This window comes from Pinus tabuliformis, chromosome 4_1, assembly GCF_031772625.1.
Source record: "Pinus tabuliformis cultivar Carrire ecotype Pingquan chromosome 4_1, CPIR1, whole genome shotgun sequence".
NCBI classification, from domain to species: Eukaryota; Viridiplantae; Streptophyta; class Pinopsida; order Pinales; family Pinaceae; genus Pinus; species Pinus tabuliformis.
This window is the reverse complement of record NC_142303.1, coordinates 434,779,503-434,851,591: the sequence shown is the minus strand read 5'-3', so window position 1 is coordinate 434,851,591 and position 72,089 is coordinate 434,779,503.

The following is a 72,089-nucleotide window of genomic DNA, read 5'->3' as shown; positions in this document are numbered from 1 at the left end:
TCTTAATTACAATAATCATCAAGATCCAAAAGAAATGGATCTAAAAACCTCTTCACCAATATTTAGTTTCCTCTTTGAAATAATCAAGGAGGAGATAATATTTTATCCTCAAGTCAAATTGATGAGGTGACCTTCAACTGTTGAGTTGGCATTTTTATAGGAAATAGAATTTTCAAAAATATGGAAACATGGGCCTCAAAGATACATTTGAATATATCAAAAAATGATATATGTTATAAAAATGAGAGAGTTTTTTGTAAATGAGTATGTTACCAACACAAAACTCTTTTTGTTTTTAAAAAATCATCTCCATATGTTTGGAATATGTGTTTGAAATCAATGACTAAAATAGGAAAAAATAAAATTACAAAATCTGGAAAAATAGGCCTCACATATTCCTCTGTATTTTCCAAACCATGATGGATAGGTAAAATATGAAAGAGGTTTTTTTTCAATCAGCCTATTCCTAAAAAAAACCTCTTTTTCTGTTTTAAAATTAATGAGCACCTTCTTGCAATATCGGTTTGAACACATTGGCTAAAACAAGAAAAAACAAAGTGTTGCCGCATTTCTTCTTAAACCACTTCTCTCCTTTAGTTGGTAAACCTGTTACCTCTGCAACTTTTTTCACTTGAAATTGCATGTCCCTTACCCTATATGTGTTTCCATCAAAGGATTTGATGAAATCATGGCACCAACTTAGATTATAACCATTGAAACAGTGAAAAATAGGTTCCCAGCATGCATTTGTGAAAACAAGGATTAACTCCTCATATGCTTGAAACCATTCAATGCCATCAAGTTCATATCGTTTAATGAGCCCAAAATTTTCCATTCCTCAACTGAAAATAATCTTAACACCTTTCCAACACACTGTGAAAACTATTAAAATCTCCTCTGTCTAACGCAAACTAGTTTCCTGGGTATGTTGGATATGGCTCTTTTATGCACAGTTTCGATTTTTAGATTTTACCTCTAAAACCCTCTTTTAACGCTTGGAAACCCCTCCATATGTCACATCAACTTGTAACATGAGTTAAACTGCTTCAAAAATTGTTTAAGTGTTTGAAATCACCCAAGTGGCGGTTAGAAAAACTTGTAGGCGCTATGAAAACATTTCATAGCATGACTTGTAGGCGCTAGAAAATATTTTCTTAGTGACACCTGTCTTCAATAAACTTGATCTAATTAGCTGCAAAACTTAGTTAGGAGCTTAGTGGTGGTTTAATAAGCCGTTTGATAAATCCAAAATCCTATGGTTGTTTTTTCATAAAAAAAAATTAAGTATGCTTCATGACCCATAGTTCTCAATTAACACTTAACTTTAGTATTTTTTCCAGCATTCAAAAACAGTTTATTGAAAATAAGATAGACAAGTCTTTTTTAAACTATTATAACCTTTCATAGGTATAAATAAAGTGCTAACAGAACAAATGTGGAATGCATGCACGAATAATTCCACATCTCATAAGTAAATAACAAGAAGGAGGATGAAGAAGACAACACCTCAAATGCCTACTCTGCTCACCACAAGAAGTTCAAAGGACCAAAGAAGAAGGTTTATCTATCAAATATTGAGTGCTATAATTGCCACAAAAAGGGACATTAGAAAAGTTAATGCCGTGATAATCCAAGGAATAAGAAGAGAGAAAGAGAACGTAATAATCCTGGGTTAAAAGTTCATGTAATAAAGTTAATAAAGGAAAAATAAGATCAAGGTCATGGGACATGTATTCCAAGCTGAATGTTGGGAAAAACATCCTAGTGGGTGTTCATTTGGTTTATTATGGCTAAGGGAAATTGGCAAAGGCATTGAAAAAGGATTTGAAAAGGCAAAAAGTCATTATTTATTTTATGAAAATAAAGGAAATTGGGAGAAAAGGGAGATGAAAGGTCATAGGTTGCATTTGAGGAGGAAATTGAAGGAAAATTGAGGAAAATTGAAGAAATTAGAGGCATCAATAATAAAATGATGTCAAAGCATCAGTTTGGGGCCTTTTCTCAGTTTAGTTTTGGAATTGGTTTCAGAGAGGAGAAAAGCACCAAGAGGATAATACAAGAAAGCAAGCAAAGGAAGGACAAGGAAGGAAAGGACAAAACAAGGAAGAGTTGTATGAAGCAGCTTCAATGCGAATACTTGCAGGTAATAGGTTGCATGTATGATTTCCTAGCTAGTTTTGGCATCCATGGTATATGCATGTGTGTATTTAGTTTATTTGTTGTCATTGACATGGGTTTTTCCAAGTTTGAAATTGGTTTTAGCCTTGCCTTTCCATTTCGAGATAGCCATGCTGTGATGAGATTCATTCTTGGTTGATATTTAGATTGCTGCAAGGTTTTGGATCTGGGTGAGTAGGTCTCAGGAAAATCCCAAGGGTTGGGGGTGGAGACGGTTTTCTCCGAGAAGCCCTTGACATGTGGGTGGAGATAGGAAACTTTCATAAGGGACGGTGAAGGAATACCAAGGCATCCAAGCTCGTTTTGGTTTTCTGATCTCGAGGTTGATTTAGGTGAGATCAAGCTAGGGTGAGGGTGGAGGTGGTTTAACCTATGGATTTCCTTGATTGTATATGGATTGGTCTGTCCCATGAGATCCCACATTCATGCTTGGAATATGGCGCAAGGGTGATTGGCTGAAATAAAGATTTGGTTCAGCCCAATCTATCGTCCAGTGGTACGTGGAAATCCCTAACTTGGTTGTCTTTTTCATATGTTAATAAGAGCTAAGTTCCTCTTTTATTTTATGAGTAAATGTACTTGTTAAGATGTGGCTTTAATGGTTTTTCTATCGTTGTTATTATTCTGGTTATATGTTGGTTATAAGCATGGTTTTATGATAGATTCAAGTCGTGGCTCTTATCAAGTTTTGGTTGGTAAGTGAATGGTTAATGAATGTATGACCTAATAGATGTTATTGCAACCATTGTGAGAGGGCATTAGACTTTCTTTATGATTCTCATATAAGTTTCATATCTCTGTATTCTGATATGCATTCATGACCTATAGATTCCATGTTCACTATGTATTTGATGGAATGGCTTTCATGGTTATACCCGGTTAGGTCAAGTCATTGTCTTAGTTTTGTGTTAAAGATTTTGCCCTTGTGTCATTTGTTATTATAGAAAGTTTCATTAAGTTCTGGGTAGAGGTCTGGATCCTAGCCATGAAAAAGGGGCTCAGATCTCAGGGTCACATGCACAAAACTGAGTAAATTAGTCTACAATCACTAGGAAGTAGGATCATCCATGTTACTAGAGGGTTAGTGTCACTGGCTTGCCTTGTTATGCAAGTGACTAAGGCTCCATATCATTGAAAAAGAAAGTTATCTTAGGGTCTGGGCACCTGGAGTGGTTGTTTAGCTCCTGGGGGTCTTGTAGCACCTGAGGGAAGTCAATGAAGTTTCAGTTTGTCGATTCCACTTACTTAACTGTACTTAGGAGGTTGAGTCATGTTATAGTATCCCCCCACTCATGTTTACCTGATAGGCTGGTGAAAGTGGGTAAATTTTGGAGGTGGCGTTACAAAGTGGTATCAGAGCAGGTTGCACTCTCTTTGGGATAATATATGATACCACAGAGTGGTATCAGAGCATGGTTCAAACACTTGGACTTGATGGGATATATGCATGTGGTTATGCATGCATTTCCATGGTTATCGTGGTCATGCATGAGGTCATGGTATGTAGCTGGTATTTTCATGCATGATGTTGGCATATTGATGTGATTATTATTATACATGTATCATGCTAATGTGGAATGATTTTGCAAATGAGATAATCCTCCCCTAAATGTCATTGAGGTATGATTTTGGTTTTGGTATCTATTTGATTTATCTGGCATGGTATACTTGCAGGAGAAAGAGAATCAAAGATGATGAGCAAAATGGTGGACTACAGTTCACGTGACTCTACCTACAGATTGGTTGGGCAACAAGGAGATGTGTATTCTCCTAATATAACATATACATTGAGGATTTTGAGGGCAGAGATCAGAAATTGTAAGTCAGAAAATGACAGGTTGGTTGAGGCTCAGTAAAGGCTTGCAAGGGCTTAGGAAAAGTAGGCAGAGGTTAATGCAGACATCCTTTAGAGTTTGTCAAACTTGCAGAAACAAGGACAATTGAGGATTAGTCAAGAATAGGAAGAGAAGACTAATGGGGCATATGGTAGCAGGTCTCGGTCATAATACATGTTGGACAGAGTGGACACATTTGGAGGTGGACTAGTATGTATGGATTCCACTATAGTTCTTCCTCCAGGAGACATCATAGTCATCACCATCCTCATCCTTATAGGAGGAATGAGTACTGGCTAAAGGATTTCAATAAAGTCAAGCCTCCTACATTTGATGGAGAGATGAAGAAGTCAAAAGATATAGAGGCATGGTTGCTTGGGATGAAGAAATTCTTTAGATTACATAACTATTCAGAGAACATGAAAGCTAAAATATCCACCTTCAGTATTAAAGGGAAAACATATATCTGGTGGGAATATGTGAATGATTTCAGAGGCATTCTAGAAGAAGAGTTGATTTGGGATGAGTTCGAGAGACTCTTCAAGAAGAAGTACCTATCAGAAACGTATTATGATGACAGAGCTAAGGTTTTTTATGAGTTTCAAATGGGTTCCATGACAGATGATGAGTATACTAGCACGTTTCTGGAGTTGTTGAGGTATGTGCCTTACCTCAAGGATGGTAAAGTGAATATTCAAAGGTTCATTAGTGGGTGTCTAGTAGCATATAGAGACCAGGTTGAGTTTGATGAGCCATGGTCATTGGAGAATCCATCAGGAAACTAAAGCATTATTGTGAGAAATCATAGCATAAAGCTAAGCCTAACCATGATATGAAGGGGAATGAGAAAGTTAAAGGGAAGTGGCCATCGAAACGGGGAATACCTCAAGATTCAAGTGAGAGATAGAATGTGGTTCCTTACAAGAATTTTAATGCAATTGAGAAGGGACATGGGTCATAGCCTGGAGAGCAGCAAAATAGAGCTGATGGTAGAGGACTGCTGCAATGATGGATTTGTGGCAAAGATCATCACAAGAAGAATTTTCCATTGTACCAGGGTGGAAGGCCTAAGATCTATAGTGCTAAGGAGGTGCAAACAATTGGGGATGTTGGTCATAGAATTCCTCAGATTTATGCAATTGTGGACAACAAGCATGCCAATCACCAGGAATCCATTATTGAGATGGAAGGTAAGCTCTGTGAATGAGTTGTTTCTATTTTGATTGACCCTAGTTCGAATTATAGTTATGATAATACTAACCTGGCGGATAAGTGTGGTTTGAGAAAATAAGTGCATGCAGAGTCTTGGTTGGTGCAATTGACTATAGGTGCTAAAAAGAGAGTTCATCATTGGGTAAGAGCTTATGAATTTGAGCTAAATAGTATGCCTACATTAGCACATCTAAATGTGCTTCCATTAGGATCATATAGTATGATTTTGGGTGGAATTAGTTGTACCTCCACAAGACCAAAGTAGATTGTTATGACAAGGCTATTGAGTGTCTGGATGATAATGGGGATACGATAATTTTGCAGGGAAAGATGAATCCTACATCAATTAGGATGGTTACAGCTATGCAGGCTAAGCACATTCGCCAGAAGGTGTGTGTACTATTTGCAGTTCATATTTCTAATGACAAGGGTAAGGATTTTGAGGATGTGGAAGTCCTTAAGAAGTATCATGTCTTGCAGCAGTTTCAAGATGTGTTTCCAACAAAGATTTCAGAGTTCCTTCCCACAGGGAAGTGGAATTTTCTATTGAGTTGGTACTAGGAGCAATGCTAGAATCAAAAGCAACATATAGGATGAGCACTCCATAGCTAGTTGAATTGAAGTTGTAGTTGACGGAAATGCTTGACAAGGGATACATTAGGCCAAGTGTGTCATCTTGGGGTGCATCGATATTGTTTGTGAAGAATAAGGATGGTATTCTCAGGTTGTGCATTGATTAAAGGTAGCTAAACAAGGTGATGATCAAGAATACATATCCATTTCCAAGGATCGATGACTTGTTTGACTAGTTGAAGGGAGAAACATTGTTCTCAAAGATTCATTTGAGATTAGGATATCATCAGGTACACATCAAAGAAGATGACATCTACAAGACTTGTTTTCGGACTAGGTATGGGAATTATGAGTTTTTTTTGGTTCCTTTCAGTTTCACTAATGCTGCAACGACTTTCATGTACTTGATGAATAGTGTGTTGCATCCTTGTTTGGACAAGTTTGTGATTGTATTAATTGATGACATATTGATATATTATAAGAATGAGGAAGAACATGCAGAACACTTAGCAACAATATTGAGATTGCTAAGAGAGCGATAGTTGTATGCCAAGCTTAGTAAGTGTAGCTTCTTTTAGATAGAGGTACATTACTTGGGACATGTTATCTCCAAGGAAGGCATAGTAGTGGACCTGGAAAAGATAAGAGTCATCATGGAGTGAGTAGCTCCTAAGAATGTGGATGAGGTCATATCGTTCATGGGGTTAGCATGTTACTACATGAGGTTCATCAAGAACTTATCATGGATTTCATATCCTATTACATCGTTGTAGAGGAAAGGAAATAAATTTTAATGGATAGAGGAATGTGCAACAAGTTTTGAGCAATTGAAGTAGTTGCTTACAAATTCTCTGGTGTTAAAGATTGCAGATCCAGATAAAGAGTTTATGGTGTGCACATATGCTTGCAAGAAAGGACCTGGTGGAGTTCTGATGTAGGAGGGATAGGTGGTGTGTCGTGAATCAAGGAAACTGAATGAGCATGACCAAAATTATGTGACTCATGATCTTGAGTTGGCAACAAGCATTCATTCCTTGAAGATGTGGAGACACTGTCTTCTTGGCAGGAGCTTTGTATTGATGAGTGACCATAGTGGACTGAGATATCTATTTGACCAACTTAATCTGAATGTCAGGCAAGCTAGATGGTTAGCTACCCTTAGTGAGTTTGACTTTGAGATCAGATACATTAAAGGAAAGGAGAACATGGTTGCAGATTCCTTAAGTAGGAGAGTACAGGTAAACCATGTTGCAGTTGTGAGTTCTTATGTGATGGATTTATAGGATCAGATCTTACAGGCAGGACGACAAGATGACAGGTACCAACAACTTAAGCACAAGTTACAATAGGGTACTAGATGAGCAGGATGTGGATTATCATCTCACGACATGTGGCTTGGGGTGATTTAGGGACAAGATCTATGTTCCAGATGATAGTCATCTCAAGAAGCTTATCTTGAGGGTATTTCATTTCAAGCCATATTTAGGTCACCTGGGATATCAAAAGACTTTGACAGTTGTGAAGAAGTTCTACTATTAGCCAAATTCGAACAAGGAAGTGACAGAGTTTGTTACTAGATGTCTAGACTATGAGTAGGTGAAATATGAGTGTAATCACCTAGCGGGTTTATTACAACTGATTCATATTCCAGAGTGGATATGGGAGGTCATTTCCATGGATTTCATTACAAGTTCGTTGAGGAAATCGAAGCAGCATGATTCCATCATGGTTTTGATCGACAGGTTGAGCAAGGTAGTTCACTTCATTCCAGTGAAGACTACTTATTCAACTAATGACGTGGCACATGTCTTCATCAGGGAGGCAATGAGGTTGCACGGTGTTCCAAAGAAGATCGTGTTGGAAAGAGATGCAAATTTCACTTCTAGGTTTTGGAAGGAGTTATTTGTAGGTTTGGGCACAGAGTTGGCCTTTAGTACAACTTATCATCTGCAAACACGTGGACATACATAGAGGATGAACAAGATACTAGAGAATATGTTGAGGATGTATGTCATGCAACAACAAAGGACGTGGGACGAGTATCTTCCACTGGTTGAGTTTGCTTAGAACAATGGTTATGAGGTTTCACTGAGGATGATTTCATTTGAGGAACTCTATGGGTGGGATTTTAATACACCCATTGGTTGGAGTGATTCATTGAACATGGTACTTATAGGGCCATTATTGGTGGAGATGGAACAGGAAATGCAGGTTATAAAGAAGAATCGAAAGGCAACACATGATAGATGAGTTATGTAGACAAGACAGGTCATTTAAGGAGTTTCGGGCTGGGGAACATGTGTACTTGAGCATCAAGCCCAAGAAGAGCTCCTTGAGGATTGAATCATGTGCCAAGTTGACACCTCGTTATTGCGGGCCGTTTGAGATCCTTGAGAGGATTGGACCAGTGGCTTACATACTTGCACTACCTCCAACTGTGAAATTCCATGATGTTTTCCATGTTTCATTGCTTAAAATATATGTGAAAGTTGTTGATCATTTTATTTATTGTTCTGTATTGCAGGTGGATCCAAAAGGAGAATTCCAACTGGAACCTCAATGCATATTGCAGTGGAAAAAAATCATGCTCCAAAACAGAGCAATGGAAGCACTTTGGGCTCGAAGAAACTACATGGGAGATGGATAATAAGATGTCAACCATGTATCCTTCATTATTTGTTGGTGGAGGCAAATGATTTGTTGGTATATGTACATATTTATGTATGGTTGATATTGTGAATACTGCAATGAGTTGTGTTATAAATCTCCAATAAACAGTATGGTTGTCATGTTGTCATGTTTGTCATGATGGTTTTGTTTTTGGGCATGTTTTCCATTGTAATTATTGCAATGAGATGGGTTATAGAGCTCCATGCATAGTATGTTTTTCTTTTCAGTGGTCTTGTTGGTCATAGGTGTCATAGAACACCGAGAACAGTGTTCCCCTAAGGGGGAGGGGTCTATAACAACCCCATGTTAAAAGTTCATGCAATAAAGTTAATAAAGGAAAAATAAGACCAAGGTGAGGAGACATGTATTTCAATCTGAATGTTGGGAAAAACATCCTAGTGGGTGTTAATTTGGTTTATTATGGCTAAGGGGAAATTGGCAAAGGCATTGGAAAAGGATTTGAAAAAGGAAAAAGGAATTATTGGCATTTATTTTATGAAAATAAAGGAAATTAGGAGAAAAGGAAGATGAAATGTCACAGGTTGCATGTGAGGAGTAAATTGAAGGAAAATAGTGGAAAAATGAAGAAATTAGAGGCATCAATAATAAGAATACATCAGAGCATCAGTTTGGGGCCTTTTCTCAGTTCAGTTTTGGAATTGTTTTCAGAGAGGAGAAGAGCACCAAGAGGAGAAGGAGAGAAAGGAAGGACAAGGAAAGAAAATGAAGGACAATGAAAGAAAAGGAAAGTAAGGATCAAGAAAGGAAGAGTTCGATCAAGCAGTTTCAGCGGGAATACTTGCAGGTAACATGTTGCATGTATGATTTCCTAGCTGGTTTTGACATTCATGGTATATGCATGTGTGTATTTGTTGTCATTGGCATTGGTTTTATCGGGTTTGATAGTGGTTTCAACCTTGTCTTACCATTTCTAGATAACCACGGTGTGATGGGATTCATTCTTGGTTGAGCTTTGGATTTTCGGAAGGTTTTGGATCCGGGTGAGGTGGTATGAGGAAAAACCCAAGGTTGGCAGTGGAGATGGTTTTCTCCGGGTAGCCCTTTGATAGGTGGGTGGAGACAAGAAAATTCCTGAAGGGATGGTGAAGGAAGAGGCATCCAATCTTGGTTTTCTTTTGTTATCTTGGGATCAGTTTAGGTGAGATCACAGTAGGGTGAGGGTGGAGGTGGTTTAGCCTATGGATTCCCTTGATTTTTTATGGATTGGTTTGTCCCATGAGATCCTGCATTTATGATTGGAATATGGCAAGGGGGTGATTGGCTGAAGGAAAGATTTGGTTCAGCCCAATCTATGGTTGGGTGGTATGTGGAAGTCCCTGACTTGGTTGGATTTTTCATATGTTAATAAGAGCTAAGTTCTTTTTGTATTTTATGAGTAAATGTACTTTTTAATATGTGGCTTTAACAGTTTTTCTATCATTATTATTATGTTGGTTATATGCTGGTTATAAGAATGTTTTTATGACAAATTCAGGTTATGGCTCTTATCATGTTTTGGTTTGTAAGTGAATGGTTAATTAATGCATGAATTAATAGATGTTATTGCAACCATTGTGAGAGGGAAATAAACCTTTTTGATGATTCTTAGATAATTTTTAGATCTCTTTATTCAAATATGCATTCATGACCTGTAGATTTCATGTTCACTATGTGTTTGACAGAATGATTGTCATGGTTAGACCTAGTTAGGTCGATTTCTTATCTAAGTTTTGTGTTAAAGGCTTTTTCCTTGTGTCATTTGTTGTTCTAGAAAGTTTCATTAAGTTCTGTGCAGAGGTCTAGATCCTATCCCTGAAAAAGTGGATCATATCACGAGGTCACATGCATAGAACTGAGTAAATTAGTCTACAGTGGTTGGGAGGCAAGGTCATCCATGCGACTGGAAGGTTACAGTTGCTGACTTGCCTTATTATGTAAGCGACTGAGGATCCATATCACTGAAAAATAAATTTATCTCAGGGTTTGGGCACATGGAGTGGTTGATTAGCTCTTGGGGTTCCTATAGCACCTGAGGGAAGTCAATAAAGTTTCAAGTTGTTGATTCCACTTCTTAATTATACTTTGGAGATTAAGTCATGTTATAGTAGCCCTCCACTCATGTTTACCAGGTAGGCCGGTGAAAGTGGGTAAATGTGGGAGGTGGCATTACAAAGAACATGAAAATTTTGCTGATGAATCTCCATTTAAGAAGAACAAGACTAAAGAATCTAAATTCAAAGACATACTGATAAATATTCTCTTACATATCCTTCTTAGTCTACTATTTTAAGTTTTGAAATATGTTTTGATTTCTTGAGTTTGTAGATCTAATATATCTTGTTAGAACATTTTTGGATTGTCTAAGTTGTAGGTATCCCTAAGAAAGATTGGTTTAAGAGGGAGCCTTCACCATTTTACCAAAAGATAAGTATCTTGTTCCTTGTTTCCTCTTTTATGTTTGGTTTCCTCCTCACATCAAAATTTGTTTATATTATATACTAATAACCTTTCCCTTGTATCTTCCTTGGTTAGGAAATCTTGCAGAATGCACAAAGGTTATGGAGGAGACTTCAAACAAAAGACTTGAATCATGCCAAAGAAGTAATGTTGCAAAGGAAATACTTCAAGAACTAAAGTCCTACAAGATTTGTTAAAGAAAAACTTAGGGTATGTCTCAAATTACAAGTTTTGTTACAAGGTTCGTTCCATACAAAAGGTATGATCATTCTTATTTTTAAGTTCTCTTTACATTACTAACATCATTTTGTGTAGGATTTTTAATCTTAAAGATCCTTGTTACGGTGATTAATCATTAGATTGAATCAACCCTCATTATACATCATTTGATTATTCTTGAGAAACCCTAACTCTTAGGGTTCACTGTAAAACCCCAACCTCTTGTTGCTAAGGGTATGTCAATGTTAATAATGAAATCCTAGTCAACTTAGGGACTTTTTATGAAGTCTAGAAATCCTATTCTTTTGAAGTTTAGGGTTTTGATAATGTTATGATAAAACCCCTAGTCCTTTAGGGTTTATTGTTAATGTCTAAATGAAACCCTAGATCTTTAGGGATTGGTAAATTACGGTTTATAAGAAAAACCCTTGTAATAGTTATAGTAAGATCCTAGGATTGAAACCCTAGGTATATATTCATCTGTTTGATCGAAACCCTAGCATGAATTATTCGATGTATTGATATTACCTAGTAGATATTGTTGTGAAATGCTAGTGCATGATTATGAAATCATAAATATCTATTGGGGAAATTATATGTATTATAATTCCAACATTAAATTATCAATCTGGGACTTGTAAGCTTCAGGGCACAAGCGCAGGTAATGCAGGATCAGAGCATCTAATCTAAACTAGAAATGAAATCAATTTACTATTTAAGTACATAATTTCTATATCTAATTGAAACTAATCAATTAAGGAAAACACGCTCAAACAATACGAATAAGACATTCTAGTTAATGTGCAAACGAAACTAACTCTAATTAATCATAAACCAAGAAATACAAACTATCATTCTAAAGATTTCAATCTTAATCTAAATAATAGAAATCGTAAATAAAACACTAAGATCTATTTAATCTAAATTCAAGAAAGTAATCTTAATCTAATGCGGGAAAGTAATCACACTTGCAGTTGAAATAAACCCTATTCTAATGCAGAAAAATAAACCCTATTATAATATAGAAAATAACCACAATTCAAACAAAGTTGTAACTAATCTAATTCCCGGGACATGAAAGCACTCAAGCTAATATCTTCATTCAACTCTAATGCATCTCAAAACTAAGCTACAAACTCAGTCAACAATTGTTATCTTGTCACGTTAGTTATGAGAATTCCGATATCGAAACATGATGTTGTAGGATACTATGTCGAATGGGAAATATATAGGATACATGATTATAAATCAATTCCAATTCAGGCTGATGACAAAGTTATCAACCTTTATATTCAAAACATCTTTTAAATATTCTTAACTATACGAATGTAATGGAGAATTCATTCATGCATTGAAATCATTAATCTACACAGTCCTTTCTAGTTTGCAAAAGATCTAAAGACAAGATATTCATTTGTTTCAAGGAAAATAAATTGAAATTTTAAGTATAGAACAAAAAATGGTAATTCTAAAATCTAGCTACCAAACATCTTCAATACAAAATCTGAACTTCTGAATCTAAATCAAACACAATTCCTATAATCTATATCAATTGCAGGACTTGCTTCCAGGTGGTGGTGGGCCCTTGCCACTCCCACATCAAGCCTAAACTAACTCAATAAAAATGAAATTCAAAACACAGTCATAATACTTACAGAGAATTTAGAGATGAAACAAAATTCAATTAAGATGCAATAATTATTACAACAGAGCTTCAATCCATCCTTTATTCCTTCCCTGCTTCTCTTCCTTTTAAAAAATTCCAAAATATTACAATACAAACTATGGTTGAGCTATTTATAAGATTTACAAGGCAAATTAGTCATTTTCCACAATTCTGGAAAATTGAACAATTTTAACAAACTGACCTCAAAGATATTGGCATATCTTCCTAACCATGCAGAATTTGGGAAACCTGTTTGGAGGGAGCCTAATTTGTTATATTTGAAACACAAAACTTCTCTTGGATTTGTCTCATTAAAATCCATATCCTTTGAAAGCGTGCCCAAAGTTGGATGTTTGGCTCTTTTTGCAAGATTCTAGAACTCTGGAAAAGAAATCATTTTTTACAAAAATGCCTCCAAGACTCACTTATAACTTTTACAAAATTCGAATCTGGAGAATTTTTTTGGATATAGATAATTGGTTATATTTTTAACAAACCCATTTTCTCAGATGTTCCAGATTCACCTCTAGATGCACGAAACTCGATGTCAAACTTAGAAGTTTGGAAACCGTCCAAATTTTGAACAAATTTGTTAATTAGCTCCTAGGGACCCACATGTGCGACCCGGGTGCAATAAAATACATGGGAAAGTATTAAAACATTATTTTGGACAATAACCTCCCTCGGTTTTCCCCAAAAGCATGCCGAAATGTCGAAACCCCAAATTGGATATTCCCATACTCTACTTGCACCAACTAGTTTAATCGACTTGTGAGGAATTTTGGCAATGGAACCCTACGACAAATGAACTTAGCAAAAAACGGTCATTAGTAAATCATGGAAAAATCATCTCTGACCATCGAAAAGCTAAGCAAACTAATGATAATCAACTACATGATGCAAAATGTAATTTGGCGGCAAGTTGAGGAATTATGGTATGGAATGAGTTTAAAACATAGGGATTTAGGGTATGAATGGTGATATTGTATGATAGAAAAATGGGCATATTCGAGGCCCAACATCTCCCCCCATTCCTGAGGGTTTTCAAGTCCTCATGAAAACAAAGCTCTTGCTCATTGAATTTTTGTCATTGCTTTGCAAATGTTGGCTCTTGTGGGACAATATTGCTTGAATATTTGGAGGTGTTGGTTCTTGTGGAGTAGGACTACTTGAATACTTGGAGGTGCCGATTCTTGTGGAGCAGTACTTTTCACATTTTAATATATCATGCTTATTTACTGAGCAATACAAATTTAGGAAAAGTAATGAATGGATGAGGAAAAGACGATGAATGAAATGAGGTGGTAATGGAGATGGTGAATGGGTGCTTGCATACTCTGTCTTTGTGAGGCAAATGTTTATAGGTGGTTTCCTTAATCATTTCATGGCAGTAATGACTTCATATTGTGAATAGAATGCATGGAGAACACACTATAGAGACTGCCTTTATTAATGCACCATAAGGCTTTTTCTTTTAACATGGTCTTGTAATCAGAGTATAAGTCATTTTATTATGAGTGGCGAATGGAAGGAAAATAGAAGGATACTGATTTATGAAAGATGAAATGCATGGAATGAGAAGTGGTGAATCATTAAGCTTCCTAAACCTTTTAATGAATTAGAGAATCTTAAGCCAAATTTACCTCAAGTTTTACCTTTTTCGTTGATGTGTTTGGTGCTGCAAGATGAAGTGGATGATGGAAAGGCTCGAGCTGATGTGACTGTTGATCTGACCTGTGAAGAAGGCTGAAGGATGAGCTGAAGAGTTGAAGGATGAATTGAAGAGCTTAAGGATGAACTGAAGGTCCCCTTCTCCCCCATGCCTAAGGAGTTGTATGTCCCCAAACAACAGAGGAAAGGTGACTACTACTGTAAATGACAATGGAGATGCTGATACAAAAATCCAAACTGCTGCAAATTTGTGTTGAGATCTCAAAACCATATAGTCTTCAACCGCTACACACCCGTGTGCAATCTTGCATATGTGAATAAATGGTGTCGATGTCGAACATAAGCAAGAATCATTGGATTACCAACCATTGAGGAAGTCGTTAACCAATGTGAGATATCCCACCTTTGATGTCAATGGGAATCAAGGCACTAGGTACATTCTACTAGCCATGAATAGATTTGTCGAAGTCGAATGGATTGCAGAATTCATCCACTAAGAAACATTGATGTATTTCCTTAGTAGATGACAAGGATACCTTCCATTAAGGCATGCAGGCTCCCAGGTACCTTATCTAACCCTAACCCTAATCCCAGATAATGTGTTGATGTCGATGGGATAAGGCTTGTCGGCAGGTGGGCCTTAAGGAATCCCACATCAACCAACTTGAGTACAAACATAATGACTTGAAAGATACATGATTTGAAGAACTCATACAAATTTACAAACTTTATTGGGAACTTTTCCCGCCAGTTACCTGGTTTTCAAGCAAAGTCCCTGTCCAGTTGCACCAGACAAATTGGTTTTCACAAAAGGACTTATTTTTCTCTTTACTATTTTTATTTATTTATTTACAATACTAACTTTCCTAATATACTGGAGAAACAATGCCCTCCTTCAAGTGAAATATAAATTCCAATGAATCCATGTGCGGATTAGGTACAAAGATATATTCATGCTGAGATTTAACATATAAAGTTTAGAATGTACATAAGCATGAAATATCAACAACTTTGAAAGATGTGATAAAAAGAGTATTTGAAGATGAGAATGGTACTTTGATTGGATTGTGATCTGGAACCAATGCTCGATGTAATCCTGGTGGTATTGACCCATTTCTTCATTTGGACCACTCTGAAAGTCCTCCTCGGTCATGCTAGGCAAACTTGGATAATTGGTCTCCGGAATGCATACAAGGCTTGCTGATGGGCATGGTGAAATTTCTTCGATCTCAAGTTCAGTTGGATGCTCCCCATCATATTTGGTACATGATTACACGATCTCCTTAGTTTATAGGCAAGAGGAATCAAGGTAGATTTCGAAATCCTTTTCTGGTTATGGAAAGATAGATAATTTCCTGAATGTGGTCAGGATGAACTCTTCCTGAGAGGCAGATATCCCAGCTACTGCTAGGATTTGAGAAAGTGCTTCGAGGGACATTCTTCAAGCTCTTAATCATTCTTTGAATTTCTCCTACTAGTTGATGATCCCTGTCACGTAACATGGATTAGTACTTGGGGGTTCTTACAACACCCCATAAATGTTTTGTCATTTTAAGAGCTTGAAATTTTTAGTCTAAATGAAAAAGAATTGATTGCAATAAAAGTCACCAAACATTCTTACTTGGACAACCAAACTTTGGAGCAACCCCACTATAGTGGATTTGTGGCTCTTCACTCACGTCTTAGTGTACTCTCTCTGCCATTTGATTGTCCTAAAAAACCTTCACCACACAGAAAACTTGTGAAAGAAACTATGCTCTAATCCCTTTAGCACCTCCCCGGCAACAACGCCAAAAATGTTGGGGAAATTATATGTGTTATAATTCCAACATTAAATTATCAATCTGGGACTCGTAAGTTTGAAGCACAAGCGTAGGCAATGCAGGATCAAAGTGTCTAATCTAAACTAGAAATGAAATCAATTTTCTGCTTAAGTACATAATTGCTATTTCTAATTGAAACTAATCAATTAAAGAAAACACGCTCAAACAATACGAATAAGAAATTCTAATTAATGTGCAAATGAAACTAACTCTAATTAATCATAAACCAAGCAATACAAACTATCATTTGAACGATTTCAATCTTAATCTAAATAATGGAAATCTTAAATCAAACACTAAGATCTATTTAATATAAATGCAAGAAATTAATCTTAATATAATGCAGGAAAGCAATCTTAATCTAATGCAGGAAAGTAATCACACTTGCAGTTGAAATAAACCCTATTCTAATGCAGAAAATAATCACAATTCAAACAAAATTGTAACTAATCTAATTCCCGGGACATGAAAGCACTCAAGCTAATTCCTTCATAAACCTTTAATGCATCTCAAAACTAAGCTACAAACTCAATCAAAAATTATTATCTTGTCACATTACTTCTGAGCATTCCGATATCGAAACATGATGTTGTAGGATACTATGTCGAATGGGAAATATACAGGATGCATGATTATAAATCAATTCCAATTCATGCTTATGAAAAAGTTATCAACCTTTATATTAAAAACATACTCAAGGGTGGTGGTGGACCCTTGCCACTCCCAGCGCAAGCCTAAACTAACTCAATAAAATGAAATTCAAAACATAGTCATAATACTTACAGAGAATTTAGAGATGAAACAAAATTCAATTAAGATGCAATTATTATTACAACAGAGCTTCAATATCCATCCTTTATTCCTTCCCTGCTTCTCTTCCTTTTACAAACTTCCAAAATATTATAATACAAACTATGGTTGAGCCATTTATAATATTTACAGGGCGAATTAGTCATTTTCCTCAATTCTGGAAAATTGAACAATTTTAACAAACTCACCTCAAAGATATTGGCATATCTTCCTAACCATGCAGAATTTGGGCAAATTGTTTGGAGGGAAACTAATTTGTTATATTTAAAACAAAAACCTCTCTTGTATTTGTCTCATTAAAATACATATCCTCGGAAATCGTGCCCAAAGTTGGTTGTCTGGCTCTTTTTGCAAGATTTTAGAACTCTGGAAAAACAATCATTTTTTACAAAACTGCCTCCAAGACCTGCTTATAACTTTTACAAAAATTTGAATATGGAGATTTTTTTTTGGATATAGATAACTGGTTATATTGTTAACAAACCCATTTTCTCAGATGTTCCAGATTCGCATCCATCTGCACGAAAATTAAGGTCAAACTTGGTAGTTTGGAAACTATGCACATTTTGAGCAGATTTGTTAATTAGCTCCTAGGGACCCACATGTGCGACCTGGGTGAAATCCAATACATGGAAATGTATTAAAACATTATTTTGGACAGTAACCTCCCTTGGTTTTCCCCAGAAGCATGTCAAAATGTCGAAACCCCAAATTGGATATTCCCGTACTCTACTTGCACCAACTAGTTTAATTGACTTGTGAGGAATTTTGGCAATGGAACCCTGCGGCAAATGAACTTAGAAAAAAAACATCATTAGTAAATCATAGCAAAATCATCTCTAACCATTGAAAATATAAGAAAACTAATGATAATCAACCACAGGATGCAAAATGTGATTTGGCGGCAAGTTGAGGAATTATGGTACGAAATGAGTTAAAAACATAGGGATTTAGGGTATGAATGGTGATATTGTATGATGGGAAAATGGGCATATTCGAGGCCCAACAATATGTATATGCGAGTATGCTAACTTAATTGTTAATACTCATTTTTCATTTTGTGAAATATAGGATTTGTAACAAAACCCTAGTAGAGATTGATATTCTAGGACATGGTGATATTGTTTTCGATTATTGATATGATTTAGCTTTGATGATAAAATCTAGGGTTTGCTACAGACCTTAGTAGATTTTGACATGTAACTGTAAAAAGCATATTTTTAAAACCTTAGATGTATAATACAATGATTGGATTGTTATATGATTGAATTGTTGATATCTAAGGCTTTGTGTAATGAAGATGGAGTCTTGGGTTTATAACAAAACCCTAGCAAGAAGTAGAAAGATGTGACCCTTGCTAATTATGAACCTATCTAGGTTTAGGTATTTGACGTCTAAAGTTTAAATTCTTTGATGCTTCCATTGTAATGATATGATTTTAATATAGTAAACTTCATGCCTCTATATTTGTATTTGGTTGTACTTTCTATTAAAGTTTTGTAGGTACATTACCTTCAAGATGTTGAATATTTTCGTATTTGAAGATGACAATAATGATGAGTATGATGAAGGAAGCTATAACAATGATGATGATCAAGATGACCTTGATGCCATGAGAAAGAATGAAACCTTGAAAGGTTAAAGTTTCTTCGATGTTATAAAAGAAGAAAGTTGTTGATCTCCCTAAGTTGAGAGGGAGATTGGATGAAAGAAAATATATATATCCTCATTTAAGAGGGAGAGCACATTATGACAATCATAATGAATACCTTAAAGAAAGAATGAAACCGAAAAATGAATGAAAGAACTATAGATGGATTTGCAATATTTGAGAAGGATTGAGGCTATATTTAGTGCTACTGAAGAAGAAATCTTCCGACAAGTTGTATATGGATAACTTGATGATGATATAAGTAGCATTAGGATGATTGAGGACCTTGAAATTTCGTATTACTTGTATATATACTTGAAAGTTTATAACTGATTGGGGTTGTGATTATGAAAGATCTCTCCGTTAAAACATTGAATGTTTGAAGCATGCTTGGAGTGGTGGATATATATATCTAATTTAGTTGATAAGGAGAGATGAAGCATCTTGTGGAAATAAGATGCTTAGGAATACATCTGGATGGCCTATGCATTGATGTCTTGATCTCGAAGTAGGGAGGGTGGTGTTGGTCATTGAGCTCCGACCTTGGATGCACACCTAGATCCCTAGGTTGGTGTTAGAGCTTAAAAGCTTGATGGTTCCTAAAGTGGCTAACCTGGTCCCTTAGTGGCTAAGCTTGATACACCTTAGTCCCACCTGATTAGAGTAACCTGGTCAGGTATCTAATCTGTAGCACTACGTGTGTTGTGAACTCTTCATAGGGTATGTCACTTTGAAATCTTCCATGTACCTATGTATATATGTAATTATGAATACCTCCCTAGTTAAGAGGGCGTGTTGAAAAATGTAACTAGTGTTGGTCTCCATAATTGTATTTGAGTCATGATGTAATGTATTTGTCAAAAGAAGGAAAAACCAATTTTATTATAAAAGAAATTGACTTATTAAAGTATGGGTTTCATCCTTGGGTCATGGTTTTTAGGTCAAAGCCTTCATTGTAGGCTTCTATGGTTTATATCAAGTGTCCTTGTCCATGTCATAATGTAATAGAGCCTTCTTGGGCATTATCAATCAATCAAGAAATAAATTTATTTTTATGTAAAATAGGTCATTTAGGCCTCCTCCACCAAGTCGGCCTCAAGAAGGACGAGTCATCCTCATTAAGGGAATTCAACCTTGCAGATTCACTATATAAAGGAAACAACTCGACCTCATTTGGAGCACATAAACAACAAGTTCAATTTGGAGTTGCTGGAGGCAAAAAAGGGTGCTAAATTCAAGGAAGAGACAGGAAACCCTAGCGAAGGAGAAGGAAGCTTTGTCAACCATAAGAAGTCAAATTTTTTCTCTCTTTGTCTCATACATGCGAAGTTGCTAGAAGGGTCGAAATTGCAATACTATAGTTGGGCCAAAATTTTGGAGTTGCTGGGGGCAGAAATTATGGGTTGTTGCTGGGATGTAGTTGTTGGACAAGAAAAGACTATTGAAGGTTGTTAAATCATCTCGAAAGGCTGACTTGGTGGAGGAGGAAGGTCTTTTGGTCAGGTCTAAGGTCTTGCTATATCTTAATTCTTATTAGTGGAAGAGTTTGACTCGGTTTTTCCCTAGAGAGGGGTTTTAGCCTTGGTTAAGTGCCTACATCTAGTGTCGTTGATATTCATGTTTTGATTTGATGATTATTTGATGAAAAAAAGATAAAAGAAGAACACAAAGAAGATAATAAGAATACAAGGATAACACAAGTAATTGCCAACATAAGGAAATCTTTTTTCCTTTCTGATTTTGTAACATCCTCTACCCTCCAGATCATTTGTGATGTGAATCACACTTCATTGTTTGCTTGCCTCAGGAGTTGGGCTTCTTGTCATGCATATTTCAGGGCTATTCCACTTTACATCATGTGGGGGTTATGACACTGCTCGAATGCCTGCATTTTTTATAATGCAACCCCTGATCTGACAGCCACCACTCTCAAAATCGTTGCATACATTGGCCCTATAAAACCAAAGAATCATATGCATTGTTGGTCCTACAAACCCTTTGAGCAGATCTTTGCTATTGGCTCCTTCGACGGTGCTTCGGTGGATGGGATTGTGTGGCTGTGGTGCAATTATCTCCATCTCCCCCTCCCGCCATTACATCTTTTTCTGGTCTGGTGGTTTGGTTACCAATACGAGGGCTAAAGTGTTGGCCTTATGGGGTACCCTCAAATGTGCTTTGTGGCTCGCGGTGGAGGAGATCATGGTCACTAGAGATTTGAAGGTGACTATAGACTAGGCCTTGGAGAAGTCCTCTCTAGTTGTGTCATCTCTATGCCACTCGTTGGACCAGATCACCACTATGAAGACATGTTTCCACTCTGTCTCCTTTTGTCATATATTCAAGGCGCAGAATTCCCAGGATGACTCGCTCTCGAATCGTGCAATTTCTGCAGTGTGTGGGCAGATTCATTTTGAGTGCTTGGAGTAGGGTGTCATTATTAGCCCAGGGGCCTTCCCTTTGCATGAGGTCCCCTTGTTCTTTTTTATGGGAGACATTGTTGATCATTGTTTTTAGACCTTTGTGATCAAATAGCTCGATTAATGTTTCATGCTGTAAGGGTTGCTGCCTTGTTTTTGCAGAGGAGTGTTCTCATCCTTTTACTTAGATATCTATTTTACCTATTTTGATGCTGCCTTGTTTTTGCGAGTGCTCTCATCCTTTTACTTAGATGTCTATTTTACCTATTTTGATGTTTCCTTGTTTCACAAACATTGTGGTAAGATATTTTCCGAAAATGTAACCGGTTATTTAATATAAGAACGGTTGTTTTTTCCTCTTCAAAAAAAATGTAGGTGTAAGGAAGACAATATAGTATTTTATTAATATGTGTATAATTATACAGATATTTTATTAATATATATGAAAATTTAATATTAATAAAATAAGAATGTGTTATTTTATTAATATTTTTTATACATGTTCTTACATTTTCTTAAGCAAATATTCAAAAGTTCCACAAATCAGTGGTGTCGATGATGTTGTCCATCTGCTCCTGTTTCTAAAGCCCATGCATCGTCAATTGATGGCATTCTCTCCAAATTCAGGCCGACGCCGCCATCGATGGCATCAGATTCCTCGAACAGACGTTCCCAGAAATCCAACTTATGTTCCTCCAATACTTGATGACTGTCACTCGACACCTCCGTTTCTGAAGCTGCAGCCGATATTGATGTTGATGCAGTCTCCTCCATCGCCGTATTATTGATATTATTCGGACAGGGGGAACTCGAAGGGAGTTGATGCATTGCATATTTGGCGGCGGCAGCCTGAACCTGCCGCCGGGAAAGAGAAGCCGCAGAGGGAATGTCGGGCACAGAATTGGGGAAATTGAATTTGGCGTTGGGCACGGGCGGCCTGCTCGGCAGTGGGGTATGAGCCCAGCCACAACTTCTGTCGAGATTTGGGAACTCGAATTTCTGATACCCAGCTCCCCCATTTTCGCAATCGGACTCCCTTAAATTGCTGCAAATTTTGCTCGTGATCTTTTTCTTCTATAACGTGGGCCTCCTCATGCTCCTGCGGGGAGTGTTTTTCCATATTTCGCGAACCAGAAGAAGCTCTGTGGTAGCTGGAGACGGGCTGGAGCTCCCTGGGAGTTAGTGAGTTCAAATACAAATAAATGGAATTGAGATATGGAAGTGACTATATATATAGCAGCGAAGGCCAGCAAGTGAAATGCAGTAACCGCGTGTATCTCTCTACTCAACGGAAGATTTGACGTGACACAGGATTCAATTCGATATTCAAGGAAGACCATCGATTTCTCTTTTGGAAATGTGAACATAATTCGTGGTTCAGGGGAGTTTATCAGCCGACAGCAACCGTCAGCTTTGGGCAATGGATGATGTAATATATTGATCATGCGGGTAGTCTAACAAGGTGGAGGAGTTTTCGGGAAAATTATGGAAATTTTCGTTATATTTAGAGAAAAATTGGTAAGGAATTTTGTAAATCCAAGTTATAGTTGTTAAACTTCAAAATTTTAGGTGTCTTAGATGTTTTTGATGGCGCTGAATCCATTTCCACCATCAAAAACACTATTCAAACAGCTTTTACAAGATTTTTTGAAATTTTTTACTCGAATTCCCATCACTTATCATATCGTTATCACGTGTTTTGAAAAGAGTGACACACTGACAACGATCGTTACTGTGCATTCTTATTGGTAGCCGCCTGCACGCGGCAAGGAAGATTGTTCAGACTTGCCTAATCGTTTATCACAAAAATATTTGTTTATCACAAGTTTTTAATGTCAAATTCCGTACCGGAGGATTCAAAGCCTAAATCATTGTCTCGATTCTCAAAGCTCCTGCGTTTTCGCGAACGGTTCTGATGGGATTTATCTATCTTCGACCCGTCGACGCAATTTTTTTACCAAAGATAAAATTAGGTTTATCAATTAAACGTAGTGTGTTACAATTCCATTTATGTTATGTTATTTCATTTATGTTCATTGAAAAAAACATCAAAGTTGAAAAAAGCAACGAAGAATGGGTCGATATTAAGAGTTCTAAAAGCATTTCTCACCTGCCATAACAGAACACACCATTAAATTTCAATACAATAATCACACGAGACCTTGTGCTCCTCCATCAAATTGGATTCTAGCCAAGGTTATGATGACAAGTATGTATTAATTGGTTTTCAAATATTAACTAAAAGATAGTGATACGATAGATATATGTCATTGATTTCTAACATATATTTTATATTTATTTTGTATATTAAATATATATTTAATGTATATATTTTAATTATTAAATAAGATTTATATTTGAGATGTTTAAATGGTGAGATGGTAAATATGTAAAATTTAAAATTTAGTGATAAAGAGTATTTAAACAATTTGAATAACTTAAATGACTCATGCTAATTTGTTATGTTATACCATAAATGGTATTAAATAGTAGATTGAATTTACCTTTTCTTTTACATTTATGAACTTGGTACCATCTCAAACGTATTTGGATTAGTTGTGGATATTCAATGATATTAAAAAGATTTAGATAACTTGGATTAGACCGCATTACTTAAAAAGCAAAAGTTTTATGATAGAGAGAATTTGACAATCACTTATTTAGGTAAATCATTATCTTTTTTTAGATGGAAATCTATTTTAAAAGTATAGAAACATGTGGAATGTAATTAGTCCCTAATATGCAAACCATAAGACAATTGGCCATATTTTAGTAAAAATACTCAACTTACTAATGATTTTATATAGTTTCTATAAATTTTAAATTTTAGTGATTTGTAAAATAATTACCTCATATAAAATTTGGGATAATAATAATAATAATAAAGGAAATTATCAAATCTCTTTTCTTTTTAAAAAAAAATATAGAAAATCAACTAAATTTATCTCTTAAATTTTTTCCATACATAGTGAAGTCAACATTTTTTCTAATTTATTTGGGAAAACTAAGTTAGTGCATCTCCTCCTCCTCAAATGGTTATCCGTGTTTAAAATATAAAGTATATCATGACATAAGCAATATATATTAACTCAAAAAATTAACATATCAAAATAGATGCTTATCCTTATTCAAAATATAAAGTATTTGATGATATAAGGTAGATATTTTAAGAAAAAGGCTTAGTATATGCAAATTGATAATTAGGACGTGATTATTTACATAGTTAAAAATCTCAAGTATAGAAATAGTGAAAGTAATATCTCAAGTATAGAAATAGTGAAAGACATTTAAGTAATTGATTAATGTGTAAAATGAGGGATTTTTTTTTTATTAATGTGTAAAAGTAATTTAAAATAACATCTTTCAATTAATCAAGCTCATTAAATACATATTATGGAACAATCAATTACTAAGCCATATATCAAGTGTCATTAATTATAAGAGATGTTCAAATTGTAGCATCACTCATTGGACATGATTATGACCATTGGATTAATGAAATACAAAACCTTATTAAAACCAGACTTTACCGTAGAGACAAATTAGACCAAGTTCAACCTAAACAAACTCCTCATGTCCAAATATATTAACATCATCTCATATGAACAACTTGGGATTTAAGACAAGGATTTACAATGTAACAAAAGAATAAGGAAGAAGACATTAGACCATACTAAACCTTAATTAAAATTTCCTCAATTCCTAACACAGTATTATTCTTTAAGAACTTGGCCTCTATGGGGGCATCATGAAAATGTCAGTAAGTAATTAATAATTTGTATGACAATAAAGTACTTCAAGGGTGCATTTATGAAGGAGCCTTTGAATGAAGTTGCATGTCTAATTTAATGTGTTAATGTTGAACTAGCACATTGTTCTACTAAATAACTCTCTAACTCTCACACTAGAGAGTGGGTGGATGTTGCTTCCATAATTCAAACTCTAAAAGGATTTGTCTAAGTGAAAGAACAATTGTAATTTCACAAATCGTTTCTTTATATTATGCTTTCAATAAGGAAAGAGAGGGAATTTTATGTATTGTAAACCTAAGTGATAACTTTAGAATCCAAGGTTTAAAATATATCCTAAAGTAGACTTTTTATCATGATGGTCATTATCCCAATCAAAATCTATATAACAACCCAACATATGAGATCTTCATACACTATACTATATACCTGTTTGAACTATAACCTAGATATAGGAAAGTATCTTTCCAATATTTTTTGAGGGGATCTTACATGTACTAAGAAATGAGACCAACAACAATGAAGATGTCAAGGAATGTGAGAGCTAGACACAAAAGAATACCAACAAATTATAGTTGTAAATTGACATCCATTAGGTGAGGATCAAGTGGATTTTTTTTAAAATCCACACTTGAAGTAAGATGGAGTTCATTTACAATCATCCATGTGATATAAATAATTAAAGTCACATGCATACCTAGGTTGGGAAAGAGAATTGGATGAGGTGTAGGTGGTAAAAGGTGTAGATCCATACTAGAAGGGAGGTGAGGAAAAATTGTAATTTTCCATGTGAAAGAGATGACTAATGAATAATGCGCATAGTCAGGTTGGGAAAGAGAAATACCTTTGTGAGTTTTCAAAAGTTGGAGGCTAAGAAATAATGCAAGCGACCTAATTCTATAATGCCAAAATTCTTCTAATTTTGGATTTCACATGGTTTAGAAGTTTGGTGTCACTACTAGAATATGAGTATAAGATCATTAAAAAAATGTGCATATATAAGAGATGGTCAACTATTTGCTTAGTATAAATTTTAGGTTCAAAATGGCATCTAGGAAAGCTAGAGATAAGAAGGAAATAATCTACTTTTGTATACAAAGCTTGAGGACCTTGCTTGAGGCCATAGAGAGATATCACTCTAAAAAAATCCCATGTTTATTCCATATATTTTCTTCTCGAAAATCCCCATGCAAGAAGGCATATCTGACATCTGTTTTATCGACTTCTTATATAGATAAGGAAACAAGGGCAAGGACAAGGTGGATGGGATTTATTTTGGTAACCGAAGGTACATATTTTGTTGTATTAAATGTGTTCTACTTGTGAAAAAAAATTGAAAATAATCGAGATTATATCTATCAATAATACCGTTTTCAACATATTTAGTCTTGTAAACCCATATGCATTTGACAAGTTCTTCATTTTCAATAAGGTAATAGATCTCAAAAATCATTCATTACTAAGGAAAGTAATTCTGATTTATTATAGCATCCCTTTCTTGAATGGATAGAAGCTTCTTTAAATGTTTATATATTTGGAGTCTCTAGAACTTGTAGTAAAAGAGGAGATTTGGTGGAACTCATAATGTGTTTAGCGTTGATCAAAAGGATCATTAATTAGAAAGATGGTTGCTTCCCTAGTTGTATAGTCATTGTGGAATTTGATGAGCATTTGTAGAGCCAATGTAGGTTCAAGGTTAGTGGACTCATTTGGAGAACATGATTGAGTAGGAAAATCAATGATTTCATCCTCATGATTATAGGAGGACTAAAAGGAGATCAAACTTATGTCAAAGATGGATTACAAGCCAAGTATGACATGGACATCGAATCAAGAACACAAGTTGAGAGACCTTCATCATACATAAAATATCCTCTAACAATGAGTTTTGTTGCTACATTAGGTACAATAAGTCAATAATATTTTACATCCTCTAAATAACCAATAAAAATGCAATTCTAACCTTTAGGTCGTAATAATTTTCTTTTCTCATCATGAATGTGACACTGTACTCCTTTTTGAAACATGAAAAAGTGGATTACATGCAATTTTATGTTGTTATAATATTCTTGGAGTGTTACACTTTTTAAAGTCTTAGTGTGAGTGTACTTATCTACCTAATTTTTGTAATCACTACCAAATACTTTTGTTGGGTTTGTGTTATATTATTTACATGATTAACCCTATGTACTATATCTTACATATGGATTATGGTTGGGTCATAGGGGAGACATGTCCACCCCCGTGCCTTACATGGGGGTTTAAGGGCATATCCCTTGACAATTTTTTTTGGGGTTTCCTTTAGTTCATTTTTGGCTTGTTTTTTGGTGTTTTTTGACCAATAGTTTTATGGCCCATTGTAATGTAATTTTATCAAGAAATCTAATCCACATTAATAGGTTTGGGTTTTAGATGTTGCTAATTCTTATATATTGTATTTTAAATGGTGAAGAAAATACATTGAGATTTAGAGATGAAACTCAAAACATTTCTTCGTTTTTTCTAATGAAGGGTTTCTAGGGTAAATAATTCTGAGTATTGTGTGAGACTACTATTGTTTAATTTTTGGTTTATAAAGAATGTTCATATGCATTGCTTTATTGTAAAGGTTTAAACATATATCTTTGCCTACTACAAATATTGCATGTTACTAATATTTAAAGGTATTCCAAAATGGAAATAAAATTTGAAGAGATATCAAAAAGATTTGTATTTATGTTACATGAAAACAAGAGAGTTTCCATTTTGACAACCCTTTCCAAGATTCCTCAACATATGAATGAAGGGATACATATGCATGACTTCAATATGTTTATCCATGCATGTATCATGGGTGCTTCTAATATTATTATTATTATCCATGAGAATAACTACAACTTTAATATTGGCCCCATATTTCTAGGAAATATAAATTGGTTCATAACTTGATAAGTATGACTATTATGCCCCAAACTTCATGGGTTACATTGGTGATGTCTACCATTGAAATTGTGAAAGCTCAAGGTTATAGAGAAAAAATTGTATACACATGTATTGTTCGAGATATTGGTCACAAATAAGAAAACATTGCCAATAAATAGAGTTAGGTTAGACCACTTAAACAATCACATAATTAGAGTCTAATGTCACTCCATGACAATGGTATCTTTCATAATAAATACACTATTGGACTTTGGTGTCAACACTATATTGTTTTGTACTCCTTTTCAACTTCTCATACACATCCATCCATATTTACTTTAGCATTATTAAGGTTTGATAGTTGTTACATTTTAAAAATGCATTAGGTCTCCACTTAATGAAACTTTTGACATATAATATGTTTTCCTGGGATATTAAAAAATAATTTCAATTTCACTTTGTATTGATAAATATATCCCCCATTATTTTTGTTTAACCCCTCTCCCAATACATCTTTCTCATTAAAAAAAGTAGAAGCCGTTTTTACTAGATATTAAAAAAACCCCATTTTTATACCCTGTAATACATATAAACCTCCTCATAACCTATGTTTCTTCCTGTACCCCATATTCTCCCAATACATACAATATATTGACTCTATTTTTCACAAATTTAAATCCATCCTTTATGAGTGAATGTGATAAGATATTACTAAACAAGATGAATCCTCTATCGAAAAATGATAAGGGAACTCAAAAGGTTTCAAAGGGATGGCTTCTCTCCATCACACTCCAATTTGTTTAATTTAATGGAGGGGGATGCTATAACTTTTCATTTTCCAACCAACTTTGTTTATCATTTTCCCTACATTTTATTAAAGGGGAGGTTGGAAATGCATCCCTTCAATTATGAGGGTATGTAGCCTTTCTTCCAAACCCCTAGTTCATTCGCTTTTTGACTCTCCCAACTTTTTTTTAGTAGTTGGTTGCCTTTAAATTCTACCATGGCCTAGACTCACTCATATTGTCTCCACTCATTAGTTGAATAAATATTATCTTTCCATAAGAGAGTGAAGAAATGCAAGGGTAAATTTGAATAAGCTCAGTAGCCTACCCCCCATGCTAGTTTAATTATCATCTGTTGTAAAGAAAGGATATGCACATTGGAATTTTAGGGTGGAGAATCGAATATTGGCATTGTGACATGCATCACCAAGCTTGAGAGACTAGCACTTGAATCTTTCACACTTTTAGTCATTGGTAACAAGGAACATCTTGGTGTTCAAGGTGGTTATTTGAGATAATGAATTCGTTGAAGTTTTGATGATGTTCTCTTCCACTAGTGCCCAACCACAAATAGACCCCTTACATTGGCAAAAGATACAAATCAACCACTCTAACTACACTAGAATTAGTAGTTAGAACTTACTTAGAACTTTAATTCTCTATGTTTTACAATGCTTATATATTTTTCATTATTATTCATATTTAAATTAATGTTATAGGCAACATGCCTATGGAATTTTAATTAAAAACCCTTATCAAAAGTAATATGAAATATCCTAAAGTTTAGTTTTTGGAAGCACTACATCATAACAAAGTATAGATTGTTGCATAACTCTAATCATGTTCTATTAATTATAATATATGGGAGAGAAAGCACAAGTTGAGTGAAGTTCAATAACTATTCATGAATAAGTAATTATGATATATTGTTCATAAAAATATCTATATATATGTCAATATGTCAATGGTGTTGCATTGTCAAAAAAAGAATATTAATTATATACATATAAATCAATATAGATATACATACAAATTTACATAAAAAGCCATATACATAGATACAAATTTATTGCATAATTTGTTCATTTCAATTTTGTTTTGGAATTTTATTGCATAGTAAAATTTTCAAAATAGAAAATGTAAAATTGATTAACACTCACTCAAGTTAATGCTCTACACAATTTTAACAGAATCAATATAGATATACATACAAATCTACATAAAAAAATCATATACATATATACAAATTTATTGCATAGTTTGTTCATTTAAATTTTGTTTTGGAATTTTATTGCATAGTAAAATTTTCAAAATAAAAAATGTAAAATTGATTAAAACCCATTGGCGTTAATGCTCTACATAATGTATACATAATTTTAACAGAAAGATAAGCACATTTTTGAATGGTTTAATGGCCTCCATCTAACCAGGAAGGTATTGAGGCCATGTTGAGATGAAGGAGAATGCCTCCAAGGTTGAGTAACCAAACAAGTAAGCCCACATGGAGTGCAATGATTTTAGTTGCACGAAAAGTTTGGTATACACGTGATTCTTCAATTTGCACATCCAATCCATGATCCGATGCTCTTCAATTGCACGTCCCATCCATGATCCGATGCTCTTCATTTGCAGTCACTGTAACTTGTCCCCTAATTTTTTTTTTAAATAATATTACAGAGTTGGGCACATTCAAACATGATTTGGAAATAAATCAGTCAATTTCACTGACATATTCTATTGATACATTAGTTGAAGATCACAAATTCTCCAATGTAATGTGTCAAATCAATTGCCATCATACATTTTAGTAGACGAGAGAGGCGCAAGGACAGGAAACATTGGTGTCTGCCTACTCGCAATCTTACTCCATACTCGGTGAATAAATGGGTGGATGTGACACCATGACAACATTGATGTCCGCCTACTCTCAATCTTACTCCATACTTAGTGAATAAATGGATGGATGTGACACCACGACAGGCCCAATCCAAATGAAACACAGCTTGATATAATGTTTCCAAATGAACACGGCTTCATATACAATATTAAGAACGTTTTCTAAATTCCAACCTTGATTACCAGTTTTGGTGTATTTAGATTTTTTTCCAACAGTAAAAATATTACTATTTTATATTTTTAATTGATTTATTTTAATTTTATACATTATTTATTTATTTTAAATAAAATAAATTATTTTTAAATATAATTATTAAATTATATATATATATATATATATATATATATATATATATTTGTTAGTAAGAACTTTACATATCACAATTTTTCATTTTCTTAAAATCATTAAACCCATTCAAATCCAAACATTATAATGTATATATTTATTTTATTTATTTATTTTCATTTTCATTTTTTTATAAAATTTGTATAGTTTAATTTTTTCTATTTTTTATTTTCTTAAAACCCATTCAAACTCAACACCTTGAACTTTTCCATTTTCTTAAAATTATTAAACCCATTCAAACTTTTTTTTTTATCAAACAGAAAAACATTTCTATGTAAAGGAAATACATTGACGTTGGATTATTGTCATTTCATCAGGAGGATCCAAAAATAATCCTTTGTGGCATACAATTTTTTTAAAAACTCTTCACATGAATCAATAAAATTGGAGTAAAACAGAGTAATAACTGCCTTCCTCTTGAAAGGAGATTCAAAATAAAGATTGTGCCCATGAACTGAAGATTTATGTATCAACTTGTACAAAACCGGGTATCTTTGTGCCCATGAACTGAAGGTTTCTGTATCTTCTTGTAACAAACATGGTATTTATGTTTGTCATTTGTTGTCCCTTGGTGTTCCACACTGTGGGGTATTTGTTTGTGTAATCCGGTGAGTCAAACAACGACCCTCCTCTTGTAGGTAGATTCAGATTAAGATTGAGTCCATGTCTTGGTAAAATATGCATCCTCTTGTGCAAAACAAAGTATCTTTGTTTTAGTGAAGCTGAGAGTCTACAAAAACATCTGACGACCAGATTAGATGATGATATGTCCTGACTATTGCAGACAGTTATTTAGGAAAGATTGGTAGAATATTTTAGTAGGATCGAATGAAAAAACGGTCTTAGATAGTCTATCAACAACCCCATTTTGTCGTCGGTAGATGTGGGGAATGGAAATGAATTGAAAATCTGGTATCAATGATTTAATGTTGGCTTTCTAGTTATCCAAGGACAAAGAGTGCAGTGAGCCAAGTCCATTAACCCAATTAGTGACAGCTTTGGAGTCTCCAAAGATGGTGATTTCCCAAAGTCTGAGCCAGTTTTCACAGTGTAGAACGCCCCATAGAGCAAAGAGCTTAGCTCGTGTGTTGGTACCAGACCCGCCATGCCAATGAAAAAGGTATGTGTGTGCAACATTGATTTAAATAGCGATTCTAAATTCACACAGGTTGAAAGAAGAGGCCCCATCAAAGAAGCTAACCGAGAATGACTCAAGGTGGAGGAATAAGCGGGATGTTGCAAGATAAGGGTGCACAAAACTCATGGTGGTAGTTAATAATCTTGTAGGATATTACGCTGTTCATTCTCGAATATAAGAGCGTTCCCAGACCGCCAAATGCCCCAGATGATGAAGAAGACAGGAGTGGTCCCCACTGTCTAGCTGTGGAGGAGGGATCCCAAGGAGGTGGATCTTCTAACGTGTGTAAAATCTCGATCCAAACTGAAAAGGAGAAAGGGCACTGGATGAAAAAGTGGTTAATGTCCTCTCCATGTGAGTTAAGGAAGTTCTCCTAAACGAAGATACTTGTGAACTACCAACCAAGAAAAACATTTCAGCTTAAGGGGGGAATTCTATTTAGAGCCTAGCTAACCAAAGTCAAAGTAATGAGGTTGTAAGCTTCTTTTACAATGACCTTGCCCAAACAAAACCTTCTTCAACATTAGAAAGAATAATCCCCAAAAATTTCAAATTAGTAATGTAATTTGTCCATTTAAACAAAGGTGGACAGACATAGAGATCTCTACAACACCTTTCCAATTTGAAAACCCATTCAAACTTTATACATTTTTTTTTTCCATTTTCTTAAACCCATTAAACTCATTCAAACTTTATGTATACAAAAATAAAATTTACTAAAAGTTCCGCTACAGCACTGAGTGTGCTAATTTCTGCATGCATGGGGATTGAGAAGCACAACACAAACCGATGACAACGATGACAACGGGTATCTGGGAAATTTGATATTGAAGATGAAAACAAAATATCAGTATAAATTCATTCACGCAAGATTCCCCTCGTTATTCAGTGGTCATCCAACCCTAGCGGAATCCGGCAAAACTTTTGGAGATGGCCCTCGAAACTCGCTAGATCCAGTCGTTGGGATAATCCTCCGCATGCTGCTCCTGCCAAGTACTGGAACGAGTTACAGGTAAACGCAGTAACCGCGTGAGAGATGTCCGATAGTAGTGAATTCGACATTCAAAGGGAGACCATTGTTAGCTGTTGAAAACGCGAATTGAATGAGGGGACCCAGGAGGGTTTTGTTGCGAATTCGAGAACGGAATTTCGCTGCTGCGTAACATATGATGACGTTGATAGATTAGGCGGTGTGAATATTGATACTCGCACATAAAATGGACGTGGCTGCGCATGTTAGGGTCATTATTTCCTTATCAATAAGGATTCCACGGTTTTGAATGTTATTTTAGTTTATTTATAAATTTTGTACAAAATAATTTAAATAAACATGAGTTTGAAACAAAAATCGTTTACTTTGGTATAAATTAATCTAATTTAAACATGTTTTTAATGACATACTTAAACTAGTAATATATCAATTTGTTCCTAGCCAGTGTTAATTTTACAATTTCATATAAAAATATTCTAAATAATGAGTTCGGTCTATACAAAAATAAAATGTTTTATTAATGTGTATAATTTTTTTTTTAAATTTTTCCATTTTTTTTAAGCAAAACACATTAATCTAAATTATATTATATTTTTGGAGATTTGAAACATGTACCACACTCCTTGAGCTATTTTCATTGGACATGTGCATGAAATATTTTATATATATTTATGTGGTCAAAATTTTATTAATTTTTTTTATTAATGAAAAAAATTATTTACGTTATCTATTCTCACAAGTACACATAAAATAATTTCTCACAAGTACACATAAAATAATCCAAATAATGAGTACAATCTACGTGGCACTTTCTTAATCACCTTACTTTTCTCGATAAACTTTGAGCTATCCGTTTTGAATGTAGCTATTCCATAAGTTAGACATTCACTATTGCATCTTTTGGTTTACGCTGATATATTTTATTCGAAGGAAATGGACCCAAAAAAAGAGAGAAAGATATTCATGATTATTAGTATTTGTATCGCAAGGGATTATAAGAGAGAAAGATATTCATGATTATTAGTATTTGTCGCAAGGGATTATAACATTAGTTTTTAGAGTGAAAGTCTATTGAATTTTGATTAATTTCTTGAGTGTTTATAATTTTATTTAAAATTTTAGGAAAATGTTAAATATTTTTATTTTTTTATAAGTTTAAATTTTTTTTTTTTAATTTCTGGAAATTTTATTTCTAATTTTCTATTGGTTAAACAAGTGTTGATACAACATAATTCTTTTAATGGAGGGTGATTTATTTTTGGTATTTGTCAGTGCTTCACAAATCATTTAAAAAAAACTTAATTTTGTGAGTGACGATTCTGTGAGTGAGTGCTTTGACATTGTTTTGTCACACTACTACTGGTTTGCCCAATCATGCCAAAACTGACAGGGTTGCAGGTCCCTTAACTGAGCAGGGGAGGTGTCGAAAAGATATGCAGAGGAAGGAGAAAGGGTGTGCAAGAAATGCCGGAGAAAAGGTGCGCAAAGAAATTGTGTGGGGGGAGTTTGTTAGAGCGAAAAGACTATATTGAATGAAGCTTTCTTCCTTCACACTCCGGACAAGGCTAGTTTAATATGTGGAGTTGAGGCATGGTTTAAAAAGATCGATTTTGTGAGTGGCCATTCCATTGGTGACTCCTCTAACACTGCCATTGCTCTTCCCAATGATGTCAAAACTAATGGGGTTCCAAATCCTTTATACAAGTGGGGGCGTAGGGTGGGGAGCATGAGTGGGGGCGAGGCTGAAAAAATATGCGGAGGAATATTTTATATATTAATTTAATATGAAAATGCTACTATTTTGTTGTGCAGAGGAAGGGTGTCTGTGAATTAGAAGAGAAATTGTGTGCGGGGAGTTTGTTAAAAAGTAGGTATTATATCGAGTCAACATTTTTCCTCTGCACAATGTATATTTTAAAATTTTAATAAATTACTCCTCACACAAGTCTTTAATAAGCTTTTTTCAGAAAGACTAATAGTTAGTTTCATTTACAAATGCATCCAACATTGTCAAGTGTTTGAGATTTTTGTTTTCCTACTATGGTATCCATATATTCTTTTTTGATTGTTTGATTTGTCTTTGTAATGCTTATGATAAATAAGTGTTGTGTGGAGAACGGGTGTGTGAAACAAGCAACATGAACTTTTCCCCTCTCACACACTTCTATTGTACACCTCTCTCTTTGATTTTTCAAAGTGCGGAAGTGAAAGTGATGGTAAAGTTCAAAATTAATTAAAAAATAGCAATATAAGGCAATATAGGTTCAAGTGATTATCAAATTCAGCTAAAGAACATTGTTTTTTTAAATAATTAATGCAAAGGGGTAGAAGAAGCTTTCATTGCCACAATCTAAACCATGAACATAGTTTTGAGAGTCGGAGATCAGATCACTTGCAAATCAATTTCGTCACAACTCTTTTGCATCTTGATATCAAATAAAATGTGCCCATAACCACCACACCATATGCCTCAAGCATGTGGAGGGTGGTGGGATTTTACCTCGAGGATACCCCCATTAATTCACCATGATGGTGGCATTTCCCTCCAACTCACACCCCGAATGGAGGAGAGAGAGAGAGATTTGATTTCAAGTTGCTAAGTCTCAATTTTATATATCAATTTTGCAATACTTGCAAGGACTACTAACAACAACTAGTGCATATGTGAATCCCTTTGAGATTGTATGTGTGAAATGAAGTAGTCCAGTTACAACTGCTAGAACTATGGATGAAATTGTGGTTTATTGTATCATTTGCAAGGAAAACTATCACTTTGTTTATTTCCATTGATTAACTCGTATCATACATGTAAACAATGAAACTACAACATATTATGTATAAGAGGCATTGAACTAGAGAAAATATTTCATGATCAAAGAAAATTATCAACAATATTGTGTGAACAAATCAATTGTTATTGATTTGTTGTCTAGTTTGGAGATCCATAACACATTTAGAATAAACCATCAAAACATGAATTTGTGCATATAATGAGATGGTATTATTGTCGAGTTATTAGAATGAAGAAGTGTTCAATGGAAAGTGTGGATATCCATGTTACTAATAATTAGTAAGATCGAATTACCATTGACTAGTCATGAGGGATGAGGGGGCGTTCAAACATCCACATCAATGCATCTTCATAGTTCCAATATTAACACTAATTTCTAATTTCTACTTGAAGAATTTGACCATTTCTAGAGAGGTTTTTCGATTTGTTGGATGGTTGGGATCTAATTTCAACTTATGATTACCTTTTATAAAGTTATTAACATTATATAAATATGTACTTCAGTGAATTTATTTGTTTAAGTTCCATGTTTTGTATTATTCTATTTAGTAACATCATATATACTCTAACAATCACAACATATAATGTGTAGCTAGCTCATTGTCTTATGTCATATTTTCTCTTTTGCAATATGATTTCTTACATTTTTTATTGATTTATTAAATTTGCAAATCCTATGATTAGTAAAAGAACATTAGAAAATATTTTTCCTTGAGACATAGTTTATGTTTGCATAGAGTTTTGGCAGCTAACATGAATTCTTAAACAAAGAAATAAGACAAGATGATGTTAGCATGTAACTTTTCCTAAAGGAAGTAATGATATGTGTATGTTTGTAATTGCTAGCATGTAACTTTACCTAAAGAGGAGAACAAGATATATCTACTTGCAATTGCACAATTTGATTAGATTAAAAAATGAAATAAAATACTTTCACACATAACATTTACAATAAACCATCAAAACGTGATTTTGTGTATACAATGAAAATTCTCTTTGTTTACATTGTTGAGAAATCTAATGATTGTATGGTTCTCTTTAGTTGCATTGTAAAATACTCTACTAATAGTATTCTAGAGATATTAGTATTATCAAGTTGTCAAAATCAAGAAGTGTTCTACAAAAAATATAGATATCCTTGTAACTGATAACAAGTAATACTGAATTCTCATTGGCTATTGGCGAGGGGTGGTGGGGGTGTCCACACTTTTGCTCATCCACATGTCCACCGTTCCAATCTTAACACCAGCTTCTAATTTTTGCTTGGAGAATTTGACCATTGCTAGAGAGTTATTTTGGTTTGTTAAGACATATAAAACCTTATCTATAGCTATTAACATTGTATAAAGACACATTTCAATGAATTTGTTCGTTTGAGTTCTATGATGTCTACTACGCTATTTACTAACATAATATATACTCTAACATTGGCAACAATGTGTAGCTATTTCATTATGTTATGTCCTGTCTACTTTTTTGCAATGTGATTCCTACATTGTTTTATTGATCTATCAAATTTGAAAATCCTATGATTAGTAAAATAATATTAGAAAACATATATCCTTCACACAAATGTTATGTTTACATACACTTTTCCATCACAAATGCCTTTTTAAACAAAGAAACAAGACAAGTTAATGCCAGCTTGTAACTTTCCTAAAGGAAGGAATGATTGCCTATTTGTAATTGTTATCATGTAACATTTTTCTAGAGAAGAGAACAAGATCCATTTGTTTGCAATTGTACAACTTGATTACATTAGAAGAAAAATCAAATACTTTCACATATAACATATACATTGGTTTGATGATCCATTTTGGCATAATTTACAAAATTTGTATTCCATGAACATGAACATGAACAAAGTATGAGTGATGCAAGGTTATTGAAATCTTCTACTATATGTTTTGATAAAGTATTTGTTTTACTGTGTCAAGAAAAATTTATTAAATATCCTTTAACGTATGTTGAATTTAAAAATTGGTTGACCAAGTAACAAAATTTGGTAATAATTTATTTATAAATCACCATTAGTTCCTGGAGGTTGGTGCTTTTACTGATTTTGTTGCAAGAATGGAGGTCTGATTGCTCCATTCGTGTTTTGCAAGAGCTCTTCTTAGTGTGTTCTTATGGTATCCTACTCAACTTCTAGCCACCCAATCATTTGCTAAATTTCCAATATGCTATTCATTAGCATTAAGATATCTTGGCTAAGCATTAAGATATATTGGCTAAGCATTAAGATATCTTGGTTGAGCATTAAGATATCTTGACAGACTACATATAAATATTCCTATATGCTTTTTCAATTGCTTCCGTTAGCCATTTGTGTTGTTGTTAGTAACGAAATAGCAACAATTAAGTCATGCTATTTTGAGTGACAGAAAATTCTTCCACTCCCTGCCCTCCTCCTCCTCCTCCTTTGTTGGGATTATTAGTTCTATGGAAATGCAACGATAGTGTCTAGTGAAACATAAAATTAATAATTCCACGAATATTGAAATCATCTTTCAAATTCATGGTCAAGTTCCCATTTAAAATAAGAATTTTGGCTTAAAAAAAATACTTCACTATAAAAAGATTTTTGATAATGATAATACCAAAAAACTTAGAAACTTAAAAAAAATCATATGAATGATAAATCAAATCCTTATAACACTTGTTAGTTTCACAAAAAGTGAAACAAATTGCTTTCCTAGAGATTTTAGAAACAAGTTTAGTGCTAACAGGCCTACAATAAGACTCAAAAAATTCATGAAACAATAGACATATGATAAATCAAAACTAGATAATGCTCATCAGTTTTGGAACAATTAAAGAAAATCGGTTTCTTAGAGCTTTTAGAATCCATTACAAAGCCAATAGGGCCACATATAATGCGTTGGGAGCCATAAGTCATCTAAATCATGAATTGACATCAAAGTTCTTAAAGGACATTTAACTGTTATCGATTTGAATGGTATTTGTTGTTCTCTGTCATAGCTTTTTATTTTTGTGGTGAATGGCCCTATGTTTCACCCTGATGCAAAGAAGGACAGATGCAATCTAGGTTAGTGGAAAGGATAGAATTTGGTTCTAGCAACGCACTAAATGCCCTCAGGCAAGAGAGGATATCAAAAAATGTTTCCCCAGCGGGCACAACAAATCAAAATGGCAAACATAAGTGAAAGGTGGGGCCTATGTTTAAAGGTCGGGCAAGTGTCAGGTGGATCAACGTTTATCACAGCCTAACCAACCCTCTGAGGCATTGCGGGGGGGGAATTGGCACGACCAATACGTCAGCGCCACCCCTTGGAGTTGAAAGGTCAATAAGTAGATCGATGACTTGGACTAACTTTGGAGGGTCTCAGTTGGATTTTGCCTCCCACTCATCCACCCGCTGGAGAAGAGGTGGGGACCATACCCGCCATGCATTATGACGAGGTGCAAACAAAACCAACAAGCGAGCTCGTTGGTAAAACTGTAAAGTAACCCCTCCATGTGTCAACCTATCACACTCCCAATCAACTTTTGCCACGTGTCACTCCCCTATGACCATACTTGACATTAAGTTACTATTTCCTTTTTCCTATAAAGTTTCGACCCGTTAGCCATTTGAATTCAAAATCATGTTTCCTGCAATCGAATCCTCCCGCCGTTCCACTAGTCTACAACGTCGTTCACCTGTCGGGCAACTCCAGATGTCTACCAATGTCGTTCATCCATATTTCACCTAGTCAACCAGGTAATTTGCAAGCCTTCTACCTAGAATTTTATTCTCATGCTCAAAATGAAGAAATCAACCCCTAAAACTCCTAAAGTGCGGGAAGTAAAACCCTCATCCAACATTGAGTTTCTCATGGACAGAGAGACAAATATTCAACCCATTATGTCTCTACCACTTGTCGGACCTCGAGTTCAACATGTATGACCGCTTTATGACTGGAGTTCATTTCTAAATCTATATTGGTCTCATCATTTTCAATGATTTAGTATTTTGGTAACAATGTGTATTTTGGTAACAATGTGGGTTATAAGTTTTGGTGTATTTTTCTTTTTTTCAACTATAAAAATATTACTATTTTATATTTTTAATTGATTTATTTTAATTTTATATATCATTTATTTATTTTAAATAAAATAAATTATTTTTTAAATATAATTATTAAATTTTATTTTTTATTTTCTTAAAACCCATTCAAACTCTACCTACTGAACTTTTTCATTTTTTAAAAATTATTAAATCCATCAAAATTCAAACTTTATATTTAACGTCTAAATTTATTTATTTTAAATAAAATAAGATAATTTTTTATTTTATTTTATAAAATTAACTTTCTTTATTTTTTCCCTATATTCTTATTTTCCTTAAACCCATTCAAACTCTACTACCTGAACTTTTCCATTTAATTAAAATCATTAAACCCATTCAAACTCTACTACATAGACTTTTCCATTTTATTAAAATCATTAGGCGGTGTGAATATTGATACTCGCACATAAAATGTCCCGCGTCTCACAATAGAAATGGACGTGGCTGCGCATGTTAGGGTCATTATTTCCTTATCAATAAGGATTCCACGGTTTTGAATGTTATTTTATAAAATTAGCTTACTTTATTTTTTTCCTATATTTTTATTTTCCTTAAACCCATTCAAACTCTACTACCTGGACTTTTCTATTTAATTAAAATCATTATATCCATTCAAATTCTATTACTCTATTCATCTTTTAAATTCATGTGATTTACGCCGAAACTCTACTTAATAAATATTATTTTATAATTAGTATTTTAGTTTATTTATTTATTTATAAATTTTGTACAAAATAATTTTAATAAACATGAGTTTGAAGAAACAAAATTCGTTTACTTTGGTTTAAATTAATTTAATTTAAACATGTTTTTATTGACATACGTAAACTCATGATTATTATTGACATACGTAAAGTTTATTGACTCATGATTAATTTATTAAAGTTTATTCACTCAGGGTTAATTTATAGAGTTTTTGTAATTTTAGAATTATAACATTAGTTTTATAGTTAAAGTTTATTGACTCAGGGTTAATTTATTAAAGTTTATTCACTCAGGTTTAATTTATTGAGTTTTTGTAATTTTAACTAAAATTTTAAGAAAATGTTAAATATTTTTATTTTTTTATAAATTTAAAAATAATTTTCTAATTTATGGAAATTTTATTTCTAATTTTTACTGGCTAAGTGAGTTTTGATGCAACATAATTCTTTTAGTGGAGGGTGAATTTTTTCGTATTTGTTAATGCTTGACAAATCATTTTAAAATATTAAAAAAAACTTAATTTTGTGAAGAGCCATTCCATCATGGAGTGCTTTGACATAGTTTTCTCTGACACTACTACTACTCTACCCAATAATGCTAGAACTGACAGGGTTCCAGGTCGCTTAACTAAGCGAGGGAGGTGTTGAACAAATAGGCAAAGGAAGGAGGAAGTCCGTGCAAGAAGTGCAAGAGAAAGGGTGTGCAGAGAAATTGTGTGCAGGGGAGTTTGTTGGAGAGAAAGGACTATATTGAGTCAAGATTTCTTCCTTCGCACTCCACACAAGGCTAGTTTAATATGTGGAGCCGAGGCATGGACAAAAAAGGTTGATTTTGTGGGTGGTCATTTTGTTGGTGATTGCTCTAACATTGCTATTGCTCTGCCTAATAATGTCAAAACTAATGGGGTTCTAGGTCCTTTACGCAAGGGCGAGAGAAGGAGGGGTTGAACAAATACGTGGAGGAAGCTTTTATATATTAATTTAATATGAAAATTCTACTATTTTGTTGTGCGGAGAAAGGGTGTTAGTGAATTGGAGGAGAAATTGTGTGTGGGGGAGTTCGTTAAAGAGTAGGGATTATATCAAGTCAACCTTTTTACCTCTGCACAGTGTATATTTTAGTATTTTAATAAATTATTCCTCACATTAGTCTTTAATAAGATTTTTCAAAACAACTAATAGTTAGTTTTATTTGCAAATGCTTCCAACATTGTTGAATGTTTGACATTTCCCTTTTCCTGCTATGGTATCCAAATATTATTTTTTTAATGTTTTATTTGTCTTTGTAAAGCATATTTGAAAGAAGTGTTGTGTTGGAGAATGGGTGTGTGGAACAAGAAACATTAACTTTTGCGCTCCCACACAATTCTATTGTACACATACCTCTTTGATTGTGTGGAGTGCAAAATTGAAAACGATGGTAAAGTTAAAAATTAATTAAAAAATAACAATATAAGGCAATATAGGTTCAATTAGCTATCAAATTTAGCTGAAGAGCATTTTTTTTAAAATAATTATTGCAGAGGTGCAGAAAAAGCTTTCATTGCCACAATTTGAACCATGAACATAGTTTTGAGAGTTGGCGATCATATCACCTACAAAGCAATTTCGTCAAATCTCTTTTGCATCCAAATATCAAATAAAACTTGCCCACATCAAGAGAGTAGTGTGCATAATTGATTTCCCTATGCAAAGTGTGGAGGAAGAAATATTGACTCAATATGGTCTCTTCTCTTTAACAAACTCCCTTGCATACAAATTTTCGTATACCCCTTCTCTCGCACTTCCCACACACCCTTTCGCCTTCCTCCACATATCTATTCAACACCATCTCCTCTCCCCCCCCTCGTCCCCCGCCGCTTATGTAAGCGACCTGGAAGCCCATAATTTTTGGCATCATTAGGCAAATCAATAGTAGTGTTAGGGTTAAAAGTTTCAGATCACTCACCGACGGAATGGCCACTCACAAAATTATGCTTCTTTTTATATTAAAATCCCAATATACATGTTACCGAAAATATTCGTGCCTCAAACTTTTGTAGTTCTTTTTACTATAATGTTTGAAAGATGTTGTATGTTTTAATAGTATAAATTTATGTGAAGTGTGGAGGTGAAGAAGAAGCTTTCATTCTGATCCTTCCAAACCTACGCATAACCACACCTCTGCACTCAAAGCCATCAAACATGGTTTTGAGAACTAGACATCAGACTACCCTCAAAGAAATTTCACCAGAACTCTTTTGCATCTTGATATCAAATCAAAAATGCCCGTGACGACATAGTAGTTCCCACAGTTGATCACCCATGCTTAGTCAAAGGTGCAAACATTATGGATGAAGGTTCTTCGCACACATTAAAAATACACTTCATTTAATATTGCATGATAAGCCAAAAGCGCTAATTATTAATTGAACATATTAATCAATTAATTAGTGATTTTAGATTATTAATGCATGTGAGGAAGAAGCTGCGTTGTGTGGGAAAACGAGTGTGTGGGGAAAGGAACATAAACTTTCTTTTGAAATGTTCTGTATCTCTGCATACATTTTCATATATTACATATTAATCACTTAATTAATGGTTTTGGCTTACTAAAGTTTTAGACATGAAATGTTTGGGTTACATGTATATCTGGTTTGAAATAAGTGTCGACGATTAGTTGTCCCATCACTATGTTGACATGGGCTCATTTTATTTGAGCTCCTCGAATACTAAGTGCATTTGTGACTTCACATCTATTAATTAAATGGATATATTAAATCTAGTTTTTTTTTAATGCATACAAGGAAGTGATGAGGAAGTATTGTTGTGTGGGAAAGTGGGTGTGTGGAACAAGGAACATAAACTTTGGTTTGTAATGTTTGTGCTTCCAGATACATTTCTCGTCGGCACACTTCTATCGTAGATATCCATTCTGTATAACACTACATATAAATCATTATTTAGTGGCTTTTGATTATTAATGCATGTGAGGAAGAAGTGTTGTGCAGCAAAATAGGTGTGCCAAGCAAGGAACAAAAACATACTTTGGCAATGTTTTGTACCTCTGTATACATTCCACAAACTACATATTAGTTAATTAATTGGTGCTTTTGGATTATTAAATTTGGGGCATGAAAATTTTGGATTGCATGTATATCGACTGTGAAATAAGGGTTTTAACATATTATTATTATTATTATGAAATTTTGAAAGGTAATGTGACAATTCAAACTATTAATTCTATTTGTTCTCTTTACAAGTGCATTGGTAACAAGTTCAAAATAAGATAACATGAATGAATAACATATCATCTTTAGTTATTATCTAATACGTATGTTGAAAATTTAAAAGGTAATGTGACAATTATAACCACTAGTTCTAGTTATGTTGTGCATAGGAGCATTGGCCAAGTGTTTATGATGTAGTTTTTAGCATACACATTTCCAACGCATGTTTGATTAATTTTCAAGGGATATTCTTACAAAAATATTTGTTCTTCGGACTATACAATGGTCGTTCTAGTAGCTGCATGACGTGAGGGATTTTCTTTGCAATATCATTTCGAACACAAGTGAAAAACATGTAGCATTTTTGTCATGTAAGTGATGCATTCTTCCTTATGTATGTGATTACTTAGAGCGTTTCTAAAATATGCATTACAACCCTATAGGAATGATGTGCACGGTTCAAAAAGTTGGTAATATAAGAGTACTAAAAATGTTTATACAATATGTGATGTAGTCATGTAACTGTTAGGTATGAATTGTTTTCATGCAATGAAATTAGAACCTCTATTTTTTCTTATTTCTATATATTTAATCTAATTCGTATCTTTGGAGTAGGGAAGATGAACACAAGTAGAGCATATATAGTTAAAGATAGTGATAACTTCGATAAAATGTGTGTTTATATTCTATTCATTGTCATGTGATTATTACATTATACAAATCTTTGTCTTTTTGCTATATTTTTTATATGTTCTAACTAAAAATGATGTTTTTTCAATTTTCAGGAGGCATGTAACACTTAGAGATTCGAATCCACGACAACAAATACAGGGAAAACAATAGTTTGAATATTTCTATAAAACATTTGTGCGTTTGTACATTTGTTAATTCTCCAGTTTAATATATGTAACAAGGAACTATAAATTAGAATTTGTCCAAACTATAATCTATTTGGTATTTTACCTATACGCATATAAATTATATTTTATCTGTTAACTATGAACATGATATTAGAATATACATTAGAAATGACTTTGTGATATCTAGTTTTGTCTTCATAACCCAATTCTTACTTAATATCAATTATAATGTCCTTTTAAGTAGTGATTTGAGTGTGATATTTGTGAACAGGAAAACAATATCATATTCTAAACCAATCTCAAATAAAGATATTGTCAATGATGTGACAATAGACATGGACAAAGAAGTAGAGATGGAAATAAGAACAATTATAGAAGCATATATCGCAGGAGACATCATGAAAGGAGCAGAAAACAAGAAAGAAACAAAGACACGAAGGTAGTTGGGTTCAAGTTTAACTAAATTATTGTAACTGCTACAATACCACCCAAAATGTGTGGGCATACCCAAAAAATTCGGGTCCCCCCTCTGTTTTCCTAAGGTCATAAGGGTTATGATCATATTTTGAATTGGTCAATCTCCCCAATACCCAATTGCTATCAAATCCTATTGATGTTTAAACCTTCATGATATACATTACTTTTGTCCCCTTCGTTTATCTTGGTTCCCATCCTAGCAAGTGCATTAGGGTTTTGGTAACTATCATTTCTTTTGAAACCCTATGATATCATGAGTGCATTCAATGTCATTTTCATGGTTAAGTTGATAAAAAGATTCCACTTGTACATGCAAGCTAATTTTCATAATCTTTTATGTTGTTCCTTATGTCCTTCTCTTAAAGAAACATATGAGATATTTTAGGTATTTACATGGGAAAGGTGATGGTCTCGTGGACCTTGTAGAACTGAATTAGACCAAGATTTTAATTTCCCTGTTTATTATATTTAAGGCTTTATGTTGAAACACATGCAAACTCATTTTTTATTTCCCCATGACCCTACTAACCTATGTTGTATTCTGGCATGTAGGAGAAATGACAGAACACATCAGAAAATGTTTGCCCAAGGTTTTGAATCCATTGATAATGGATAATGCACTAACGTACAATCAAAAGGGTTGCATATGCCCACATGTAACACCCTCCTCCCACACTTACCCAAGTTCACTAGTTCAGGGGGGTAAATGTGTGACAAAGATTTACTATGATATGAATCAACCTCCTAAGTACAGTAAGGGGAGTGGAATTGACAAACTAAAACTTTACTAACCTCCCTGATGAGCCACAAGACCCCTAGAAGCTAAAAACTACTCTAGGTGCCTAGACCCTGAGTTGGACTGCTTTTTCATTGACCTCGACTCCCAGTCACTTGCATAACAAGGCAAGCCAATGATTGTAAGCCTCCAGTCACATGGATGACCTTGCCTCCCAGTCACTGCAGTCTAAATTACCCAATGTTGTGCATGTGACCTCGATATCTGAGCCACTTTTTCAAGGATAAGATCCAGACCTCTGCCCAGAACTTGATACAAATTTCCAGAATGATAAATGACACTAGGAAAAATCCATTAATGAAAAAAATTAGACAAGTACTTGACCTAACCAGTCCTAACCATGATAAACATTTCATCAAAGACATGGTGAACATGTAGTCTATAGGTTATAAATGCATATCTTAACATATGTGTCTCATACTTATCTGAAAATCATCAAGAATGTCTGATTCCCTCTCACAATAGTTGCAATAACATATATTAGGTAATTCTTTCATTAACCATTCATTTACTAATCAAAACATGCAGTTAAGATCCATAACTAGAGTCTGTCATAAAAACATGCTTTTACCCAACATATAACTAGAATAATAACAATGATAGAAAAACCATTAAATCCATAGATAACAAGTATGAATACTCATAAAATACAAGAGGAAAAATATTTCTGATTAACATATGCAAATCTAACCAAGTCAGGGACTTCCATGTACCCCCCAACCATATATTAGGCTGAACCAAATATTTCTTTCATCCAACCACCCCCATGCCATATTCCAAGCATGAATGTGGGACTCACAACAAAACAACTAGTGCTTCCTTAGGTTTTACCGAAATCCCACCAAAAATCGTCAAGTGAATCCTGGGTCCAAAACCCTCACATATACAACCAATCTTTACCGCAATCCCATCATTACTGGTCAATGGATTCCTAGGCCAAAACAATAAACATACACTACCAAGCTTTACTACAATCTTGCCAAAACTGGTCAAGGTATCACTAGGCCCTAAAAAAGCTTGGATGACTTTAGATTTCTTCACCAATACCTTGAGGAGTTTTCTCGTCTGCACCCTTATGCTTTACTACAATCCTGCCTTTACCGGTCAAAGGATTCCTAATCCCTTGGGAATTTTCCTGAGACCACCTCACCCAGTTCCAAAACCATCTGAAAATCAAAAGCTCAACCAATTAACCCATCACACCATGGCTATCTGGAAATGGCAAGGAAAATTTGAAATCCACTATCACACCCAAAAAAGCACATGCTAATGACAGCAAGATAACCAAATCTACACATGAATCTACCATGCATGCCAAAACTAGTAATAAAATCATACATGAAACTTGATACCTATAAGTAATCTCGTTGTAGCTGTTTGATCCAACTCTCCCTTGCTTGATATTTTCTTTCCTTTTCTTTCTTTTCCTTCCTTTGCCTTCCTTTCTCCAATGTTCGAGAGCTCCAAGGATGCTCTAAGTGTGCAAGAGTATGAGAGGGGGAGAGAATAGAGAGAGAGATACAATACTGAACTGACAAAAGGTTGTGAATTGATCCTCATTAAAAAAATTAATAATTAGGCATCTATTTTTTTCAATTTCTTCTATTTTTCCTTCAATTTCCTCCTCACATGCAACATGTGACCTTTCACATTCCTTTTCTCCTATTTCCCTTTATTTTCATAATTAAAATGCTAATTAATGCTTCTTTTCCTTTTCAATTCCTTTTCCAATTTCCTTAGCCATCATAAACCAAATAAGCATGCCCAAAATTCATTTTGGAATATGTGTCACATGACCTTGGTATTAATTTTCCTTTATTAATTTTATTACATGAAATTTTAACTCAAGGTTCTTACAGACCCCTCCCCCTTTGGAGAACACCGTGCTCGGTGTTCTATGACACCTAAAACTAGAAAAACTGTTGTAAACCAAAACATATTTCCCATGGAGCTTTATAACTTAGCTCGATGCAATATTTACAATGAACAACCTATTGAAAAGAAAACCAATGTGGTAAACATGACAACATGACAACCATACTGCTTATTGGAGCTTTATAACACAACTCATTGTGGTATTTACAATAACGACTATAGATAAATATATGCATATACCAAAAATCCTTTGCCTCGACTAAAAAACAATGAAGGATGCATAGCCCGCATCTAATCCACTATCTCCCATGTAGCTTCATTGCGCCCAAAGTGCTTCCATTGCACTTTAACTTGCTCGATTGCTCGGTTCCAAAGATGAGCTATTTATGCTCCAAAGTGCACTAAGGTTCCAATTGGAATTCTCCTTCTGGCTCCACCTACAATACATACCAATCAATCACATGATCAACATATTTCACATATCTTTTAAGCAATGAACATGGAAAACATCATGGACTTTCATTGTCGGAGGTAGTGAAATTTTGTAGGCCATTGGCCCAACCCTCTCAAGGATCTCGAAAGGCCCACAATATCAAGGTGCTAACTTCTCTCATTACCCAATACTCAAGGAGCTCTTCTTGGGCTTGATGCGGAAGTAGACATGCTCCCCAACCTGAAACTCATTAAATTCCTTGTGCTGATTTGCATAACTCTTCTGTGTATCTTGTGCTGCCTTTAGATTCTTCTTAATAACTTGCATTTCTTATTCCATCTTTGCCAACTTGTTATGTCCTATGAACACCCTATTCACTGGATCACTCCAACTTATGGGAGTATTACAACTCTACCCATAAAGTGCCTCAAACAAACTCATCCTTAATGAATCCTGAAACCCATTATTGTAAGAAAACTCAACCAGTGGAAGATACTCCTCCCACCTCCTCTGCTGATGTATAACATACATCCTCAAGATGTCCTCCAGATTCCTATTGACCCTCTCTATCTGTCCATCTATTTTCATATGATAAGTTGTACTGAAGGCTAACTTTGTCCCCAAACCTGCAAATAACTCCTTCCAAAACCTTGAAACGAACTTAGCATCTTTGTCTAACATAATCATCTTAGGAATACCATGTAATCTTACTGTCTCCCTGATGAATTCTTGTGCTACCTTGCTAGCTGCATAAGTAGAATTCACTGGAATGAGGTGCTCTACCTTATTCAACCTGTCAATCACAACCATGATAGAACCATATTGTCTAGATGTGCTCGACAAACCTATAGTAAATTCCATGGAAATGACCCCTCGTTTCCACTCCAAATTCGGAATCCGTTACAATAACCCACTTGGATGCTTACACTCTTCCTTTACCTGTTGATAATACCAATATCTCACAACAAACTCTGCTACTTCCTTCTTCAGGTTCGACCAATAGTAGAACTTCTTCACCATTGTCAAAACATATGCTCTGAGATGATAGTCCACATCCTAGTCACTTGTACACTACTGTTGTAACTAGTACCTAAGCTCCCTATATCTATCATCTTGCTGTCCTACCTGTAAGATTTGATCCTGTAAATTTGTCCCATAAGAACTCATAGATGTTATATGATTTACCTGTATCCTTCTACTAAGAGAATATGCAACCTTATTCACCTTTCCCTTAATGTACCTGATCTCAAAGTCAAACTCACTGAGCGTGGCCAACCATCTAGCTTGGCTGGCATTCAGATTCGGTTGGTCAAGCAAGTACCTCAACCCATTATGATCACTCATAACAATGAACCTCTTTCCAAGAAGATAGTGCCTCCACATCTTCAATGCATGAATTATTTCTTTCAACTCAAGATCATGCATCACATAGTTCTACTTGTGCTCACTCAGTTTCCTCGATTTGTAGCATACCGCTTATCCCTCCTACATTAGGACTCCACCAATTCCTATATTGTAAGCATCTGTACACACCACAAACTCTTTATCTGGATCTAAAATATTGAGAAGTGGAGAATTTGTAAGAAACTTATATATGGATTAATGCATGGGTGGTTGTGGATAGAAAAACCCTCTCGGGTATCCTGGGACCCAAGGCAGATAGAATTAGGGGACCTACAGCTGTTCAAAGATACATGAACATATTCATGTTAATCTAGAATCTACAAAGTAAAAGAGAAGAGTTACTTCTCAATATCTAGTGTAGATTCGCCGAAGATCTTAGTGTGACAAAGAGAGGTCGCCCTCTCCTAGAACAAAACTTGCATGTAGACAAGACAAGAAGTAACCTTCACAACATATAGACCTTGACGATTAAAAACATTAAAATATAGGAATATATAAAACTAGAATGCATCTAAGAGAACCATGAATCTCGAAATCATATCAACATATATAGAAAAGAAGTATCAACATCATCAATTAGATAGAACAAGAGAAAATATATATTATCAAATGAGAGAAGAATGAATACAACCATGGTTGTTGAATCAACTCTTCCCTTAGCTCCTTGCCTCCTTTCCATCTATCTCTTTCAACTCTTCCACAACAAAATAATACTTGTCTCAATATTTGGATCCCTATTACAATGGCCAAGCCTCTAATTTATAAATGAGGAGAGGATCTCTCCTTTCCAATTTATTCATGAGTTCCAATGAGGAAAAAGTTTGGATACTGCCTCGCTTTATTGCTCTTTCCCTTCCCTTGAATCTTTGCTAGGATTGGAAATGTCCTTAGTTAGGACCGAGGGAGATGTTTCCTACTTTTTAAGTTAACATTTGAGTGAAAAGTGGGTGCCAGTCAGTCAACTTGCACTTTGACCTCCGGACTCCCATAAATATCGAGTAATGCTTTCCTTTAGGAAAAATAGAGCATTAACCTAAGGACTAACACCTTTTACTGAGTCATGGACAACGCTATAACTCCATTTGTCTATTTCTAGGGTGCATTACCCTAGAAAATGGGCCTGCAACTTAGTGTTTTATTCCAGTCAAAGTGTCCTTCTCCTTTGAGTTGATGCAGAGGTCATTTTGTGTATAACAAATGCCCCCTAAAGTGTGAGGTCAGAGATAGAGACAATGGCCAAAATAGTTTATATAAATTGAAGAGAGAGAGAGAGGATCGGAGCTTCGGAATTGTAGGAGACCTGAAAAAAAATATGGCATAAATATATAAACATGTCCTGAGTCGGGCATTCCCATGCTAAATAGTTGTATTAGAGTGATTCTCATAAGAGGTATGATTGTCATGTTCACTGATAGGCACAATGTGGAAGTTTTTTCATAATATGATCAATATAAAGAGTTGTCTTTGAAAACAATATACGCAGCTTGGGATAGGAAACAATGTTGATTGATGTAAGCCTCTACCCAAGGTCTTGGTTGCCACCTCTATGAACAACATATTTATACACATGTGAATAAAGGAGTTGAGTCGAACATGTGAGAAATCGTCTGATTACTAGTCAATGATGAAAATTGTTAACAAACGCGAGGATGGCCACCGATAAAGATGATGATCTCCAAGATTTCCAATACAATCTAGCGAGTGTGAGAAGTTTTTTCTCATCGAACACTCATAGAATCGTCCAGCTAGGAGCCAATAGTGAAAACCCCCAATCAAACGTAGGGTAACCTTCCACTGAGGACTGCAATCTATAGGGTACTGATATGTTTCTGGATCTGCTTCCTAGATAGGATGTTGAAGTCAATAGGAAGAGATCTGTCAAAGGTAGGAAATAAGGTGTCCTACATCATTTGACATGAAACGAGACAAGAATGACTTTTGGAGATATATTTAGAGAAATGGGGAAAACAGACAGATGGAAATTTCAAGCATATGATGGTATGGTCGTGTTGTGGCCAGCAACAACCCCCCCTCTTATTTGGTGTTATTACTAATACCAAATAAGTGGGGACCCTTAATCAAAAAATTTAAACAATTAATTAGTGTTTGTATTTCCTTTTTAATAAAACTTACCATCATAAAATTAGGAGAATACCCTTGAAAAATCTAAAAAGTTTAAGTTTCATGATAAGGTAAGACAAAATCTTTCCTTAGGAAATATCACATCGCAAAAAGATAATGGATACCTCCTTACAAGCAGAAGTCTAAGATTGCGAGATCCCGATGCAAAGCTACACATTAAGAAAACATTTATCGCATCGCCTGTCTAAAAAATCACTTACGCTGAAAAACTTTAAATCACCAATATGTGATGGCGCATATCGCAAATCGCATTTTGCAGAAAACAGATTAACAGATGTTTGACATATATTGTGCTCCAGCGATTTAGCGATATAGCGATGTTGTGATTCTGCGATGTTGCGATCTGCGATATTGCGAAGCAAATCGCAAAATTGCTTCATCACAGATCTTTCGAGCTTGTTGTTCAAAAAAGTATTTTCCATAAACCGAGACCTGGTTATGCGCTTTAATGCTAATTAATGAGTTAGTTTCCAGTCAGTAATGGAATCTGGTTTTGTGCTTATCGAAAAGGCAGTTCACATAAGGTGGTATATTTTATATGTCTTCAGCATTTAAAGCTTTCCCGTCACCTTTCCTTATCATTATTCTCACTTCACTTGTAAATTGCAGGAACGGAGAACAAAGAATTATACAAAGCAGTATATAAGATATTATGGGGAAGAAAGGCAAAGCTCTGAGCTCTGACGACAAAGAAATGACGCCCCTATATACAGACACTGCCTGTAACAGAGACGTTGGTATTACTACTTGGGAAGGCATGTATAATCTACTTGAAGAAGAGAATCCCAAGGTGATGGAGGTTACGGCTACTGTAGGTTCACAAGGGTCTTCTGAGGCATCGATTACAGAGCTAGCTTGTTCGTTCTTACACAGGATAGCGATGAGGCCCAAAATTCTCCCATACACAGACATGGTTAAATGGGTACTGGACAACGCTGACATCAAAAATAGACAATTTAAAACTTAGGGACAAGAGCTGACGGAATCATTATTTTCAAAAAATTTGAGCTTTATATCCGCTAAAAGAAAATGCACAAAAGGCGAAAAACGCACCAAGGGAGCCCGGATCAAGAAACAGAGGCAGTTTCCGATGCACGCTAATCGCGCATCACTGGGCAAAACTTCTTGAAAAGGAAAGCTTCTAATTGCTCAGTCACCTGTAAGCCCAGAAATTTGTAAAAAGAACACTAGAGGTTAAATAAAAAGTAAAACTTGAATCCTAAAACCAGTAGTAATTGTCTGAAACATCTTCAATATGGTATGTACATATGAACAGCAACTGCAGACAGGCTGGAGACAGAAAGCTCAAGAAAAGTCAGAATCAATCCAAAGGTTAACCAAGTTGAATTGGGATTCTTACTGGGCATACTTGGTAAAACCACACAGCCAGTGCATGACTCTCAAATGCATCATCAATTCTACCGAGAAGATGGCGCTAGCTCTCGCTGATTCCGTTTTTGTAGGACAGTTAAAGTCTGAAGTCAGTCAGCCGACTCTTCTCAAGCAAATGCTGAATGCTTGTGATTTCAAGGATTAGATACAGAAATAGTTAGTTGTTAATTTTAGATTCAGTTTTAATTTTAATTTTGTTTTATTTTTTCCTGAAATGAGGACAGCCATTTAAACCGCATCCTACATTTTTGTAATAAGTTATTTCTAGATTTAGTTAGTAGTATTTAAACCCTTCTCATGCATTTAGAGAAGGGTCCTGAAATTTGTCAAAAACTTATCCCCAGAACATGCACTTTTGTACCCTCTGAGGAGGTTTTGATGAATGAATGGAACAAGATTTATTGATATCTGCATTTAATATCTGCTACTGATGTTGCACTTCTGTACTCTTAGTGGATGTTGGATTAAGAAGAGATAAATCATTATCGCTTGAAGCTCATGAGTAGAACTAGTTATAAATGGTACTTCTATCTCTTAACTATTTCTGCCTTTGTGTTAAAAGTGATATTCATGTTCAGTTGTTTATATATTGATGCGTGAATGCTTGAGTTATCATTTGGCAGTTTGTACGGTGATAGCTATTTATTTATGCTTAATGTATGAGTAGCTTATTATGCGATATGCCTTTCACAATTGTTTTGTCTAACTTTTTATATGAAGTGGTTTATCTGTATTGAATTCTTTTATCATAACAGTTGAATGATCTTTATTACCAATTGTTATCTGAAATCATTTTAGATCGCATAACAGAAGGATTACACCCCGGGTTAGTGTAGACTTAGATATTTCTGCTTATTAGAATACAATTTGCATGTTATTAGATTAGAGTTAGAATTAGAGCATCTCACTTAGGAACTTTTAGAAATGAAATATCAATTCTTCACACACACACACATAAATTGGGAAACTGGTCCCATATCCCCAGTCGGACCCACTATACCAAACGAAAAAGGAGCTGCTAACCAAGGTTCGGACCGGTTGGGTATCCCCCTTGTTGTAGACCCAATTTTTGGGGCTTCAACATATTTGGCGCTAGAAGGAGGGCCCCGAACTATGAATGGCAAGCAAGTCTAAATCTAAATACCATTCTTAGAGTAAATCGCCGTCACCATCTCCCCCGACTTCTCCATCGCATTTAGAATTTCCAAATTTAGAGCTAGAAGTTGCAAGAGCAACAGCCACTACTACAAACCCTGACATTTCAGAACAATCTACTATTGAACCTCCTGAAGTTGAATCTTTGATTCACAAACTTCAGCGATTTTCTATATCTCCTCAACAGGGAAAATTTTAAGAACCCCCCCCAAATTTATAAATATAATAATTGGGCGAATCTCCATGGTATATAGGAAAAATGGAAGGCGATTTTATCAATAATATAATATGTATATATAATTTTCTGGCGAATCTCTCACCAGGCATGGCGAATATTTTACTCAGTTATAAAATTTTGTAAGAACTTGGCAAGTCTTTCACTAAATAATAAAACTTTGTAAAGTCCTAGTGAATTTTAGCATTGTGAACTCTTAGAGAATTTTTTGAAGAAGTATAAAACCATATATGATAAGAGCCACATGGTGGCAATATCACTATCTTTTTTCACATTTCCACGACATGGAACTTGTCTATAAAATTATAAAAAAACCAACCAGGAACAGGAACAACTCAAATGCTTTGTGAGAGCTAGTATAGAAAAAAGCAGCAAATAACATGTCGGCAGAATTGTTCATCGGTGAGCCGCTATTTCGTGGGCAATCTGTAAAGGAGCAGTTGGATATCATATTTCCAAATCCGGGAAAGCCTTTCCCATCCCTCACAAGATTTGTTAAAAATGTTGGGTGTCTAGAAGGTGTGGATTTGCTGAAAAAAATGTTACAAGTGGATGGAAACAAAAGAATAACAGCTAATGAAGCTTTGCAACATCCATACTTTCAGTCCTACAGGACTATAAACAGCTGCCATAAAGATTAAAAATGGAAATCAGCTACAAATCTCTTGATGACAACACTATCAAGATAGAGGCCGATGCTCTCTTAAAGACAGAGCTGCTGGAAATGGAAGCAGGTGCTATGAAGCTGACACTAGTAAAATATGGGACAGCACAGCTTCCCATAGTGCATCCCACTCTGGGACAATCAGTTTTTTGATGTTTTGCAGATTGGGTTACAGTCTTGCAACTTGTTTTGGATTTGTCACCAACCTGATGTTTTGCTTCTAATTTATTTTCATCTGGTGATAAACAAAGTGTCAATCTTTTCTCAGGATAAAATAGTATTCTTTACAGATATATTAACTTGGCTGAAAAGCCCAGGACAATATGAACAGGACAGCTTCCAGGTTTTTTTGAAGATTTCTCCTATCAATTTACTGCCGGAGGGTTTTCTGTGATTTCTTGCACTTCTGAAATTTAATCAAATTTCTACTTGAAATAAAAGTTCAGAAGAGACTATATCACTAATGCTAAGCACACATAATTGAGAAGCCGATATGAAGCATTGTTTTTTTGGGTGTGTTACAACTTTGGTGACCATGCAGCTCAGTCATTGCATGTTCAGTTTGTAACTCCACCTTGAAAGAGTGAAATGTGTGGTGTAGGATAAGAAGCTCTCTATTAAGGCGCAATTGTTTTTCCCCAAAATTCTAATATCTAGATTCTATCCTGTTCATGTCTGTGTCAGGTGATGTTTCTTTTCATGTGCATGTGTTTAGTCAGATATAAAATACTTAAGTTCTCACCAGCCTGGGCTACAGTGGCCATTTTGATGATCTATTTCATACTCATTGCATTTTTCTAATAAAATGACATTATATTCATTTAAATTATGTGATTGAAATAGGGATACAAGAGCTTATTTGTATTTGAAGGTCTATAAGGCAGAGTATAAGCTCACACCAGTCCTTGTTATTCTCTGCAAGAGAAAATCAGTTTCTATTTCACTCCTCAATAACACTGACTAAATCTCAGTTTGAAAATCAGTTAAATTAATAAGACTAAATCCCAGTTTGAAAATCAGTTAAATTTAGATGAAATTACTCATTCAAAATCATTTGGATGAGGAAATTGTCAAATAATTGGAAGTTGTCGTCTTAGAGAACATGAAGGAAGCACATTCGTCATATTCTACCAACTGCAACATACCTACCTTCAATGCACTCTCTGTAAGGACCATAACGGGAGCAAATGTGGACCCATGTACAAATTTTTACTGCCTCAGGGTTTGTTTCGTCCTGTGACTACTAGGTTCGTTAGTCCTTCACATAACTCTCGAACAAAATGAATCCAAGAGTGGAATATAGACTCTTCACACGCAATTTATTTTCTAGAAAGTCTATACAGAGAAATGAAAGTTGCAAGTATAAGAATTATGCTTCAAAAATGAATTTTCTTGTGTAGTGAGCTATACACAAGGGTATGCTTTTGCAAAGTTTTATAACAGAAAAATTTGTCAAGAGGAATTTATTAAGGAAATCTCTTGTTAGAAATGAAATCCAGTTGAGTTGAGATAAAGTCCATAGTTACAAAGAAGTATTGTTGTGGAAAGCAATTCCACTATGACATTCCTGTACATTTTAATACAATATAAAAGGAAATTGATGTGATTTCCAAGCTACTTGAATCCATTGAACACAGAGAGAATCAGTTGAGAACTGATGAATGAACATGGAAATCGATGTAATTCCTAAGCTACTTGAATCCATTTTGAACACAGAGAGAATCAATTGAGAACTGATGAATGAACATGAGCTGAAGCAAAATGACACTATCATTAAGCTAGTCGACCCTGAAATTGAAGAAAATGATCATGTCAAACAAATCTAAAAAAGAAACTAGCAGTGTACTAATAACGGTAAAATCGACTTGCAAGAAGAAAGTAACTTAAATACCACATTTGTTGGAAAATGAAATAAATCAAAAAATGTTCTAACCAGAGATGAAGTTGATTCAAATGAAAGAAGTTCAAATCAGGGTGAGGTGAACCCAATAAATGAGATGTCGATAATGCCAGGAAAAATCAACCAGCAATAATGAAGGAAATCGATTGAAAATAATTAGTTAATTCCATTGTTAAGATTTAAACTTGGATATCATTTGTTTCCCAGGTACATTCTCTTTGAGAAATCGACCTGCATGTTAGGATGTAAATAAGTTCCAATTAAACAGAACATTTTTATTTGAGGGGAATTGAGGTCCAAAAGAGCAGAGTTCTTGGCAGAGGAACAATATAACTGTAAACACCCATTCAATATCTATGACTGTAGATTGAAGTTCTGCAACCTTGGAAGCACTATTGAGTACTTAACCAGAGCTGTAGAATCATTGTTACTTTATTAGATTTGATATGCAATACAATGCTTGATTCGCCTGGTGTTCTAAGGACAAAGACTGGTGCACGCTGTCAGTTAGATGGCCAGCAATTAAGACCAAAGCACAGAAGTTTGGATCTTTCTAATGATGGGCATTACTGCAAGGCAGCCAACCACCATCAGAGATTGCAACAAATTACTCAATTGCTGTTCTTTCACCTCAACAGGAAGCAGGTCATCCACGTCCTTGTCAACATTAAAAATTGATTCATCAACTGGGGCATCCATATTCCCAGTACTTGCGGCCAACTGAATTGTGGTCTCTTTCAATTCCTTAAGTGCCTGCATAAATGGTTGGGACATGACAAGACAAATAAATAAAGGGAGAGGAAAATTAGATAAAATGAAACACCCAAACTCAAAAATAAGACCATTACCAAGGCATGTGGAGGCTGATAAACCATTGGGGTCTGCATTTGCTCACAGGGATGGCTTCAAGTAGGGATTTCACCAGCACTAACTTATCCCCCTTGATGATAACCATCTATTACACCATATTGACATCTCCTTTTCAACCTTAGAAACCATCCACACCCATTATATTTTTTTGCAGTCACTGAATTTAAATAAAGACATAGTGCTGCGATTACAATTGAGCTAAGGACAATTCCACTCAAATGTATCTTCTACCTTAGAAACATTAATTATATCTTTTGTTATATTTGAATCAACAATGATTGTCCAACCTGTTCATAGTTTCAGTTCCTCTGTTACACTTCTAGTGAACATCAATTTAACTATTTTAGAAATATTGAAGCGCTATAACAAATCAGTACCACGATATAATACGATTTAGTTCTTGTTCAATTTTATGTATAAGGGCACCATCCAACAAGATATGCCAAGCAAGGCACACTGAAAGTGCTGTCAATTTCCCATTTATTCTGTTTAATTTCTGCATACTGATTCCTACTGATACCGTTCCAACTGCTTGAAACAATAACATTTTCAAAAGGTCTCTTTCACTCTCACTTCAATTAGAATAGTACCCCTTTCTCTACTACATTCATGCACATATGCTTACATTTCCAATTCTGCAGATTGGTTTTCATGAAATTAACCAATACTTGTTTTGCATCTAAGGAATTCACATAACTAAACAAAGCACTGAAAATATCACCAAAACTGAGCGGCCTCTCTAGTATTACAAGAAGATTTATTCAAAAGAAACAAGAAGTTATTTTAAACTACCCTCGACATCTCATTGTCAATACAACATGCAGGACTTTTTCTGCCTGCCAGTTTTTGACTTCCGTGAAGTCTTACATTGAAGATCTAATCAAAAGATCGTTGCAAAACTTTAAAGGGGTGTAAAACCCCCAACATTCAAATGCTTTGATGGCCAGAGCATGAGCCCAACTCAAAGTTTAATCTGAGATGTAATCTCTACAAATATAGAATGCAAACAAATGCACTAAAAACCAAAGAAACCTAGTTCACTGGCCCTTTCCTTCTCAAATGTCTCAAAGTACTCTCTTTCAATTCCTTAAGTGCCTGCATAAATGGTTGGGACATGACAAGACAAATAAATAAAGGGAGAGGAAACTTAGATAAAATGAAACACCCAAACTCAAAAATAAGACCATTACCAAGGCAGGTGGAGGATGATAAACCATTGGGGTCTGCATTTGCTCACAGGGATGGCTTCAAGTAGGGATTTCACCAGCACTAACTTATCCCCCTTGATGATAACCATCTATTACACCATATTGACATCTCCTTTTCAACCTTAGAAACCATCCACACCCATTATATTTTTTTGCAGTCACTGAATTTAAATAAAGACATAGCGCTGCGATTACAATTGAGCTAAGGACAATTCCACTCAAATGTATCTTCTACTCTAGAAACATTAATTATATCTTTTGTTATATTTTAATCAACAATGATTGTCCAACCTGTTCATAGTTTCAGTTCCTCTGTTACACTTCTACTGAACATCAATTTAACTATTTTAGAAATATTGAAGCGCTGTGTGAACAGTATTTGATTGCATTAATGGCTTCCAATGAGAGTAGAAATTCATTTGGGCTTACATGGGCCTAAGCAGTGGGATTATTCATACAACGACCAGGACACAGCACAGAAAAACAAGTCTGTGGTCTTGACCAGATTAGCATATTATAACAACTAACAAGAAGATGAAATGTGCGGCGTCTGCTGGGGCCAAAATGGTGAAGGAAGGGACTTCGGCTGGTATCCGTTGGGCCAAACATCAATACCACAAAAATGCCCAGAACTGAAATGGTAGTCAGTGTCCAAAATTAGCAGAAGAAATGAGTGTGGGAAGGGCATATATGTGATCTATTTTGCTTCTGTTGTATTCTAGAGCAGACTTATATTGTATTAATTTTTGGGCTAAAGTTTTGAGTATATTAAATGGCTGAACCATGTAGAACCATTGACTTGAATTTACATATATGGTTGTAAGGCCTCCTGGTTTTAGTCATCCATTAAAACAGGGGATATTTGTGCACTAAATGTTCACTCCATGCTTTATTTTTCTGCTGAAAAAATATTTGAATCAACAATAACCTCACAATCATGTTCAAAAGGCCTCTCATTGTCATGCTTATTTGAACTAAGCACTAATCCAGCATTGTAGGCTTCCTATCATTTCCTTGATTTTAGTCTCTACTTCAAAGCAAGATCATTCTAAAGCTACATTTATAAAAAATGATCTATTATTATTTTTTTGAGTAAAGGTTCGCCTTTTCATTATGCCATCAATCATTCACAACTGATTTGATCTTGCATTATTGATTTTCCCGATGGGAAAACAGACCAATAACACATGTTTATGAAGGCAAAGTAACCCCAAAGCACAGAAGTTGGGATCTTTCTAATGATGGGCATTACTGCAAGGCAGCCAACCACCATCAGAGATTGCAACAAATTACTCAATTGTTGTTCTTTCACCTCAACAAGAAGCAGGTCATCCACATCCTTGTCAACATTAAAAATTGATTCATCAACTGGGCATCCATATTCCCAGTACTTGCGGCCAACTGAATTGTGGTCTCTTTCAATTCCTTAAGTGCCTGCATAAATGGTTGGGACATGACAAGACAAATAAGTAAAGGGAGAGGAAAATTAGATAAAATGAAACACCCAAACTCAAAAATAAGACCATTACCAAGGCAGGTGGAGGCTGATAAACCATTGGGGTCTGCATTTTCTCATAGGCTTCTTGCATGTTTCTGTATAATTGCCCTAAGGTTGAATTTTTCTGCATACTTTTCCAGATTGTTGTCACTAACTTGCTAAGCACCAACTGTAACAAAAGTACTTGTAAGTTACTCGTCTATAAAATGTCTGAATTGTGTCTTTTCCCTGAGAAGCTGCAATTGATAATTCCAATATATTGGTACCTGATGTTTGAGGGTAGCTAAGCCTTTCATGTGCATTGGAGATTCAGGAATAACACCATTTGAAGGAGGTATGCCAACAATACCACATAAAATAGTCTGTCACAATAAAAGGAAAATTTATGAATCCACTAGAGATTTTTTATGGAGGTGAAAACAAAGAATGAAGAGTTAGATCAAGATGTCTTCAGGAGAGCAAAAGCTCTTCCAGAATAGGGTAGCCAGTGATAGTTGAACCTAAACATGAACCCTGACAAAAATTACAACATAGTTCTAAATAATATATATTTACTGTGGTAATGGGCCTTGACACAATCTCTGAAATAATGGCCCTGCTTGATACAACATCATTTTTCAAGGGTTTTTTGTGAACTTTCCTTTAAACTTTTCTATGCAGACTTCTTCCCTTTCTTCTTAGTGATTTCAGTGTAAGTGCTCGGTATACACTCTTTTAAGTGAATCTGTTCCAGCAATGTTCTTTCTGCAGTAACATTCCACCAAGAAAGTTAGCCACTTTATCAGTGGCATTCACACTGGTCACAAATGGCTGAAACATTTTTTTCAGCCATTGGAACAGTGGCACTACGAACTTTAGGATCAATTCTATCATCAACTTCTCCAAATTGATCTTGCACATCCTGAATACGTATCGTATAAACAGTGATATACACAACCAATCATTTAAAATGCATACAGTCATTTCCTAGAATAGAGAATCCTTGTTCTGTTAGAGAATCCTAGTCCAAATCTTACAAGAACTAATCAAACTTCTAATTTGAGGACCAATATGATCTGCAATAGTAAAACTTATAATGTACTGCACATCTTCATTGTGCGCCAAAAGCTTTACTAATTCTTTAGCAACAGTGCAATTTGTCTTCTTACCCTCCACAAGTCTTAACAATCAATTCTTCAATTATATGTTTAGCACCCTTCACTTGAAGATAGGATAATTCTTCCCATCAAGCTTAACGTTGGGTAGAGGGATGCTTTAAGATGAAGCTATCCTCCCACCTTGCTCAACAATTCTCTACAGATCTCAGAACAAAACCAAAGGTAATCTCAGGAACAGCGTACTATACTACTATGACAAAGAACCACAATTCTGAAAGAAACATCAGTTTGGTTAGGATCTTCAAACAGCTACCAAGGAATCAAGCAAATGCTACTCTGCAATTCCAAGACTTCAAGTATCTAGATGCATTGCATTGCTCTATGGCACATCAATGCAATTAATTAAGCATATAAATAACATCTCTATGTAGCGCACTTAAAATATTACAAAAGGTGATCATTCACTGAGGTACATTCCAAAAAATATATAATTATTATTGCCACATCATCCAGATTTAGAATAATAATCTATTGGAATGGACACATTGATAAAAATTCCATTGTTGAGTTTGGGTTTGAGTTATTTCTTCCTCTAACTGCTCTCCAAAGCTAACTATTCAAACCAAGTCACCCTTCAATGACATACAACTCACAAGGTTCTCAAAGGCAGAAAAATCAAAAGCGTATAACAGTTAATATGTCCTTTACTGCTCCATTTTCAGGTGAAAGATTCTCAGTAATATAAACAGATCTTCCAATAGTCAACATGTAACAACAACCAAGAAAATATAGGAATCCACCAATAAACTATAATGCAAGGTCTTTTTTCTCTTTTCGAAAGGTTTCCATGAAAAACTTGTTCAAATTCATTTGTAGAGTAAGCACATAAAACGTTAATGTAATTAACCTTGAGCATGGAACATAATTCTTCTTAATCTCCATGATATTCAAGAATCAAACTCCAATGGCAGCATTGGCTTCAACACGTCTTCCTTTTATCCCTTCAAAGCTGCCATGGGTCATGATGGCTTGATCGATGATCGCATGCTCTTAAGACCATACACACCCTAATACCAATTGAAAGAAATAAATAATGATCTAGAAACGAGAAGAAGAAAGAAAGTGGTGTAAAAGGCCCAAAATCAAATTGAGCAAGTGCCCTTGATTATATAGGATATTAATCATAACCACCTTATAATAGTCAACCCTAACATGTGACCAAGTTCATAATACATAGGATAAAAACTGTATTACAAGATACACATGAAGATGTTCAAGGACTTAAGATTAGGAGTCATGACTAAGCCAAAAGGTTGACATTTATAGGCTTCCATCCTCCCAAACTAAGGCTTGGTCCCTTTTAGGGTTTAGAGAGGGTAAGTTATAGTTTATTTGATTCACCTCCCAATTTGGGGAATCTCCCTAAGGTTTTCCTAGACACTTTAGGACCTCTTTGACCCTAGCACTCTCTCTAGAGAGCTCTCCAAACCCTAGTTGCTCCTATTCTAGAGTGATAATGATGTTCTAATATGATCTTTCTTTTGCTCACAAGTACAAATTTGCCTTGGGACCTCTTTCTCCAATGCATAGATCCACTTGCCACTTCCCGTCTCCTCATTTCCTTATAGTATGCATTTGTTGTTAGGGGCTTGGACCATGTCAACCACACCACATGGTATCTCCTCATGCAAAGGGCTTTCCTTCAAATATGTAGCCTCAAACAAAGTGTCCTTGCCCCAAATATATCAAAGGTGAAACACACCTCCAAATATGCATAATATGCCTTGAATAATACATAAAAACCTCATAAAGGAGCTTTAACATCCTTTAATGTAGAATGTGTCTCGAGCAAAGTGCCCTTGCCCCAGATATCTAAAAATTGAAAGACACCTCCAAATATGTGGAATTTGCCACAAATAATATGTAACGCCCTGTAAAGGTGATTTAGAATACTTTAATAGCCTTCATGTAGAAGACATCCCTATTCAAAAGGGTGGTTACCAAAATGTTCCTCTTTTCACCCTTGAAGTAGAACATTTCTCATCAAGTGTCATCCTTTTAACCATACAAGAGCTTCTACCACCACATGGCATCATTCAAGTAAGGGTTTTCATCCTCTAGCCTCTTTCCTTTCCACCTATCATGCTCTAGGCATCGTCCTAGATAGGGTGTGTTACTCTCCCTACCATTTTTCATACTTTGGACCTCCAATGTGCAAGGGGATTCCTCCTTTTGGTTGTTTATGACCCCCCTTACCATAAATCATGTTCTAGGCTCCTAATGTGATAGGAGGCTCCTATTCTAGGGCTCCCTTCCTCATATTATTCACCAATGGGATCCAGAGCCTTAGCTTCAACATAGGAACAAGGCTCTCCCTCAGTGATGCAACAAAAGGTAATGTAATCATAACCCTAGTTCAAATATGTGTCAAGTGTGCCCAAGTGAAACTTCATGGTGAGATGTAATTTCAAAAAAACCCAAGAGTCTCTTGCATCCTACAACTACCCCTGAACTCCATGAGTCTTCTCCTGTGCTCAGTGTGAAAGAAAAACCCATGAAAAATCTACATGACCCATACATTTTCAAAGGCAACAAACTATATAAGAGTGTAGAGAGATGCTATTATAAAACAATATCACCCCTAAATGGCAATACAATGTCACAAACTAGTGAAGGTGGAATCCAACAAGATTTTGGTGAAAATATCTACAAGTTGATCAATTGAAGGAACAAAATATCTACAAACTTCCTCCTGTATCTTTCCAAAATAGATCTCTGTCAAATATAAAATATCTCAAAGATTTCAGCTAAACAAACCTTGCTTTGGATTTTGTTAGATCAGCGAGAGCTTTGTGATGTTGTAAAACAAATACCACATCTTTGTACCAATCTGAAACAAGATATTTCTCATCAATTGGAACCATTTCTTCCTCATCATCAGAAATTTCTGATATTTTTGCATTTAGATTTATGTCAAGACAATCCAAGTTTGACTTGAATCATTAACTTTGCCAACCCTTGTCCCTTCACCAATTTGGTTGGTTTGATGTCTATATCATATTCCAGCAATTTTGCAATCCATTTTCCCCTTTTGCCATCAGGATCTGCCTGAGTTAGAATATCTTTCACCACAGTACTTGGAACATATGCCACAATGTGAGAATGCAAAATGTAAATTCTGAAGTCTTTAATAGCTTTTACCAAAGCATAAGCCTGTTTTTCTAAAATATTATACTTCAGCTCAACATTGGCTAATGTTCTACTAAAGAAAGAGATAGGTTGTTCAGTACCTTACTTTCCCTTTTGAAGCAAAACTCTAGCAATTGTATTTTCGGAAGCAAATGTAAAAACCAGAAATTCTTTTGAGAAATTTGGACTGATGAGTACATCTCTTCATCAAGACAATGGATAGATGATGAGGGTTCCATCTGTTTTACTAGTATCCAAAGAGAAACTCACTGGTGAGATGATGCAGGCTACACTACAACAGGCCAATAGTATTTTTATCCCCACAGCTAATATACAAGTCAGGGTACAAAACCTAGATCTTTGAAATACTCGTGCTCCTGAGCACTACAAGCAGTGATGCGTCCAAAAACACCAAAAAACTCATTTCCAAAATTCCTACACCTTTGTCTAACTGCAAACACATCTAATTTCAATTGGGTATAGCTCCACTGGTTAGGTGGAATGATTGTTATCCTCCCTACAATGGTTCTATTCCCACCAATGACATGTTGATATGGCCTTTGGCCCTAAGGAATTTGCTTAAGCCTAGGTGCTATCCTCATAATGAGGCAAAGTTCCCTGGGTTTTCTCAGGATATATTTTGCAAAAAGCATTTTAGTCAATTGGGTCTAGCCCAAGCAATTGAGGGGGAATGTTATCCCTCCACAACCAGGACCAATTCTCACAAGTGACATGTTGACCTCTTAATGAATGTATTGTTGATTGCCTCGTACCCCAAATAATTTGGGTTTACCCTGGATACCATCCTCAGAATGAGAGGAAGTGCCAGAACAGCATGAGGACAGCATGAGGTAAGTGTGTAAAACAACTACACTTGAAGGATGATGTTGTTGTCGAAGGAGAACAACTACTGAGAAATAGGTAAAATCTAAGACTACCTCCACTCTTGTATCGAATAAAAGTAAAATTGTTGTCAAATTAAGCAATATTGTTAAGCAATTTTCTCTTTGTATATTCAGCAAGCCAAAAATGAAAAATATTATATCATATGTGGGTGCATGGAGCAGTTAGAAATTAGTCTACTGTCGTAGACTAAAATGGAGTACAACCCTTTTACAAGGCCTATGGTACCAAGTGCAACATCTAATGTTCTTCTGGAAAAAAACTAAAAGAGCTTTATTTCACTTTGAATTTCAAATGCTTGTTAAATGATCAAGTGGTAGTTGCAAAGAACAACTCAAACTGGGTGATATCAAAACAAAATAATTTAGTATTTCCAAGACAAAATAAAATTACTGATGTATCTCTGGATTCCATGAAAACAAAGCAATTTGATGTATTGAAATGATATTAGGAGATTAGTAAAGAGGATCAAATTAAGTGATGTTATGGCCATACCATTGTATCCATTTACGCTTCGAGTGAAGAGACTCAGCAACACCAAGAACATCGAGTGCCCTCCAAGAAAATGTAGTCCTTGTGGTTTGTAGAGAGTCTTCACACTCTAACATCGGGCTCTTCAAACCATCTCTGCACAAGGTCATTACAAATGTAAAAAATCAGCAAGACACAAATTTGGTAGTAAATATGACCAAAAGAAGAACTAGTGCAAACAATTTTCACAATCCTGTTTTTGAAACCAACATTATAATCTCCTTAGCATTATAATCAGCTGTCAGTGTTCTTCCCAAGTCAGCAAACTCAGCTCCGCTATGAAAAAGTGTAATTGCATAAAAGGAATGTCGGTCTCATGCCAATAGGTCTCCTATGATGAATGCGCAGGAACCTAGTACATAGACCATTTTTCTCTTCGCTTAGCTACCTAGAGCTTATTTCCCTTTCCAAATATCAATAATTCTTTTCCAAGAAAACATAAAATAAGAATAATATTTTACTATATTCTAAAAGGTGAAGATGTTGAAATCATGCCACAAAGTGAAAGGAAATCAAATATCTTTCCTCAAACCACCAAATATATAAAGAAAACAACAATAATTATAAAAATAAAACTAGATCTGTCGATCTATGCATGAAATGAGTCAAGCGACTAAAAAAATATGACCAAAATAAACCAAAAATTTCAAACTTGACAAAATCCTCTAAACAAGCAGCAAACAAACTGCTAAAATTTTCTAAGATATTAGAGCTAGACATCAACGCAATTTCATGTACTTGAATAAGCCCATTGTTGCTTAGCGTTAGACTTCTTAAATTAGTTATTTATCATTTAATACTAGGACACTGTCTATGTGAAAAGAAATAGGTCCCAACTTCATCAAATCTGACTTCATTTCAAATCAAAGATCAAATCCAAAGGACACTAACTCGTTACTCTTGGATGGTGCTAATGTTAAATACACAAAATAACAAAAAATAAAGATATGATAAAAAAGTAGACCTGCAAGATTATATTGGTCGAGTGTGACAGGGACACAAATAACTGAGACTAGAGAGATTTATAGAAGGCAGTAGTTACTATTGTGTGATTAGTGGTATGGTGGAGAGACCTACCAAGAAGGGACGTTGGTCTCGAAAAAGTATAGTAGGGAGATCCATAGAGCATTTATGTAAAAGGAAGATGAGAAGTGTCGTCTTCAAGTTGGTTTATGTTATGGTAGAATTTTGTTGGTGATAAGTGGTAACAAAACACTTACATCAATAGGTAAAAAGTAAATTCGGGGCATGAGTTGGACTGACTCATGTTATCTCATCCCTTAATGGTCCTAAGGACATGTGGGGACCCGAACAACTTAGTACCTAAAAGACTTGAAAACATGGCTGACAAATCACTGACAAGAAATGGCTAGCAAATGACTTGAAAGTCTTGTTAAATTTGTTATTTATCATTTAATAATAGTCAGACACTATCTATGTGAAAAGAAATAGGTCCCAACCTCACCAAATCCAGCTTTATTTCTTGTCACAGATAAGAAACAAACAATGTAATGATTAAATATGAAACATCAATCTTAAAATAACACACATCAAAATAATGTTGCTGCAATGTTACAATGAAAAATACAAATATAAAACCTGTTTTTACCTGAAGTTGACATATAGTAATTTTGCATGATCAATGGAACATGTATACCAAAATAAGAGTCCTAGGGTATTTCAATTTCCCAGTTCTCATCTTGGTCCTCATTTTCTAAATTGTGAACATGATCTTCTCTAAATGAACTGTCATTATGAGCCTCCAAAACATTATGTTCTATATCAAGTTCATTAGATAGATTTATTATATTGTTTTCTCCCCTTCTATCACAATCTGATCGCCAAAGAGTTAGCGCTCTTTCATATGGAAAACTGTCAATGTCATACTTTGTTACATATAATCTTAAACATGTATCCACATGTTTATCAAGCTTGTTCCTCAACTTTGACTTCAAGAATGATAATGCACTAAACATTCTCTCATCCTCCACTGATCCCAAAATCATGGTTTGACACAAATCTGCTAATTTGAAATATTCTGATATGTTTTCTTGCAGGTATTGGCTAGCACTTAAAGTAGTCCATAATCTTGTTATAGCACCATTTTCATTAGGATTCTCCAAAAAAGGATATTGCTTCCACATTGTTTCAGCAAAGCGTCCACCTTGTTGATACAATTTTGATGAATCTAAAATACCTTCAATTTGTTCTCCATGTATCCAGACTTTCTTGCAAAAATGGTCTACTAAACATTTTAATCTTTTTTGAAAATCAGCTTTTAAAGTTCTTCGACATTGACAATTGTTCCAATATTGAGGGTATACCACACACATGGCCTCCAACAATTCATCTCGAGGAAATCGTTCTCTTATCTCTAATGATAGTGATCTTGCAATTTCTATCAAATTTTGTCTCACTGAAATCACAATATTATCAAATTGGTCTCTTGACACGGGGCAATCTTTGGTGATTCGTCCTGTCTTACTAATATAATGAAAGGGAACCATATACCCACGCACTACAATACATAGTATCCCTTTTTCATCAAAGGTCAAAAAATTTTCAGTATTTTCTATATTGATGATCTCGGTCCAACTTTTAAACTCTGGACCAGTAAAAGAGTCTGGCATCATATACAAATTATCCAATGCAAGACATGCTGACTTTCTTGCATTTGTGTATTTCGCAATATACATTGTGCGATTCTGAGACATTTTCACGAGGACATTCATTTCATGTAGCATAGGAAGAATTCCAGCCAATGTCAATAATGTCTCTATATTAGTTAGTTGAGAAAGAAGATCTTGAGCTTTGTCTACATTATAGCGATTTTCATACATCAACCCTACCAAAGATTTGAACTCACTAAATAGTCTTTGAGCTGGTCCATTTAATGAGATCCATCTTGTATCAACATCTTTCAGTAGTTTTTTTCCATCCGTAATACCATCTGCAAATTGTTGAAACTCTAAATATCGTTTGGGACTACGAGAAAAGTATGCATGAGTCTCACGTACAAGATCTTCAACTTTTGAAACTGATGGAAACTTGCTTACTATTTTAAATGCAAGATTCATCCTATGAGCCATACAATGAATATTAAGCATATATGGTGAAGCTGATAGTTGTAGCCTAACACAAAGGCCATTCCTTTGTCCTTGCATTACCGCTGCTCCATCTGCTCCAACACATACCAACTTTTTTGCAATCATTAATTCATCCATACCACTTTCCTTCAATCCATTAAGAACAAGTTCATAAATATTTTCAGCTGTAGAAGTCTCTCTCATCTTATTAATCCCAAGTAGATAGGAATGTCTAATATGGTCATTAACCATATAAATGCTCATGCAAATCCATGAAGTATTATCTATAGCTGTAACCTCATCTAAAGACAATGCCAAAAACCTAGCATTTGCAATCTTCTCTTTCAAATCATCCTTTTCTACTTGAGCTAGATATCCTGCCCATCCCCAACCACTAGTTACAGACCAATGAGAAGATGGAAAGTTTGGCACTTGAAGAAAAGATAGTAATTTCATGTGATCTGGATAATCTGTCATAGGACGACCTTTGGATAAGATGTGAAATACAGTGCTCAATTGTATCGTCTTGGATAACAAATTTCTTTCCATCGTCTTTTCAAATAGAGATATGATGGTTCCTCCGTCCGCCTAAGTTTCCTCTTACATAATAAATATTTTTTATATTCTTCTACATATTCAACATGTCGACATTCCTCGGAAGATTTCCATCTAACAATAGATTTCTCTTTACCATTTACAATTTTCTTTTCATACACCTTTCCTGCATGCTTTTGTACCGTATCTAGCTTCATCTGAAATTTCACTTCCTTTTGAGTTTTCCAACTACACGCATTACATCTAACTTGTCGGAAAAGCTCTTTCTCATTTGTAGGAGGTACTTCTTCAATAAATGGAAAACTTGAGACCCAATTTTCTTGGAATCGTCTTCCTATGGCCCACTGGCCTCTTTTCCTTTTCCGCGAATGGATTGTGTCACTTTCCAAGGAAAAATCTTTAACATTTTCATCACCAATTTCTGTTGAAACTGCATTTATCTCACCCTGACCACTTGAGGAACCTATTTCTTCATCCATCGTATGGATATCAAATCCATTTCCACAAGAGTTAACCTCTCTCTCAGTAACAGATTGTTCAAAGGAGCTTGAATCATGAAGAGAATGTGTATTTTTGGATGGAGCCTTTTGAAAGTATGATAATACATCTGTTTGCCTTAATGGTTTCTTCCCATGATTATCTTTTGACATCTCACTAAATATTCCACAAGTAAAATTTCCAATCGATCTGCAAACCTGCATCAACAGTTTTCAAGTGTTGAGATATGCTTCATATAAATTCACTTGTTCATAGAAAATAGAATTATACTTTGCAAAATAATTGTTGAGTCATCATTGAAAGAACATATATCAGAAATTGAATTTTGAGGCAAAATGGAATTTCACAAAAATTATTTAACAATGATAATGGGAAACTATTAAATTTTAAGACATAAAATATAATAATTCATTTGTATAACATTGAAACAACATCACTTTCTTTGAATTATTCCTAATTTCCTACAGAAGTTGGTTGACAGGATTCAGGACCTGGTCCCCTCCTCCCAAGCCAGCTTACAGTATGTCTACCATGCCCAAAACTCAAAAGCTAATGCTAAGCCAAATGAAAGGGTATTGCTACCCGAGGAAGAAATTTGATCAACCAGAAATCTAAGTATGGAAAGGGTAGAGCCTCCATCCCTTAGCATGTGAAAAATAAATGGTTAAAATATAATAAGATGGAAAGCTTAATTTGGAAGTCTTGACAGGGTCAAGGAAAGCCACTATTACTTCCACATCAAGAGGTTTGTTTAGAGAAAAGCTCATCTACTTAAAGTCAGGGCTTCTTTCTGACCAATCACTAGCCTTAGGAAGATGAGACTTCAAGAGAAACAATCAAGTCTGAAGATATAGGAGTTGATGAATGCCATTGCTCAGTTGGCTTGGCATTCTCTGTTTTATAAATCAAACAGTGTAAGCGGAACTATTTTGAGGAGTGCAGAAGGTTTAAGCATGTCTAGTTCCAGTTTTTCCATTTTGCAGCATTCTCAGAAATTTTATAGTCTGGAGTATCAAAGAAAGTTATCTCAGGAATGTTCTCAACTATGATCAAAAGTCTAAAGACCTACCTGTTTTTACTGACATCTAAGTGAAAGCAATTTTCTCATGTAATTCTTCTTAAAGTCGAATTTTTCAAGGGGTTGTGCTCCAAGTGGGCTATTAGAGCCTGCCAACCCACAACTTCAATGACCAAAATATTCTAGGCAATACAGTTAGTACAGAAGAAATATATTTTATAGATATAGTATCATCGTTCAATCCCTGCCAACAGAAAAATTTAAGCCTGACCAACTTGTAGGATGCTGCAAGTCAAGACTCGGATTGAAAGGTTGTCCTGCCTTTATTACAAAGTTCTATCTAATTTTGTAGCATAAGATATAAGGCTGAGAAACAATGTAGATAAGGCAAGATAATTTTATTTAAGTCTAAATAAAGCCTGACAGATAGGTAAATGGGACTACAAAGTACAACCAGTGATGCTAATATGTAGGGGAACCCTTATATTGTCTGGTTAAGAATTTAGAAAAATATTCAAATTCTACCCGGACTGTGGTAG